We start from the raw sequence: 72,089 nt of genomic DNA, 5'->3' as shown, positions 1-72,089 counted from the left end.
TATATCCGGCAACTGTAGAATATATATTCTTTTCAAGTGCATATGGTGTGTTCTCTAAGGTAGACCAATGCTGGAATATAACAAGTCTCAATCAATTTAAAATTACCGAAAATGTGCAGAGTATGTGCTCTGACAACAACTGAATTACAAATCAATAGTAAGATATTTAGAACAACTCCCTAGTTTGGAAATTAAACAACAGACTTCTCAATAGTCTATGGGTCAAAGAAGAAATCATAAGAAGAATTAGAAACTATTTTGAATAGAATGATAATGAAAATATATCAAAGTTTGTAAATGCAGCTAAAGCAGTGCTTAGAGGAAAATATAGTTTTAAATGCTTATTTTAGAAAAGAAGAAAGGTCAAAATTAATGGACTAAGTTTAGAGCTCAAAAAACTAACAAAAGAAAAGCAAACTAAACCTAAAGTAGTAGAAGGAAGAAAATAATAAAGAGAAGATATAAATACATTGAAATAAAATAAGCAAACAACAGGGAAAGTTACCAAAAACAAAAGTAAGTTCTTTGAAAAGATCAACAAAATCGATAAAGTTCTAGCTAGAAAGAACATAGATTTCCAATATAAGAAATAAAAAAGAAGTTATCCCCACACATCACACATACATTAAAAAGACAATAAAGGAACTATAATGAATAAGTTTATACAAATTTGACATCTTAGATGAATGGACAAATTCATTAAAGAAATTATATCTGTTATCAAAATCTTCTCAGAAAGAAGACTATAGACCCAGATGACTGCACTAGTGTATTCTATCATATATTTAAGGAAAAAATCTTACATAAATCTTATTGGTTCATAGTAGAGAAAGGAAGTTTTCCCAACTAGTTTTATGAGGTCAGTGTGTCCAAAATATCAAAACCTGACAAGAATATTATAAAATATAGAAAAAGGAGAAATAAAGATACAGAGAGAGAGAGGCAGAGAAAGAGACATAGAGAGAGAGAAAGGAAGAAGGAGGGAGGTAGAGGGAAAAATTACAGACCAATATACCTCATGGACATAGATGTAAAATGTCCACAAAATATTAGCAAATCAAATTCAGCTATATATAAAATGGATAATATATTATAACCAAATAGTGTGTATTAAGTTTAGTTTAACATTCAAATATCAATGTAATTCACAAAAAAGGGAGAAAAAGTATATGGTAGTTTCAATAGATAAAAATAAAGCATTTAACAAAATTCAACTCATTGATGATTTTAAAAGTCTGAGATTTTTTTATTGGAAAAGCCCTACTTGGAGTACATATATTTTTTATTTTCAGAGTCCCTTCAATGTCACAAAGAGTAAGTTATTTGAATTTGCAAAAGTTAATGTAGTGGTGGAACACTGATAATCATCATTCAGCAAGGCAACAGGCATGATAGCCAAGTATACCAAAAATTCTAAATTTACTATATTAAATGATTTGCAATTTGAGAGAGAGAGAGTCCTGAGAATCAGATCTTTAAAAAAAAAAAACTCATAAAACTATGAATATAAGGGACTTTCCACAATTTGACAGAGGTCATTGTCAAGAACTGTAAACAGTTTTTACTCTACTTACAAGTTAACAAATCAGCCTGTCATGGATGCTGGCAGAAGACACAAATCTCCTAGGTCCACTGTAAAGGACAGTTTATTTCTCATAACAATAGCAGTAGCTAGAGTATTATCATTTTCTTGTGCTACTTTCTCAAGCCCCAATTTCACAGGATGACACAATGAGGGCTAGGTGCCACCTGCACACACAGTAGCTTACATTACAGAAGAGAAACACTGAGTTTAGTGAAGTCAAATCTCTTGTAATGGGCTGCAAGCAACCCTGCCCAACATTTGCCCCAGAGGGAGACATTATCATATTGGACAGTAAACAGATCCACCCTTTGCTCTGGAGGGAGACACTATATATTTTAAGGCTTTTTGCTATACAAATATCCTTGAAAAGGTAGTCCAGAACAAAATAGTGCTTAGTACATCTGCTTGCAAGATGTGTAGCAACAGGAGACTCATGGAGAACTGTCTCCTCAAAGGTGACATATATCCTATAGCTAACATAACTAATGATAAATATCAAATGCTTTTGCCACAAGATCAGGAGCATGGAAAGGATGCACTGTCATATCACTTCGATTCAACATTGTACTGAAGGTCCTAATCATTGTAATAAAACAGAAAAAATAAATAAAAGCATAAAGCTTAAAAAGCAAAAGCAAAACTATTTCTATATGCAAATGACATAACTGTTCACATGGAAAATCCTACAGAACTACAAAATGACTACTAGAAATAAGTCAATTTAGTTGTGATAAAGTTACATAATAATATCATTAATATAAAAAACTCAATTGTATTTTTATTCATACTAGCAGGAATCAAAGAGCAGAATACCATTTACAATTACGTAAAAACCAAAATATTCATTAATTTCAGATGTTCAAAACACCTACAATGGAAGCTACAAAATACTGCTGAGATAAAAAAAAGATTTAAATAAATGAAGAGCTTTACCATATTCATGGAGTAGAAGATTCAATCTCGTTAAGATGTCAATTCCGTCCAAATTTATCTATAGATTCAACACCCCCAGTAAAAATTCCAACGGGATTGTTCTGGTAGAAACTGACATGCTTATTTATAATTTTATATGAAAATTCAAAGGACCTAGAATATCCAAAGCAATCTGGGAAAAAGAAGAAAAAATTTGGAGGACATACACTACCTGATTTCAAGTCTTCTATGAAGCTATATCAATCAAGACCAGGTGTATTGGCATAAGAGTTGACAAGTAGATCAAAGGTACAGAAGAGAAAATCCAGAAATAGACTCATACTTTTAAGATCATCTGATATTCAACAAAGATACCAAAACAACCCGACGGAGAAAGGAAAGTCCTTTAAACAAAGGGGATGGGGTGGGGATGGGAGCTGAACATGGACCCATACCTCATCCATATACATAGACCTAAAGTTAAACACAATAACTAAAATGATAGAGTCTTTAGAGGAAAAACAGCAAATAGGTTCATGTTTAAGGGTAGAAAGGTTTTTTAAAAAGGATATAGAAAGCAAAGGAAAAAAATGGAAAAATTAGACCTCATCAAACCTAAATAGTCTACTCCTGGGTTTCCCTGGTGGCGCAGTGGTTGAGGGTCCGCCTGCCGATGCAGGGCACACGGGTTCGTGCCCCGGTCCGGGAAGATCCCACATGCTGCGGAGCGGCAGGGCCCTTGAGCCATGGCCGCTGAGCCTGCGCGTCCGGAGCCTGTGCTCCGCAACGGGAGAGGCCACAACAGTGAGAGGCCCGCGTATAGCAAAAAAAAAAAAAAAAAGTCTATTCCTCAAAAGACAAAACTAAGAAAATGAATAAGCAAGCTATAGACTAGAAGCAAATATCTGAAAAACATACATATGCCAAAGTTCCAGTGCAGGATTTATAAAAAACTACAAATGAAAAATAAAGACTAACAGCCCAATAAATACGGGCAAAGTATCTAAATGGACACTTCACAAAAGAATACATATAAATGGCCAGCAAGCAAGCAGAAAAAAATGTTCAACAGTATTAGTCAACAGGGAAATGCAAATTAAAACCTTAAGATCAAAACTAAAGCCACCAGAATGGCTAAAATTAAAGACTGACAACATGGATGTTGATGAGGTTTTGAAGCAATTAGATCTCTCATGCATTCATGATGGGAATGTAAAATAGTATCTCATCTTTTTTGTGGTGAGAACATTTAAGATCTACTCTTTCAAGTATATGATTCTGTATTATTAATTATAGTCACTATGCTGTACATTAGATCCCCAAAGCTTATTCATCTTGTAACTGGGAGTTTGTACAACATCTCAGTTTTCTCCCACTCCCCAACCCCTGGCAACCACAATCCTAGTCTCTGTTTCTCTGAGTCAGCTTTGTAAAATTCCATGTATAACGTGATATAATACAGTTTTTTCTCTGTCTGACTTACTTCACTTAGCATAACGCCCTCAAATCCATGTTGCCACAAACGGCAGGATGTCCTTCTTTCTCTTTGGCAAATAATATTCCTGTGTGTTTGTATGTGTGTGTATACATATGTATGTATACATACATATGTATACATATATATATATATATATATATATATATATATATATATATATGCACCACATCTCATTTATTGATTCATCCATTGACACTTGGGCTGTTTAAATATTTTGGCTATTGTGAGCAGTGCTACAACGAACATGGGGGTGCAGATATCTCAAGACCCTGTTTTCCTTTCCTTCATATATCTACTGAAGAGGTGGAATTGCTGGATCATATGGTAGTTCTAGTTTTAAGGAACATCCATAATGTTTTCCAGGGTGGCTGAATGAATTTACACTCCCAACACCAGCACAAAAGGATACCCTTTTCTCCACATCCTTGCCAACACTTCCCTGTTGAAGAGGTAGGAAGATGAAGAGAGCCCTCCCAGGTCTTTTGACCTGGTATGGAGTGCCAAGCACCAGATTCCCTTCTGGTGTTTGCATAGGTGGGAGCTTCCCTAGCTGACCCTGGTGAAAAGAGTAGCCTTGAATGATCTTAATTCCAATGGCAAATCTGCTTATACCTTCTAGGTTCCCCTGCTCCCTCTCTAAGCTCATTCTTTGGGTTATCTCTCTCACTTTTTTTCCCCATTCTTTCCCAACCCAAACATTCTATACCCTCTAGACTGACCTGCTGATCATCTCATCAACAAAGAATGTGGATTCTGAGGTTGATACACTTTGACTCAAGATTCTAGCTGTGTTGCTCATTATCTTAGTGATGTGGAACACAAGTTGCTTCACGTCACTAAGCCTCAGTTTTCTCATCCGTAAAAAGGGGGGAACTTGTACATTTCTCAAAGGGTTGTGGAGCTTCAGTGGGCTCATGTTATGGTTATTTATTGCTGAATAAAAAACGTTCCTGGATCTTAGTGGGTTAAAAAAAAAAAAGTATCTCATGTTAGAAAAAGATGTGACAGGATTTTTTGTTCTTGAATGAAACTACATATACATCTACCTCATGATTCAACAATTCTACCCCTAGGAATTTACCCAAAAGTTAAAAACAGGTAATGTCATTAGAATAGCAGAGTAGAAGGATCCAATGCTCATCCCCCCAACAACTACATACTGAGGAAAATAACTCTAGGACAACTCCAGAATACAATACAGTAGCTTCAGAAATCCTGAGGAGCACAAAAACTAAGGATGGCACATAGAAAAGTGTAGAAAGCAAACCTGTGTCATCTCATCCCCCAGTGTGGCACAGCTTATTGCCAAGAGGGATGAGTGTGACCATCCCCTATGGGGAAAAAAGAGGACCAGAGGACCTCAACAGCCCTAATCACTGCTGAGGATACTCTAGCTTTTGCCAAAGACTCCCACTGTCTACACCTATGCTGAATCCAGCTGATGGAGCTGCCTAGAGTCACCCCCACTGTCACCTACTCCCTGCTGGCCCCCAAGCAGCAGCTGCATCCTCCCCCCAAGGGCCAGAGCTGCCTCTGCGCAATGCTGCCCCCTCTCCAGGGCCAGAGCCATATGTACACTGCTGGATCCCTCAGTTCCCAGTGCCAGAGCTGACACCCCTCTTCCACAAACATGCACTCGCCCTGGACCCTATCTCTGCAACTACTACACATGAGCCTGTGCCTGAGACTTCTGCTGCACTACTGCTGCAGCAAATGCCCATGCATGCTGGACCCACACCCAGAGGTATCCTGGCTGTGACTTGCTCAAATGAAATAAAAACACAGTAAACAGCAAGACAAAAGCATGTGAAAGCACAAATCTCACAAAGGTAAATATATACATACGTAGACCTGTCTATAACACAGTAAAGGTGGTGTATAAATTATTTTTAACCCTAATATAAAGCTTAAACATTTGTTTGTGGGTATACAATATAAAAGGAAACCAAATGTCTACAAGAACACAAAGTGCTGGAGGTGGGAAGAGTAAAAGGACAGTGCTTTGTACGAAACTGAAGTTTTGTTATCAATTTAAAATAGAAGGTTATAACTACAAGATATTTTATGCAAGTCTTGAGCTAACCAACAAGAAAACATATAACAGATACACAAAAGATGCAAAAAAAATCAAAGCAAATCACTATAAAAAATCATGAGAGGAACAGAGGGACAAAACAACTGAAAGACAAACAGAAAACAACAAAATGGTAATGTTAAATCATCACTTATCAATAATTTAACTTAAAATATTAAACTCACCAATCAAAAGGCACAAAGTGGCCAAATGAATTTAAAAGACCAAGGTCTATCTATATCCTGTCTGCAGAAACTTGCTTTTAAATTAAAGATACATGTAGACTGAAAGTGAAGAAATGGTAAAAGATATTTCATACAAATGGTAACCAAAGAAAGCAGAGTTCACTATAATCATATCGGATAAAATATACTTTGTCTAAATCTGTCTCAAGAGACAAAAAAGGTCATTATATAATGATAAAATAATCAATTCAGGGCTTCCCTGGTGGTGCAGTGGTCGAGAGTCCGCCTGCCGATGCAGGGGACACGGGTTCGTGCCCCGGTCCGGGAAGGTCCCACATGCTGCAGAGCGGCTAGGCCCGTGAGCCATGGCCGCTGAGCCTGCACGTCCAGAGCCTGTGCTCCGCAACGGGAGAGGCCACAACAGTGAGAGGCCCACATACCGCAAAAAAAAAAAAAAGAATCAATTCAACTGGAAGATATAAAAATTATAAATACATAACACACTCAACATCAGAGTATCAAAAGTAAATACTGACAGATCTGAAGGCAGAAACTGACAGCAATGTAATAATAGTAGGGAACTTCAATATCCTGCTTACAATAATGGATAGAACATCCATCCAGAAAATCAATAAAGAAACAGCTGACTTGAACACTATAGATCAATGGAAGTTCATATACAGGACTTTCTACACAACAGCAGAAGAATACACATCCTTCTCAAGTGCACACGGAACACATTCCCCAGGAGAGATCACGTTAGGTCACAAGTCAACAAATTTAAGAAAACTGAAACCATTCCAAGTATTTTTTATAACCACTTGGAATAAAACAGATCAATAACAGGCAAGGAAACTGGAAAATTCACAAATACATGGAAATTAAACAACACACTCTTGAACAACGATTACGTCAAAGACAAAATCAGAAAAAAAGTTTAAAAGTACCATTGGACAAACAAAAATGAAAACACAACATGCCAAAAACTATGGGATGCAGGTAAAGCAATAATAAGAAGGAATTTTTTAGTGATAAATGGCTACGTTAAAAAGAAGAGCACAAATAAACAACCGAAATTTACACCTCAACAAACTAGGAAAAGAACTAAGCCCAAATTTAGCAAAAGGAAGGAAATAACAAAGACCAGAGCAGAAAAAAAAAAAGAATAGAGACTAGCAAGACAATAGCAAAGATCAAAGAAACTTTAGGTAGACTAAGAAAAAAAGAGAGAACACAAAATCAGAAAGAAAAGAGACATTACAACTGATAACACAGAAATACCAAGGATCATAGGAAACTACTATGAATGATTATATGCCAACAAATTAGATAAACTAGAAGAAATGGATGAATTATACTAGAAATACACAAACTATCAACACTGAATCATGAAGTAACAGAAAATCTGAACAATAATGCGTAAGGAGACTGAATCAATAATCAAAACCTCCCAACAAAGAAAACTGCAGGACTGCTTGGTTTCACTAGTGAATTCTACCAAACATTTAAGAAGAATACCAATCCTTCTCAAAGTCTTCCAAAAATTTGAAGAAGAAGGAACACTTCCAAACTTACTTTATAAGGTCAGCAATATCCTGACATCAAAACCAGACAAGAACACTGCAAGAAAAGAATATTATACGGCAATATCCCCAATGAACATAGATGCAAAAATCCTCAACAAAATATTAGCAAACCAATTTCAACAATACATGAAAGGAATCATACACCATGATCAAGTGAGATTTATTCCTGGGATACAAGGATGATTCAACATATGCAAATCAATAAATGTTACATCGCATTAATAAAATGAAGGATAAAAATCACATGATCATCCCAGTATATGCAGAAAAAGCATTTGATGAAATTCAACATCCTTTCATGATAAAAACTCTCAACAAATTAGGTACAGATAGAAGGTATCTCAACATAATAAAACCCATTTATGGATAAGCCCACAGCTAACATCATACTCAATGGCAAAAAGCTAAGATCAGGAACAAGACAAGGATGCCCATTATCACCAGTGATAGAATTCAACAGCAAAAAACAACAAAAACAAAAACACAACCCAATTGAAAAATGAGCAAAGTACTTGAATAGATATTTTTCCAAAGAAGACATCCATATCGCTAACAGGTACATGAAAAGATGCTCAACATCACTAATCATCAGGGAAATGCAAATCAAAACCACAATGAAGTATCAACTCACATCTGTTAGGATGGCTATTATAAAAAAAAAACAGAGATAACAAACGATGGTGAAGATACAGAGAAAAGGAAACACTTGTACATTGTTAGGGAATGTAAACTGGTACAACCACTATGGAAAACAGTATGTAGATTCCTCAATAAATTAAATAGAACTACCTTATGATCCAGCAATCCCATGTCTTTGGGATATATCCAAAGGAAATAAAATCATTATCTCAAGGAGATATATGTACTCTCATATTTGTTGCAGCATTATTCACAATAGCCAAGATTTCAAAACAACCCAAATGTTCTTTGAAGGGGATGTGGTATATGGCGATTGGAATTCTGGAGTCCACTGGTATCTAACCCAGCAGAGGCTTTTGACCTCTATTTAGTGAATGAACATATTTGGGCTCCGTAGTGGTAATTGTAGCAGCAGCAATATCAAGGGGAATAATAATAATCAAAGCAATAACAATTTTCTTTAACATTTTCAAAATGTGTTCACTGTGGTTGTCATGGAGGCATGCCACTCAAATCTCCCTTCTGGAGAGAGCCTCCTGCAAGGAGTGTAATAAGCTGATGGCTTCCAGCCGCCACACCTTTGGGATCTGCACACAGCAGTAGAACCAGGACATTCCTGGCAGATGGGGTGCTTCTCTAATAGGCAATCTGCGCTCCTGGATCCCCATTAATCTGTCCTGACACTTTCTTGGACCTGCACTGCAAGATGAGACTCTTTCTCCCCAAGTCTCCTTTCTTCTCTTTCTCTTTTCACAGCTGTCTCACCTGCATCGTGGTCTCCCCTCGACTACTGTTAATATATACACTGCAATATTATTCAGCCTTAAAAAAATTAGGAAACCCTGTCATTTGCAACATGGATTACTCAGGAGGGCATTTCACCAGAAATAAGCCAGATAGAAGAATACCTCAGGTTATCCTTTATATGTGGAATCTTTAAAAAAAATTTTTTTAAAAAGGCAAACTCATAGAAATAAAGAGTAGAATGGTGGTTTCCAGGGGCTGGGAGAAAAGGGGAGAGGTTGGTGAAATGTTATATAAACTTTGTTATTAAATGAATAAGGTATGAGGATCTAAGGATAGCACAGTGACTACAGTTGATAACAGTGCATTGTACAGTTGAAATTTAGGTAAGAAAATAAATCTTAAGCATCCTCACCAAAAAAAGAAAAAAAAAGTAAATATGTGAGATGATGCGTGTGTTGTGAGAATCCTTTACAAATTATTCATATATCAAACCATCACATTGTATATTTTAAATACATTATAATTTTATCAATTATACATCAATAAAACAAAAAAAAATTTTAATCCATTCTCATTTTAGAAAGGTAGATATGAAGGACATATCTCAGGGAAAATGTCAGATGATTGAAACTGCAAATAACTGCAAGCAAACACTGGGTAAACTGGATCTCATTGTTCTTCAATAAATGAAGGGGTGAGGATCTCAAACATAAAGGATGTTGACCAATATCATCCACCTCCTTCCCTCATTAAAATAAAAAACCCAAAGAGAAAGTGGGAGTTTTTGATAACTGCCATATTCAGAATGCTTAAATGCTTAATCTTGTGCTATTCCACTGCCCTCTGCTGGATGTGATAATTCTGACCTCAAAACCAGAAGTTCTAGAGTGGCAGCAATTGTAATCATTATCGTCATCACACTAGCTACAGCATGAATGTGCTAAGTGCTTTACATGCATCATCATCTTCAACCCTCCTAACAATTCTATGGCTAGAAAATGTTAGCCTCTCTTTGTAGGTGAGGTATCTGGAGGTTCAGAACCAAGGTCACACAATTAAAGGGAACTGGGAATTCAATATTGGCTCTAGAGATAGCTCTTAGCTACTTCCTGTTCCCTAAATATAAACTTCATGCTATCAGCTGTACTGGGAGATAAATCTGGAAAGGTATTACCTTCTGAGACCAGTTGATTCACTATTAACAATGGAATCACAAAAATGATTTTTATTTTAAAAAGCTCCCTCAAAATATCTTCCTCTAATTTTTCCTTAAGAAGCCCCAAAATTTATCAAAAAGGAAGTTTACTCCTCAACTAAGGGCAAGAGAGTGTTTCTCAAAGTGTGATCCATGAATCAACCTCCTTCATTAAAATCTTGTGGGTTGCTGGTTCAATACACAGAACCCCAGGCACCAGGATGTGTCACAGGAGTAGAGAGGACAGGACTTGCCGCTGAGAGATGTGATATGTATTAGTGGGAGAGGGGCGGGCAGAGAGAGAGTATGACTCCAGGAATTTTGGCTCAGTAACCGGCGGGGGGGTGGGGGTGGGGTTGATAGTGACGTCAAGTGTGGAAAATTGGAAGAAGTGAGAGGGGTTTTATTGTTATCAGTTCAGTTGTGGTAGTTGCTGTTTGGCAGTGAATATAAAATCAGGAGTTTTGGTTTAGACATGTTATGTTTGAGATGTCAAAGAGGATAACCAAATAAAAACGGAAAATAGAGGAAACTACAAAGGAAATAACTGACTTTTAAAACTTACAATATGTTTAAGATCTATCCATGTTGTTTCATGTGTATCTATTATGTAACTAATTGCTGTACAGTACCTGGTATCCCTACCAATGATTAATCCCCAGATTGCTTCCAACTCCTGTCACCATAAACAAAACAACAATGAACATTCTATAGGTCCCCTGTAATATAATAATAAATATGTATGTTGGTCTCTGTCTCCAGTTCCTAATACAGGGCTCCTAAGATCCTTAAAAATTCCTAAGTGATAAGAGCACTAAGAATATCTTTGGACTTCCCTGGTGGTGCAGTGGTTAAGAAACCTCCTGCCAATGCAGGGGACACGGGTTCGAACCCTGGTCCGGGAAGATGCCACATGCCGCGGAGCAACTAAGCCTGTGCGCCACAACTACTGAGTCTGTGCTCTAGAGCCCACAAACCACAACTACTGAGCCCGTGTGTCACAACTACTGAAGCCCGCGTGCCTAGAGCCCGTGCTCCCCAACAAAGAGAAGCCACCGCGATGAGAAGCCTGCGCACTGCAACGAAGAGTAGCCCCCACTCGCCACAACTAGAGAAAGCCCGCGCACAGCAACGAAGACCCAATGCAGCCAAAACTAAATAAATATATTTTAAAAAAATAAAATAAAGTTTTTTTAAAAAAAGAACATCTTTTGTTCTGTCAAGGTAATTCTAGGTGGACTCTTTAATCGGGGTTCATAACCAGGAAGACAAAGCCATGATCAGAAGCTTAGACTTTTCAGCCCCACCTCCCCATCCTCCAGAGAGGGAAGAGGGGCTAGAAACAGAGTTAGTTAATCATAACCATGCCTATGTGAGGAATTCTCTATAAAATCCCAATAGTATGGTGTTTGGAGAGCTTTCAGTTTGGCGAACACATCCACTCTGAGAGGGTGATGCACCCGCACTGCACAGCAACAGAAGCTTCTGGACCCAGGACCTTCCTAGACCTCACCCTTCATCTAGCTGTTCATCTGTACCCTTCATGTCCTTTAATAACTGATAAATGTTGTGTTTCCCTGAGTTCTGTTAGCCACTTCGGCAAGATAATTGAATCTGAGGAGACATACTTAACGTGACCAGGTACTACCAGATTCCTCTCTAAAATGGCTGTACCACAAAGGAAACCATTGACAAAATGAAAAGACAACCTACTAAATGGGAGAAAATATTTGCAAATGATATGACTGATAAGGGGTTAATATCCAACATATACAAATAGCCCATACAACTAAACATCAAAAAAAAACAAACAACCCAATTTAAAAATGGGTAGAACAGAATAGACATTTTTCCAAAGAGGAAATGCAGATGGCCAACAGGCACATGAAAAGATGTTCAATATCACTAATCATCAGGGAAATGTAAAACAAAACTACAATGAGATATCACCTCACACTTGTCAGGATGGCTATCATCAAAAAGAACACAACAAATGTTGGCAAGGATGTGGAGAAAAGGGAACTCTCTCACACTGTTGGCTGGTATGTAAACTAGTGCAGTCACTGTGGAAAACAGTATGGAGGTTTCCCAAAAAACTAAAAATAGAGCTACCATATGACTCAGCAATTCCACTCCTGAGTATATATCCAAAGAAAATGAAAATAACTCAAAAAGATACATGCACCCCAATGTTCATAGCAGCATTATTTACAATAGCCAAATATGGAAGCAACCTAAGTGTCCCTCAACAGATGAACAGATAAAGAAGATGTCGTATATATACACAATGGAATACTACTCAGCCATAAAAAAGAATGAAATTGCGTCATTTGCAACAACACAGATGGACCTGGAAGATATTATGCTAAGTGAAATAAGTCAGTGAAAGACAAGTACTATATGATATCACTTATACGTGGAATCTAAAAAATTTTTAAAAAAGAATGAATATAACAAAACAGAAAGAGACTCACAGATATAGAGAACCAACTAGTGGCTACCAGTGGGGAGAGGGTAGGGAGGAGGGGCAAGTCAGGGGTAGGCGATTTAGAGGCACAAACTACTATGTATGAAATAAATAAGCTACAAGGATATACTGTACAGCACAGGGAATATGGCCAATATATTATAATAACTTTAATTGGAGTATGACCTATAAAAATACTGAATCACTGTTGTATACCTGAAACTAATATAATATTGTAAATCAACTATACTTCAATAAAAAAAGAGGCAAAAACAAAAATAAAATGCACATACAGCTCAAAAAAATCTGTAGTTTTGTAGTACTGTATCAATGTTAATCTCTTAGTTTTGATAAATGCATCATGGTTATAAGATATTAACACTAGAGGAAGCCAGAAGAAGGGTGTATAGGACTTGCAGTTCTTCTGTAAATCTAATATTATTTCAAAATAAAAAGTTATAAAACAAAAGAAAAAACTATTACCATTTGCTACTACTTATGCAAACTGAATGTTTACAAATGCCACAAAACTAATATAAAAAATAAACTAGGTGCAAAGACTTGTAAGATTGCCGTGCGTAATCTGAATCCCAATTCTAAGTTCATTAAAACATTAACTTCATTGTTTATCAAACCAACCCCATTTTTCTTAATGAGTGCTAGAAATCTGAACTCATAAAAACACATTTATACCATTAACATATCCACTTTTAGAGTCATGTACCACAATGTTCACTGCAGCACTATTTACAATAGCCAGGACATGGAAGCAACCTAAGTGTCCATCAACAGATGAATGGATAAAGAAGATGTGACACATATATACAATGGAATATTACTCAGCCATAAAAAGAAACGAAATTGAGTTATTTGTAGTGAGGTGGATGGACCTAGAGTCTGTCATACAGAGTGAAGTCAGAAAGAGAAAAACATACCGTATGCTAACACATATATATGGAATCTAAAAAAAAAAAAAAAAAAGGTTCTGACAAACCCAGGACAGGAATAAAGACGCAGATGTAGAGAATGGACTTGAGGACATAGGGAAGGGGAAGTTGGGATGAAGTGAGAGAGCAGCATTGACATATACACACTACCAAATGTAAAACAGATAGCTAGTGGGAAGCAGCTGTGTAGCACAGGGAGATCAGCTCAGTGCTTTGTGACCACCTAGAGGGGTGGGATAGGAAGGTTGGGAATATGGGGATGTCTGTATACATACAGCTGATTCACTTTGTTATACAGCAGAAACACACCATTGTAAAGCAATTATATTCCAATAAAGATGTTAAAAAAAATCCACTTTTGTTTTATGCATTAGGCACCCACGTAAAGATTTCAATTGGAAAAAAAGATCTTCTGATTTATGCCACCTAGTGGTGATTGAGATAAATATGACTGCTGGCTTAAAAAAAAAAAAAAGATTTGACGGTTATCTGTACTATAAATAAGGCTTAACTGGGAGAAAAATGTTGACAATGTGATAACATCTATTACTACATATCATTTAGATTACAGGTATTCAAAAATAGGATATTTCAGTAAAATCAGTTTGGAAGATTAATTCAAATAAAGCCAGAAGAGTAGCTTGCTGCCTACATGAGCAAGCAGGATATCTGATGTGTATTTTAAGATGACACCCATGTTTACATCTCTCTAATATGCAATATCAAACACCACCTTAATTCTATCAAGATTTTCATTATGAAGAGTTCCTTAAAACACAAAAATTGGGTTACAATTGGAAAAGTGGTAAAAATAAAGGGGCACTGAAGGTAAGGCGAGTATTCTTGAATGATGAGGAATACAAACCAAGAAACAAACCAAGAAACCTTTGTTCCTTAGAGGCAGGGTTAGCCACTCCCACTACGTGCAAGATGGAAAGAAAGGGGACGAGGGGGCAATGTGGGGTACGAAGAGAATGTAACAGGAGTCCTCAAAGGGCCTGGGTTCTACTCTTTGGCTCTCAGCAGGTATCCCTGAGTAGAACCACACTTAACCTTTCTGAACTCCCAGACCCGTATCTGTAAACTGATGTGATACAACAAAGGGATCCCTTTAAATTCTAATATTCTATCAGGCAATCACCATAGGAAAAATATTCCTGAATCCTTAATAAAAAAAATAACTTTGGTGATACCAACTTAGTAAAACAATCCAGAAACAAAATAAGTAACAGCACTTAACGCATTTCCTGGCACACAGTAAGTACTTCATCAATATTAACTACTAGCAGATAGGAGACTTAGGGAGATGGTCAGAGAGGGGAAACAAAAGGAACAGAAAGAAGAAGGGAAGATGAGTCTAGCATGCAGTATTTTCTAGCCCCAGCTCTCACATTATTACACATTTAAATACCTTCCTCATAAGTGTGAACCAAAAATACTCATCATTCTGTATGAGATACTTCTACACTTAAAGAATTATCATCTTTTGATAAGAAGTAAGAAAAGCGGTCTCTTTACACTCATTTTTATTAAACAAATAAGGCTGGTAGAGGAACTTTTTTATTTAATGCATAAACATATAATTCTCTTTATTAGAGAAATTGTACATATTGGTGAATATGGTCAATGGTCACATCTATGGGTTAATTCTTTAAAAATCAGAACCATTAGGATAGATTCTATGCTCTCTTTGTTACATTGTGAAGTGTCTTGTGTAGTCATATTCTATTGTTGGAATGACAGCTTGTACAAATTTCAAGAAAATTAGAAGATACCTAAAGGTCTTTAGCTAAGGAAAACAGATTGGTAAATAGTTCTATATTTAAGCTAACATTGTAAATATCCATTTTATTAAGTAATAACTCCTCAGAAAAAATACAGAAGACAAAATCTTAAATCAAGTATATTAAAAAAATTCATTCATGCAATTGGTGTCTATTCAGCATGAGGCTCTCTATAAGAATGACTGACCCAGCCGCATTTAATATTTGCATGTAAGACTTCTTAATGAGTACAAGTTCATATTAGCCCAAATATTTTAATATAAAAATAAAGACAAGGGCTTCCCTGGTGGCGCAGTGGTTGAGAGTCCGCCTGCCGGTGCAGGGGACACGGGTTCGTGCCCCGGTCTGGGAGGATCCCACATGCCGCGGAGCGGCTGGGCCCGTGAGCCATGGCTGCTGGGCCTGCGCGTCCACAGCCTGTGCTCCGCAACGGGAGAGGCCACAGCAGTGAGAAGCCTGTGTAATGCAAAAAAAAAAAAAAAAATAAAGACAAGGTTGTACATGTTTAAATGAGTGGGAGATGGTCTTTTTATTGCCTATAAGTTTGCTAGAGTATGTTAGAAAATGAGACAGTGTAAAGAATATAAAAATACTGAAGGAAAAGAACAAAAAATAAGTAAAAACCCTCCATAAGGAATGATTCTTGGTTAGTATATGTACTTGCCATACACTATACTGGAATAGTCTTTAATAAATCTGCTATACTGGACTGTCTTTAATAAATTTCTGGGCTTCCCTGGTGGCGCAGTGGTTGAGAGTCTGCCTGCCGATGCAGGGGACACGAGTTCGTGCCCCGGTCCGGGAAGATCCCACATGCCGCGGAGCGGCTGGGCCCGTGAGCCATGGCCGCTGAGCCTGTGCGTCCGGAGCCTGTGCTCCGCAAGGGGAGAGGCCACAACAGTGAGAGGCCCGCGTAACAAAAAAAATAATAATAAATAAATAAATTTCTGAATTTTTTTCTATGTTCCACTGCACTTGGAAACATTAAGAGATTAATTTTTCTCAGGGGAATTGATGACAATTATGAATTATATAGAGAGTCTTCCAAGTTGCTACACAGCTTCCAAAACAGAGATAAATGCTCAAATTATGCATAATAGAATTTTAAGAGTAATTCTGGTTTGGACCAAAAGTTCTTAGTTTGTTTCAGTATCAAATCAGCCCAATGTTTCTCTGAGGCACACATTCTATTAGCAATGCGTAGTTTATCTGTAGTTCCAAGACAGTGGTGACCCCTCAGTCTACATCTAACACTGAGTGGCAGGAACCACCAAGTAGAATGTCAATCTAGCATCAAACTAATTCAAGCTATTTGGTATTTAAATCATTGATTCTTGACTGCTTTTGATGAATCCATGCTATGGGTACGTGTATTTCAGGATCCAGCAGTTTACTTAATTCCTCTTGTCAACCCCAGAGAAATAAAGAGGGGCTCTTATCTGGAGAAAAATGAAAATACTACATTTGAAGACTACCTGAAATAGATTTCAGGTGCTTTACTTTTTAATTAACCTATTTATTTAATCTGAATTCTTTCTTTGCTTCACAGAAACCTCAGACTGACAAAACCCAACTTTACTTTTACCTGATAGAAAAGTACGTTTTTGATAACATGTTAAATCAGAAATATACTTGAAAAGATATTCATGTGTTATCCTCTAAATTCACAGGTTATTCATCTTTCATCAACAGATTAAGCACTTTTTCTTTTCCATAAAGAGTTCACAGTTGAGGAACTGCATACTCTCAGCCACTGCCTCAACAAACAAAAGCACTTGGCAAGCTGCTACCTAGAAGTACATATTGCTCTGAAGCTCTGTAACAAGGCAGAGCTAACTGGTGCACACAGGGGCATGTGCTTATCAACTGAACAAGGCCAGAACTATCACAATGTAACATTTTCTAAATAAATTAAGGACTCCCACTAAGACTTACAGATAAGCAGGGCTAAAATAAGTTATACTACTGTGCCTTAAAGTTTATACTAAATTTCCCAAAAAGAGGGAAAAAAAAAATCCCAGAAGCAATTTGCCTCTAGTCGCATACACAGGTAAGGATACATATGAACACCAAGTTCTCCCCCTCCTTCTGCAACAGTCTCAATGATTTTCTTCATCACCTCAGCATGCCTAAAAGCAAAAGAACACATCTTATTAGTATAGATCAATTGGATCAAAGTAGGAAAAGCAAGTTTTTGTTTGTGAAGAAACCTACGTTATTACAGTCCGTGAATTAATTTTAATATATAACAGTACTATTGTAAAATATTCTCCTCCCTACTCCCCAACAAGCCAGATTGTTGAGTCATGCAGACAGTTTTATTGTAGCCATGGTAGTCACAAATGAACACAATGGGACTAGTTAGCTTTCCTATAATGGGGGTGGAAGGGGGGTAGGGCAGAAAATCAGAGAAAGGGAAATCATGCCAGGGCATAAATGCAGAGCAAGGGCTTTCTGCTCTGAGAAACAAAAAAGAATCTAAACAGGCAAATTCAAAAAAGCTACATGGTAACAGCTGGTCAAAAAAAACACAAAGATATTTATAAGGCTGTGATTTTGACTGTTTAAATGTTTAACAGAGAGTAAACCAAAACTGAGTTAAAGAAAAGCCAACTGGTCAGAGTTAATAGGTTTATATATATTTTTTTCAGATTAAAATTATCTGATTCTATTTAGAAAAAACTTTTTGGCTTTATATAAAGAAGGATATTTATCTTAAGTTTTCCACAAATTTTTCTGTGGCCAACTGGTGAATCTCCTATGCTATAGAAAAAGGTGGCATCAAAGTAACTGCCTGAGCATATAATTGAGAAAAGGGCACTGTACAAAATAAATGAACTTTTACACATATCTTGGCTTAAATAACACCGCTTTGATTTTTATAAGTACAACCTTCATGAAAGAGGCAGTCAACTTAAAAGATGAGAATAAATGTATTGGCACTGAGAATATGAAGACATAATCTGAGGCAGCCAACGGCAAGGCCTAAAATGCCCTTGCTGTCTCATTTTACAGGCCCCCAGCTTTTTTTGGCCTTATTTACATTATATTCCATAATACATTTACTAAAATATTTAACATCACTAGTTAAACTACTTATCTCTTTTTCCCACTGAGTAAAGTTTATACTTCAGAAAGAGACCTGCCTCAGTTTGATAAGCTCTGTCCTAAACTCTCAAGCCATAAGAGGAACCAAAAAAATAACTCTCAAAAGTGAAAACCTTTTAGATAATTTTTTTTTTTTTTTTTTTTTTTGCGGTACGCGGGCCTCTCACTGTTGTGGCCCCTCCCGTTGTGGAGCACAGGCTCCGGACGCGCAGGCTCAGCGGCCATGGCTCATGGGCCCAGCCGCTCCGCGGCATGTGGGATCCTCCCAGACCGGGGCACGAACCCGTGTCCCCTGCATAGGCAGGCGGACTCTCAACCACTGCGCCACCAGGGAAGCCCTAGATTAGATAATTTTAGATAGTTTTAGTTTTAAACTAATGACTCTTGAAATACTTTTCATAGTTAGCATTATTAACACTCTTAACATAAACAAACTTGAAAAATGAACTAGACTTCCTATGGGATAGGTTTTCGGAATAAAAAGGTTGTTAAAAATGAGAAGAAAATATTAAAGGATTTTTTAAAACAAGACTGTTGCCTCTAATTAGTCAATAGAATATCAGAGTTTTCATCTGAAAAATTCTGTTACCAAAATTGCTCAATGATATGTAGAAGTTACCCATTAGAAACAACTGAAAGAATTTAGCATGTAACTTTTTTTAAGGAAAATTCTAAACAGATCATATATATAGATTCAGTTTCACTTATTTGGCCCTGTGAAAATACATTAATACAAAGAAATCCCAAATTATAAAATGTACTTGATTTGGTAGGGCTGAAAACCTCTTAATTGAAAAGTAAAGGAATACAAATTCTACATACATCGCCCTTCACTAACCAATAAATAGAGATAAATAGGTCACCTAGAAAAAGCACAAAGTTAACTTTACATTGCACGTTCGCACAAAGATATATCACAATAGAGCAAACCGTGTCTAAATGATTCGTACTTTTTAATCTAAAAAGCATCTTCGAAAGTATTCTTGGAGCTAATAACAGGAGTGAAATCACAAAGATCTATACTATAACTAAACACACACAAAGGACAAAAATTATTCCTAATGAATTTAAACTTAAAGGAAATTGGTAAGGTTTTTTTTTTCTTTGTCTTATATATTATTTAAGCACAAAAACATTCCTAAGGAAGACAAAAGAGGATTTTATTTATTAAGTAAATTTTTTCTGTTCGGGCACCATGTTTATACAGACTCCCAAGTAGTAAATCCATGAAGTATACACACACACACACACACACACACATGCACACAAATACACACACAGACACACCTGCATGGGTGAACTGAACACATAGGAGGTGGTGGAAGATGAGGGTGATTTTCAATGGTCACTGTTTTCTTCACATGATCTTGACTGATGTCTTCATACATGTGCTCAACTGTTAAAGGCTGCCGTTGCTAAAACCATAAAAAGTACTTTGAAATTACCGTTTAAAAACTTTTAGGCCTAAACTTCAGGGTTTACACTTATCCCCACCTCCCACATCACTTGCAGTTCTGAATTCTATACTATTTAGAATCACCAGATTATTTTGGGCAAAGGATTTATTTACACCAAGTAGGGAGGGAGGGAGGAGAGAGTCTGTCCATCAAGGCTATGTGACATCAGCCACCATCTAATACAGAAAAGATCCCACAAAAAGGCAGGTTCATGGCTATCAAAACATTTTATAACTTTATAACATCTTTTAGGCCAATTTTGTTTTATTTTCTTGTTTCCCATTTATAGTCATTGGAATGACAGGTTAAACAAGTTAATTTTATTTCAGTTATCCTTTAATTCAATTAAGTGAAATTCTTAAGGAAAAAAACTACATGCAATATGATCATTCTGCAAATGCCTATATATCCAATAGCTATAATCCCAAACAAAATTTAGTACAACAAACCAACTTCAATTTTCCTCACTTTTTTTTTTTTTTTTTTTTTTTTTTTTTTGCGGTACGCAGGCCTTTCACTGCTGTGGCCTCTCCCGTTGCGGAGCACGGGCTCCGGACGCGCAGGCTCAGCGGCCATGGCTCACAGGCCCAGCTGCTCCGTGGCATGTGGGATCTTCCCGGACCAGGACACGAACCCATGTCCCCTGCATCGGCAGGCAGACTCTCAACCACTGCGCCACAAGGGAAGCCCTTCCTCACATTTTGAAGGGATAAATAAGCTCAGGGACCAAGAAATAAATGTAAGAGATTATTTCTGTTTAATTCTTAGCAGTGGTGTTGTTACAATGAATAATTCACAGTTTCTTCAAAATAAGAATCAAACTCAACATTAATCACAAAATTATAAAACAAATGATTTGTAAAATTTAAAAGGCAGAAGTATATATATCCATGGGCCTAATGACAAAAGAATTCAACACAAAAATTTTAAATATTTACATTAAAATGTCTTTATTTTTACCTCATCATAGCCGAACAACCATAGTCGTGGTGTCTGGTAATATTTATCATAAGTGATGTAAAGGTCATAAGTTCTGGTTTGCAAAATAGCATCTTCACCTCCAGCATCAGTTTTAGCTTTACAAGCTTCTACTAGTTTCCTTGTATCTAGAGTAGCCTGGTAATAGTGGAGAAAAATTTACAACCATTAAAATCACTATGAATGTCATGTTTTAGAAAATCTATTTTTCCCATCTCATATATTTTTTATTCAACAGCATATATAGCAAAATTTAAAGCTAAAATGTTATATACTGTAAACAATGTACACATATTAAAAACTTATTTGATAGATCAAGATATTAAGAACACTAATCTCCAAGTTTACTCATTAAAAATTAACTAAAGAAAAAACTTGATTTACAAACCTCATCTGTTTCCAACAATCCACTCTCTTCATATTCTGTTTAAAAAAGCAACAAAAGATTAATCAAGTTCGAAGTAATTTCCTAAACCAAATTACATATTACTTCAGAGTATCATTCAAAACCTAGGTTTTTGCTTTTGTTCTGACTGAAGATATTGAATAAACATGAGGGAGCTAATTCTATACTTCTAAAGCAGCAGACACTTTACCTGACAAAGCCAGAGAAAGTTAGCAGGCTTAAGGCTTGGTCTGTGCTACAACAGTCTATTACTAATACCAACTGGCACAATAATACTGTAGAGCCCTAGGTGACTCCATAAGGTGCACAAGGCTATTTATAGAATTGCATAAAACGTGCTCATTAAAGTCATCACTGACTTCCACTTAGCTGAATCCAGTGGTAAATTCCCAGTTTTCATCTTAATTGACCTCTCAGGAACATCTGGCATGATTTATTCCCTCTTCCTTGGAACGTTTTCTTTCTTCAGCCTTTAAAATACTACATTTTCCTGGCTTTCCTCCCACCTCACTAGCTTCTCCTTCACTATCTCCTATGCTGGTTCCCCTTCATCATCTACAGTAACTACGGCCTCAGTTTTTGGACCTTGTCTCTTCTTTATCCACACTTACTCCCTTGATGATTTCATCTAGTCCCAATGGCTTTAAATGCTGATGACTTAAATTTATTCCCTGACTGCAAACATGGATACTTAATTGTTTACTTATGACTCCAATGAATGACTAAGGAGCAGAGCAAATATCACATGTCAAAAACTGAGCTCCTGGGCTTCCCTGGTGGCGCAGTGGTGGAGAGTCCGCCTGCCGATGCAGGGGACATGGGTTCATGCCCCGGTTCAGGAGGATCCCACATGCCGCAGAGCGCCTGGGCCCGTGAGCCGTGGCCGCTGAGCCTGCGCGTCCGGAGCCTGTTCTCCGCAACGGGAGAGGCCACAACAGTGAGAGGCCCGCGTATCACAAAAAAAAAAAAATACAAAAAAAAAAAAAAAAAAAACTGAGCTCCTGACTCCCCCTCCAAAGCCATTCATTCACTCCTACAGTTTTCCCCATCTCAATAATGACATCTTTCCAGACGTTTGGGTCAAAAACCTTGGAGTCACACTTGAGTACTCTCTCTCCCTCATGTCACATCCAATAAAGCAACAAATCCTTTTTCGGCCCTACCCCCAAAATATGTCCAGAATCTGCAGTTTCTCATCACTTCCAATTCCTACTCGAGTCCATGCCAGTCATTTCTTGCCTAGATTATCGAAATAGCCACCTAACTGTTGTCCCTATCCCTTCACTCTATTCTCAACACTGCAGTCACAGTGATTCTGTTGAGATGTTAAATCTCATTCTCAGTTGTTCCTCTACTTAGAAAAACCCTCCAATGGCTTTTTGTCTCACTCTGAGTTAAAGCCAGGGCCCTACACGATCTGGTCCCCGGGTTACCTCTCTAACTCCATGCTTTATTACTCTCCTCTCTCCTCTCTAGACATAGGAGCCTCCTTGCAGTATTTTATACAAGCCACACATGCTCCCACTTCAGGGCCTTTGCACTCTTCCTCAGATATCCAAATAGCTTATCCGTTCACTTCCTGCCAGGCTTTACTTAAAAGGCATACCCTCAGTGAGGTTCTTCCCTGACTAACCTATTTAAAAATTACAACACTCATCGTACTACAAGACTCCCTATCCCCTCCCACCTTTTTTTTTTCTCCCTAACACTTATAACCATCTAAGACAATATGTTTTGCTTATCTACTGTTTTTTGTCTGTATCCCCTAAACCAAATATTAGCTCCGTGAGATCATGTCTACTGCTTTATCTCCAGCACCAAATACAGTATCTGATACATAGATACTGTATTGCTTGATAAATATTTGATGATGAAATGATGATAAATATTTGACGGATGAAAATTAACTGTTATATTAGATACCAACAGCACTGTTTTTAAGCAAAATTCCATATATAGCAATTGTTTCTTTAACTCTATCCAAGGGAAATGTAACTAACATACTAAAAGCCTGCCAGATATTTAAGGCAGTCCCACAGCTTGTACTCTAAAAACAGTGCTATATTCATAAGGTTCCCCACTCCAACCGGGACAACTGTATGCCATTCAGAGACAAATGGAACCCAGAAAGAGTATTTGTGTAAGAAGGTGGTTCTGACAATTATGAGACATCCACGTGGAAGTGAAACTAAACAAGTAGATGTGAAGTTCAGGAGATCTGGGTTGGGGGTTTAGACATGGATGTCTTGAGCGCAGAAATGGTATATGAGGTTGCTGTGAGCAATTTCAGTTACAAGTAACTCATTTGGATTTCCTCAAAGAATAGGAGTACACAATGGAAATAAGGACAAGACTCTTACTAGAATTCAGGAACAGATATACAGCCAGGTTTCACAGAAACTCAAAAGTAATTTAGGAAACAAAACTGAAAAAGGTACTTTTAAGTAAAGGCTACTCTGGTTGATTAGGCTATGCTGTCACCTCCTCATCATCGAACACCACTTGCCATTATGGTGCTTCAACTCTACTGACACTACCTTCTACTTTTGCATTCTCTCTCACTAAATCCTATGTATTGGGGGGATTTAGCCACCTTACAGCCTCCAAAATACCTGCCCTGTCTTTTTTATATCCTCTTCCTTTTTCCAACTAACCCTCTCTCTATACATACACATATTCATATTTAAACTCTCATAGAGAATCTAATGTAATTTATACACCATTTTTCCTGTTGTAAACAATTCTGTGCCAGATCACAGTATTCAATTACAGAAGTCATAAGAGTAGATAAAAATCTACCTGGGAGTGAGCAGAAAAAAAAAAAGTGAAACCCCATGAAACAGTTAACATTTAACAGTGAAGCAGAAGTAAAAGAGCCCAGCAAGATGACTTAAAAGAAACAGTCAAGGAAAGTGGAGGAAATCCTGTGTCAAAAAATCAAGGGAGGAAAAATAAGAGGAGGAAATGGTTAACAGGATCAAATAAATAATGCAAAGAAGGTAAGTATAATAAAGACAGATTGGATTTAACAGAGAGGTTGTCCTGATGACAGCAATTTCTTCATCTAATTTTAAATACCTGAGGTTTCACCTGTATTAAAGATGATCATGCTAATGAAATAGGAAGCTTTGAATAGCCGTATACTTTTAGACCTGTATTACTGTGTTCTGTTAGTACAGTGGGTTTCAATCTCTTGTAACAATGATTCACTAATGCAGTGAGTCTCAGCTAGCAATCCTAGGAAGGCAGTTCAGATTTTCAGGGAGCAGTGGGGGGATTCCATGTAGTTCAAAAGGCTCCATTAAGAATCACTATCATAAGGTTTTAGTAGTAAGATGTTATCAAAAAGGAAAAAGAAAATACTAAATGCCAGAACAAATTTTGTTCTGTTCTGAAAGAATTTAAGAATTAGCTTAAGAATCTGTGTCTTACAGCTGTACCCAGCATTAAAGATTTATGATCAGTACTGATCTCAGCAGAAATAATGCTATCACGGCTATGCTCTGGGTGAAGGAGAAGAGTCCAAGACCAAGATAAGTTCTGTGCTGATTAAATTTAAACTAAACAAATCCCCTCTAGGCTGTAAAATGTTAAATTTAGAACTCAATGGAGTAGAATTCTTAACTCACATCAATTACATAAATTCTAAAAGCAATATTCTATTGTGATTAAAGCAAATCCAGAACACGAATACCTTCCATATCTGCAGCTTCTCCTTCATCTTCCTCTTCCTCCTCCTCACATAATGCTGAGCAATCTTGGAGTTTTATACTGTCCTTTGAAATTGATTATATTTAAAGTCACTTAAATATGTTCATTAGTTCAAATACTGAGCACCCACATGCCAGCACAGTGCTAACTAACCACTGTAAAAATAAGAGTGATAAGATATTTCTTATGCTCAAGAAACTCCTCCATCAGATGACAAACCCGTAAGCCAAGCTTTAAGAGTGATGTGCTAAGTGCTGTGACTGAAAAACATAAAAGTATCATAGAAGCACCAAGTCATCTAAAAAAGTTGCCAGTTGCACTTCCAACAACACAATACTTCTAGTTAAGCAATTCATTAGTATTAGAAAACTAATTCAAAGTTAACTTGCACACTTAAAGGAGAAAAAGCTATATATCTATAAATCACAATACATTTATAAGTTAAATTTATTATTATAAATAAAATAATCCCATATTCTCTAATTTGTTAACATTCCTGACTGAATTAAGCAATTACAGTTATTAGAACACATAAGATTTCAGTTCTTAACTATATTTGCACTAGAATGAAATAATGCTAACCAAAGCTAAGCCTAATATACAATTATCATTTTCAAAAAATTAATATTCTAAAAATCTGAAGTCAATGTAGTAGGTAAAAAATTGGACATTTAGTTTCACCTAATTTATAATTTTACTCTGGATAGCAAGTATTCTAAGCACTAAATTATAAATAATCATGTAAATTCTATATTAAACAGGAAGTGACAGGGAAGATATATTCTAGTTGTAAATTATTCTAAATATTCAACCTTTACTAGGACACAAGAATGTTAAGTGGGATACAAAGTACCATATTAACCATTATTGCGTTTATTAAAAATTCTTAAAAGAATTACCATAAACCTGTCAAACAATGCTATCCACACTCCTCTGCCATTTATCATTCCCAAAGTCTGAAGCATACATACTAATGGCTGGAGTAAACAAGAGCTTCTGAAGCAGCAAAGCCATTTATGTAATTTTTCCTTTATCATTCAAATTCTCCAAAAAGTAAAACTTCAAAAGAATGAATTCTCAGGCTAATGAACTGAACCTTAAATCCCTAACAAGCATAAAATTGTACACAGGGAAAAAAAATATTGTTTTGGTTTCTAACACCTTCTGTTAAGCCCCAGTAACAAATCCCCAAAGATCCAAATGACAAAAACACATAAAGAAGACTATCTTAAACTAGGAACTGTTGTAGTTGAATGTTTCATAAGGACAAAAGGAACACAATTATTCTGTCCAAATATTCTATCCTCTAAGAGATTTGACTGTGAACAAGATAGTTAAGAAAAGATAAGGGTGAAGGCATTTCGTATATTTTTCTATATTATTTCAAACAACTATATCAAAAATATGAAGACAACTGTGATCATTCTTTCTCTAGAAATGGAAAAGCTAATGTAATACAGATAGTCTAAATTAACTGAAAACTTTCAAGCAGAAACTTTCTACCCAGTTATATATTTTTACCCTTCCTTCAAATAAACTGTACAATAAAACCCATTTAGCTTCCACTCATCCAAAATGTCATGATTTTGGATGACATAAAGTTTCCTTTAAATTTTCAAAACAAAAAAACAAGAATCCCTCAAATTAGCAGTAAATTAAGAAACTACAGAAGAAATGAGTAAATTACTTAACGTTTAAACTACAAATTTAAACACGATACCATCAGCAGCTACTGATCAGCAAGTAAATAAATCCTCTCAAAACCTCCATTTGAAGACCATTTGGTACTTATACTTAAAAAAGCCGTTTCTTTTAAAATGGTCTAGAAATCTCCCCAATTAGTAAAAAAATTTGTAGATTTTAACCAGTTACAATCTCAAAAAATGTTCTTCTTAACCATTTGACAGATTAAAGAAAAGAGAAGCTCTGGGAAACAGCAGTGTTTTGGTATGTTGATGTAGAAAAATGAGAGGGAATAAAATAGCTGGAATTTAAAAGAGCTTGATAATAAATAATTAGAGTTTGCATAAAAATGATATGAATAATCTCATAATAAATATACATGCAAATAACTAGGTCAATGAATTTAGAAACATAAGTAAACAACCAGTACCTTGCTTTCCAGTGTAATCTCCTTAACTGCTTCGGTTATTCCTGCAATACCTGTTTAAAATTCAGAATATAACTAAAATTAAATTGTAAACATCCTCCATTTATCTGATTTAATATAAAAATACTTAATATTACCTAAATTCTCAAAGTTCTCTGAAACAAGGAGGCAATGTTAGCAGCACTTTTACAAATGAACTCTAATAGGAATAAATAATCCCAAAGGCACCTTTCATATTAAAAACAAAAATTTTTAAATACCAATATTTTACCATAAATTATTCTACTCTGTCATTCCTCATTCACTATTCTTCACTTATTTACTTTCCTTGTGTGAGTCTATCTAAATAAATATTCATCCTCAGAAAATGAACAGATTAAGAGATTACAGGAATCATACTGGCTTGGTCAAAAGGTTCATTCGTTTTTTTCCGTAAGATGGCTCTAATAGCACTTAGTTATCTTTAACTTCATTCCAAACAATTTTGTTAGATTGTATGTGACAGCTGTCATATCGGCATGCATTTAAAAACAAAATCAAAATTGTTGAATTTTTGTGTAGCCATTTTACTGTTGAGGATGGAAGAAAAAAAGCAACATTTTCGGCATATTATGCTTTATTATTTCAAGAAAGGTAAAAACATAACAGAAATGCAAAAAAAGATTTGTGTAGTGTATGGAGAAGGTGCTGTGACTGATCGAACATGTCAAAAATGGTTTGTGAAGTTTCGTGCTGGAGATTTCTCTCTGGACAATGCTCCACGGTCAGGTAGACCAGTTGAGGTTGATACCGATCAATTCGAGACATTAACTGAGAACAATCAACGTTACACCACGTGGGAGATGGCCGACATATGCAAAATATCCAAATCAAGCGTTGAAAATCATTTGCACCAGCTTGGTTATGTTAATCACTTTGATGTTTGGGTTCCACATAAGATAAGCAGAAAAAACCTTTTTTTTTTTGGCTGCGTTGGGTCTTTGTTGCTGTGTGCGGGCTTTTTTTTTCTCTAGTTGCGGCGAGCAGAGGCTACTCTTTCTTGCGGTGTGTTGGCTTCTCTTGTTGTGGAGCATGGGCTCTAGGTGCACGGGCTTCAGTAGTTGCAGCACGGGGGCCCTAGAGCACGCAGGTTTCAGAGTCGTGGCACGTGGGCTCTGGAGCGCAGGCTCCGTAGTTGCGGCGCACGGGCTTAGTTGCTCCGCGTCATGTGGGGTCTTCCTGGACCAGGGATCGAACCCAAGTCCCCTGCAATGGTAGGCGGATTCTTAACCACTGCGAAGTCCCTGGAAAAAACTTTCTTGACTGTATTTCCGCATGCGATTCTGTACTGAAACATAATGAAAACGTTCCATTTTTAAAACAAGCTGTGACGGGCAGTGAAAAGTGGATACTGTACAATAACGTGGAATGGAAAAGACTGTGGGGTAAGCGAAATGAACCGCCACCAACCACACCAAAAGCTGGTCTTCATCCAAAGAAGGTGATGGTGTGTATATAGTGGGATTGGAAGGGAGTCCTCTATTATGAGCGCCTTCTGGAAAACCAAACGATTAATTCCAACAAGTAATGCTCCCAATTAGACGAACTGAAGGCAGCACTCAGTGAAAAGCGTCCAGAATTAGTCAACAGAAAACACATAATCTTCCATCAGGATAACACAAGACCACATGTTTCTTTGATGACCAGGCAAACACTGTTACAGCTTGGCTGGGAAGTTCTGATTCATCTGCCATATTCACCAGACATTGCACCTTCGAATTTCCATTGATTTCAGACTTTACAAAATTCTCTTAATGGAAAAAATTTCAATTCCCTGGAAGACTGTAAAAGGCACCTGGAAAAGTTCTTTGCTCAAAAAGATATAAAGTTTTGGGAAGATGGAATTATGAAGTTGCCTGAAAAATGGCAGAAGGTAGTGGAACAGAAGGGTGAATACATTGTTCAGTAAAGTTCTTGGTGAAAATGAAAAATGTGTCTTTTATTTTTATTTAAAAACTGAAGGCTCTTATTGGCCAACCCAGTATTTACATTTAAACCTGCACTGAAATTTTTTCAACGAGATCCTGGTTATACTAAATATGCTATTTACGGGCTTCCCTTGTGGCACAGTGGCTAAGAATCTGCCTGCCAATGCAGGGGATATGGGTTCGAGCCCTGGTCTGGGAAAATCCCACATGCCGCAGAGCAACTAAGCTCGTGAGCCACAACTACTGAGCCCACATACCACAACTATTGAAGCCCACGTGCCTAGAGCCCCTGCTTGGCAACAAGAGGAGCCACCGCAATGAGAAGCCCGTGCACTGCAACAAAGAGTAGTCCTTGTTTGCCGCAACTAGAGAAAGCCCACATGCAGCAACAAAGACCCAACGCAGCCAAAAATAAAATAAATTAATTTTAAAAAATTAAAAAAATACATGCTATTTGCTTCAGAAATCCAGGACATTCAGAGGTAGTAATATTCTATCAGGTTTATATGGGACTTTCTATTTTACTGTTTCTATATCTTATATAATCCTTATAAATACTATTCTGTAAGGTAATGATTTCTCCCTATAAAGAAATGAAGTCTCCAGAAAAAGAAAGTAATTTGCATGAATCTCAGAGACAGTTACATGAATAATCTGGGGCTCAACCCACACCTTTTTGGTTCAATGCTCTGTCCAGTGCACCTCATTAAGCAACTACCTTGGAACCTACTTACCTCAATGAAAGTGACATTAAGCAGATGGCAGCATCATCAGTCAGTTAAATAATATTTCTAATTCAAAATACCCATCAGTATTCTCAATTAAATAGTTCAACAAGGATGGGAAATATTAAAGAAAAAAAGACCCTAAATACAAAATATGCTTTGCTCCTTTGTTAATCTTCTAAAGCTCTGATATATCTGCTCAATACATCCAAACCAAAGAATGACTCATTTTCACAAATGGAAAATGTCACAATCCACAGCTCTAGCATAAAACTTTTACTTCACAGTAGTTTTTCTAGAAATTATTTTATAATAGGTATGCTTATTTTATAACAGTAAAGCCCAAATATTAACGTAATAAATTGCTATTACAAAACAATTCACTGAATCTACTACATAGACACAAAAGAAAATAAACCTCTTCAATCTGTTTAAATATAATGTAGTAGTATCCCATTAAACCAGACTCTCCTAAAAGTAGGACATACTGGCAAAGAAAAAGAAAGCTCAAATGATTCTAATGAAGGTAATACTCTATAAGGCTGTGATGGTTAATTTCATATGTCAACTCAACTTGGGTAGGTTATTGTGTCCCATAGTTTGATCAAACAGCAGTCTAGATCTTGCTGTGAAGGTATTTTTTAGATATGCTTAACATTTAAATCAGTATACTTAGAGTAAAGAAGATTACCCTCCATAATGTGGGTGAGCCTCAATCAGTCGAAGGCCTTAAGAGAAAAAGACTGAGTGCTCAAGAATAATAATTAATTCTGCCCCCAGACTGCCCTTAGACTCCAGCTGCAGCAATCAACTGTTCCCTGAGTCTTCAGGCTGCTGGTTGGCCTGACCTGTACATTTCAGAATTGTTAGCTTCCACAATCACGTAAGCCAATTCCTCAAAACAAACCTGTCTGAATCTATATCCATGGTTTCTCTGGAGAACCATGACTAATACAAGGGCTAATAGAAATAAAAGAAACCTGAGAGAAGAAAAGCAGTGATGAAGCAAAGGGAACTGAGGTGAATAAAGAACCAGGCACCTAGCCTTGTGAGTCAGCTGGAAGCACTGCTTTAAGCCAATCAGAATATAGTTTAAACCTAAAATTCTAAGGGTATCTCTCATAAACATTACTTAGAATTTATGTACACCAAATTAACTGAAGTATACTATGTTGCTTTCTATGTAAGAAAATGATGCTACTTGTCTTCTGTCAACATGGCAAACATTTCTTTAGTTGTAGAATTTCTGTAATAGATTTCTGTCAATCCAATCATTCCGGCACCTGCTTATCTCTGTGATGAATGCCTCTGTAAATATGTACCTGGATTTTGGGGTAGGGGTTATGGAATACAATACAACTAGACAACTTGAGAAACTCACTAACTTGATATCAGAAATACAGTGCTATAATCAATGGTTCTATTCAGTCAACAGGCAATTTCCTACAGATGTGCTACTCACATCTCCCAGTCATGTGAAGACTAAAGATTTTGGAAAGATCCAGGGGAAAAATGAAAAAAAAAAAAAGTCCAAAAGCACTACTCAGTGGAGAAAAGAGGATGATTTTTGAAATTATTTTAAGAAGTTGTTCAATCTATTTTCTCTAGGCCTTGACATAACAACATTCAACTCATTAAGGAACAAAAGAGCTTCAAATCAAGGAGCTCAGTTCCTAAATCTGTTTCTATATCATCATAAGGAAATGATGGCAGTATCCTTTACTCAGAGAAGAGGAGAAACAGACCTAATGAGGTACTTTTTCCTGTGCAGATTATTTATCCCTCTGACTACTGCAGTGAGTATCAACTGAGAGTAGCAATTTTGCCCCTCGCAGAATATTTGGCAATGTCTAGAGGCTTTTCTGGTTGTCACAACTGGGAGGATGTGACAGGCATCTAGTGGGTAGAGCCCAGAGATACTGCTGAACATTCTGCAATGCAGAGAAAATGCTATGACAAAGAACTATCTTGCCCAAAATGTTTATAGTACTAAGACTGGGAAACCCTGCTCTACCACTACATTTGATATACCTCCTATTCTCTAGGAGTTAGAGGGAGAAAACTTGTTTTTAGTATCCTCGATTTAAACTCAAAACATATTTTCTTTATTAAAACTAAGTCATAATATGCCTTTATGTAGCCTTTCTTAAAAAATCGAGGCTGTTATAAAAGATTGTAAAGGAGTTTAAAACAATTTAAACTAAATACATGCCATTCTATTCTCCTCTTACCTGTATTATGATAAGTATCTACCCATCCCCCATCACCATCATCTTCTTCAATGATAGCTTCCAATTCATCTGAATATTCCATCTGTTTGCACCGCTTGTAGCATGGCACTATAAAAAAATGGCAAAAACAGTTACTAGGACATAATCTGCTTCCTATAAATCCATTTAAAAAAGAGAAAGTTTATTCCATAAAATATATTTCTGCCACCAAAATATTAGGTAAATATCATATTTTATTTCTAATAGGAGTACTTAATTTAAGAGTTACATTCAACCCACAGAATTATTTGACCACACTTATCTTTCCCTAAATAGCTTTGTTAGAAGACAAATACAAAGGCTCTACTGGGAGTGTTCTATATATTCTCTACCCTGATGGATCAACAAAGCTGAAGTCAGAGATGACATTGTTCAACCTCAGGCTAATGAATAATATACTATTTTAACAGCTTTACTCTCAGAACATGGAGGCACCACCTGTCATACTCGGAGGTGGTAGAGGTGACCTCTGGTTTGCAATGCTAAAGTAACTTTCAACATGTATCTCATAATTCATATTTAAGCTCTAGCTATTCATAATGGATAAACCAGTTTAAAGTTCACTAACCTGCTAAACTTTACTCTCTTATACAAATTGGTGCCAAGTTTTTCATATAGCAAATGCATCGATTAACAGGTATTATAATTCATATAAGCCTAAAATTGAAAAATTATAAGGTAACAACATTACGACATGGGGTCAACAAAATGCTATTAATCTCCTGATTTTTTTTTAAAACAAGCAAGATATAAATGACCAATCCCATCAAAAAATATACTGTAGGAAATAAAAAACTGATGTTTTGTACATGCTTTCCCTTTCCTATAATGAGCAAATTAGAATAGGAATCAATGTATTGTTATGTGATTAGATAAAGACTGTAACAGCCTTTTGATGTTGTTTTCAAATTAGCTTCATAAATAACTTCATTAACTTCATAAATACCTGTTTCAGAAACATTTTTGTGCCTATAGGCAATCTTTCAATGACACAACAGACAATAAAACTTCTAGCTTTGAGATTTTAGATATCAAAGATAGTATCAGTTATACTTTCCATGAAAAATTTAAGTTTAAAGATGATTAAAATAGCTAAAAAGATTATGATTATGAAGTCTGCTTAAAAAGCTCAATGAGAAAAAAGTCCCATTTTGCTTAGAGCTCTTTTCCTTCATATCTTAAAACTAGACTTTTTTGGCAAAAAGAAATAACAAAAAGGAAGGAGATAAAATCAAGTATGGAAAAAATACTCTACCCATAGAAAATCCAGAGTTTCATTAAATTTCCAAATTTCTATCTGAGGGAAGCTGCAAGTACCGCTTTAAGCATGAATTAAGATCAGCAAGTGCTAAGGTTTTTTAAAAAATATAACTCTTTGCGCAAAATTAACTAATATATACAACATAATTCTTACCATTTTTGGTGACCAAAAATTGTTTGCTTGATGGTAGGTAAGCCTTCACTTTCAATTCCTCCCCTGTAGCCCTTTAAAAAGAGTGAAAAGCACCAAAATACAAAAAATATTTTAAAAGACAAAGACAGAAGATATCACATGTTAATCTCAACACTACACAATCCACACCCCTGAGAAAATTATTTTAGGATTGGTTTGGGAAGGATGCCATAAGTGACATACGTCATGGCAATGAAGAGCACAGCAATATTTATTGTAAGTGAAATGTACCAAGAGATGCAGACAGACCAAAAGAATTTGGATTAAATATTAGACAAAAAGGTAGAATAATACAGAACTATATTATGCAACTATTGTGTTTGCCTCTAACCAAATATAATCTCATTCAGATTTTTAATCTTAAAGTACTGATCATCTGAAGACCAAGAGGAGGCAGAGAAATAGCTCCATGACATTACATAACAAAGTAGGTGGTTCACAAGATCCACATTCCTAGCACTGTATTAAAATTGGAACTAAGAGATAAAAGATGCTTTGAATCACAAGATGATAATGTTGAGAATAATAATGGTTGTAACAAACAAAAAATCCTTTTGAGTGCTTATTAAGTATAGGGCCTAGAACTCTAACATGCAGTATTTTTATATAATCCTCAGATATCTAAAAAGTGAGTAATATTTATATTCCCATTTTATAAGTAAGTAAACAAAAGCTTAAAGAAGTCGGGTTGCCCACAGTCACAAAACCAGAAGGTAGAGGAGGCAGGATGGAGCCAAGTGACTCTAGGGCTCCTGCTCTTGAACACTGCTCCCTCTGTGGGTCAGAGCCAGCTATTTGATTTTGGGGGGCTACTCTGGAATATCTCACTAAGAAATTTGTTCAAAGATTCTTCTGTGGGTCACCTAAGGGAATTGCTCAGAGCTACAGTGGCATGTGGTATCTGTCACAAATATAAATGAGCATAAATTTTGAGTTCTGCTGCTGTCTTAAGCTTCAGTCTAAACTTCAAACCATAGATTTGAGCATAAGATAAAGCCAGGAAATGTCCTAAAACCATTTGGCAGGCTTCTAGTATCTTTAGACCATTTCCAAGCGTCAAATTCAACAACATCATGGTAATGCCTGAAGTTCTGCGGGAAGATGATATAATACAGTCACGATGGCACCTGTAAACATGAATGTATAGCATAGAAATGGTCTGTTTCTAGCACTGATTTAAAATGAATTGTTCCTTTGGCCCCAACAATTTAGCCAGAAGTATAGACGTTGGAGTGTGATATAATTGAGTTCTAAGTTACAATAAAATTATTTAAACCATCACAATTTATGAAATGGAACTATAAACTATAAACTACTACCTGCTAAAAGAAGATCCTGTCCATATATACCAACCCCTATAACAATACTATAGATTATATAACTAAACTAACAACTAGACAACTAAGGGCTTCAACAAAGAAATCTGAATAAAGAAAATGTATACCTATCACACGTGTATTGAAGAAAATCCTTATTTAGTTATTTTTCCATAAAATGACTATCTTAAATTTTATATATCTATATGACTTGAAATATACATATATATTGTAGCTCACAACGTAGCTAAATATAGTTTTAACAGTTTAGGGAGGAAAAAAGTCTAAAATCAGAGAGCTTCTATGATATGAACATAATTTAAAATATGGAACAGAAATACACATAGGAAAGACAAGTACATAAAAATAAATGAACCTGACATTTCGGCCTTCCTTGGTACATAAAAAACAATGTTCTACAAGATAAAGAGCAATTGATCAAAAGCAGTAAGAACTATTCTGGATATGTGTTAAGCATAAAAATTAAGGGTAGGTTGGGCATTGGCCAAAGGCTCGGTGACACAAATGCAGTTTCTCTTTGACTTTCTGAAATACTGAAAACAGTCCAGGAACCCACTTTATTACTTTACAGATCCCAAAAGGCCCACGGTCCCCAAAGAGGGGACAGACAGAATCATGAAACTCATAGGGGGGCAAGGACTTGTTAAAAAAAAAAAAAATTAAGGGTAATAGAATAGGCCACAGATGAAAGAGAATTCTAACTGTGATTTTAAATAGTTTAATTATTTAAGCTCTTTAGATATTAAGGAAAACATTATCAATTAGAATCCTGTTAATTCTAGAACCCCTGCTCCCAAATCAAAACTCTACCTTTCCACTACAATTGAAAAAGTGTCACTGAGGGAAAAAAAAGGATGTAACAAGTTGAACCACTCATATCCAAACAAGATGATAATTCCAAACAATTCTAGCCTAATTAAAATAGTCTGCCAGTATTGGGATCAATTTTGCAGCTACTGCCAGGTGCTTTTATCGTAAGTACTCAAAGTAATGAAACTGAATTTGTTTTAAAACATTCTATTATTATGCAGATATTTAAAAAACACATTATGAGAACTGCTAGTTGCTTAAATTACTTTATAATTAAAAGAAAAGTTAATGAGGAAAATAAAAATTTGAAAAGTCTGTTACAAGTAGATTTCCAATTAAGACCTTATTTGGTATCATGAATCTCTCAACTTTTGAGCTCATTCCTAAAAAGGGGAGAAACTTTTGAACCTTAAAGAAGGTCTTATGGTAAAGAACCATAAGATTCTGCATTTATTAATGTCATAAAAAAATTCAATACATTTTAATTTGAAAATAAGCTAATTAGGTTCCTTAAAAAACTAAAAATACAACTACCATATGACCCAGCTATCCCACTACTGGACATATACCCTGAGAAAACCATAATTCAAAAAGAGTCACGTACCACAATGTTCACTGCAGCTCTATTTACAATAGCCAGGACATGGAAGCAACCTAAGTGTCCATCGACAGATGAATGGATAAACAAGATGTGCCACATATATACAATGGAATATTACTCAGCCATAAAAAGAAATGAAATCGAGCTATTTGTAGTGAGGTGGATGGACCTAGAGTCTGTCATACAGAGTGAAGTCAGTCAGAAAGAGAAAAACAAACACCATATGCTAACACATATATATGGAATCTAAAAAAAAAAGGTTCTCATGAACCTAGGGGCAGGACAGGAATAAAGATGCATATGTAGAGAATGGACTTGAGGAAATGGGGAGGGGGAAGGGTAAGCTGGGACGAAGTGAGAGAGTAGCATTGACATATATACACTACCAAATGTAAAACAGATAGCTAGTGGGAAGCAGCTGTGTAGCACAGGGAGATCAGCTCGGTGCTTCGTGACCACCTAGAGGGGTGAGATAGGGAGGATGGGAGGGAGATGCAAGAGGGAGGGGATATGGGGATATATGTATACATACAGCTGATTCACTCTGTTACACAGCACAAACTAACACAACATTGTAAAGCAATTATACTCCAATAAAGATGTTAAATATTACGCTTATGAACAGAAAAAAGAAAGCTAATCAAAGTTATTAAACTTTTTTTTTTTTTTTTTTTTTTTTTTTTTTTTTTTGTTTTGTTTTGTTTTTTGCGGTACGCGGGCCTCTCACTGTTGTGGCCTCTCCCGTTGCGGAGCACAGGCTCCGGACGCGCAGGCTCAGCAGCCATGGCTCACGGGCCCAGCCGCTCCGCGGCATGTGGGATCTTCCCGGACCGGGGCACAAACCCGTGTCCCCTGCATCGGCAGGCGGACTCTCAACCACTGCGCCACCAGGGAAGCCCCTATTAAACTTTTTGAAAATTATTTTTTAAAGACCCACCAGAAGAACAGACTTAGACACTATAAAGAAACGGAATACTGGTAAAGGAAGTAAGGCATTTATCTCAAAAATCTCCATCTTTTGTGCTAACAGAGCAAAACAAAAGAGGCATAATGCTCAGTTTTTCTTCATTTATTTTACTTTAGCAACACTGGAGCACTATTTAATAGAAAAATCTACTAGAGGAGGGTTAAACAGGTCATTCTAATTTTCATGCACTAATCTATTTTGTAAATTGCCAAAATTATGAAGTCACACCTTTTATAAACTTTCTATTCCTCACTCAAGAGTACTTACCATTGCCATGTTGGACAGTGGTGGACTAAGTGATCTCCAGCCGCCACAAACTATTGAAGATTTAGAAGAAATATGAAAAAAGGAAAAAAGAAAAATTGAACATCATTGAATGTAAGGTGGCAAAATACCAAAGGGATCATCATGTGTAACCCTGATTCAAAATAATCAACTAAAATGCAAACAGCACCAACTTGCTCTACCAGCCTAAAGATTTATTTTTGAATATTTATTAAAACTACAAAATTTTTAACATCCATGAAAATGTAAATTAATTTTGGAAGAAAAAATATTGAGTGCTGTTAATTTTTTTATTCAGTTGTAATCACTGGATTTAGATAATGCTAAAAGCATACAGTTCTATGAAATGAATAAGGGTAACACAACAGGATTTTAAAATGCCAAAAACCACTTTATGGATGAATAAAATGTAGAGCGATTCTTGCTAATGGTTGAAAAGTCAATGAAGATCTTTGAAAAAATTACTAAATAACTACAGGTCTATGATGTAAGAATAGTTTATTACATCACAGTGCACACAGTTTTTCTTCCTCATTTAAAAAAAATTTAAGTAACATCTAATTTTGAAAGCTTTTTCACACTATTAAAGGAATCATTAATAAAAGTGAGAAACATACTGCCAAACAATGGGGAAAAAGTTAGACCCCGCGAGTGGAGGGAATGGCGCATGCGGGCGTGTCTCCCGGACTCTAGAGCCTCGGATCCCGGGGCAGCTCCGATACATCAGAAATTCATCTACACGTGGAACAACTCCAACAGAACACCTACTGAACGCTGACAGAAGACCTCAGACCCCCCAAAAGGCAAGAAACTCCCCACATACCTGGGTAGGTCAAAAGAAAAAAAGAATAAACAGAGACAATAGGATATGGACGGGACCTGCACCAGTGGGAGGGAGCCGTGAAGGAGGGAAGGTTTCTACACACTACAAGCCCCTTCGAGGGCGGAGACTGCAGGTGGCGGAGGGGGAAAGCTTCGGAGTAGCGGAGGAGAGCACAGCAACAGGGGTGTGGAGGGCAAAGCAGAGAGATTTTGGCACAGAGGATCGGTGCCCTCAGGCACACACCAGCCCGAGAGACTTGTCTGCTCGGCCGCCAGGGCGGGCGGGGCTGGGAGCTGAGGCTCGGGTATCGGCTTTCAGTCGGAGCGCAGGGAGAGGTCTGGGGCTGGCGGCAGGAAGAGAGCCTGAAGGGGTTAGTGCTAGCCCGGAGGGAGTCCGGGGAAAGGGTCTGGAGCTACCGGAGAGGCAAGAGACTTTTTTCCCTTTTGTTGCCTGGAGCGCGAGGAGAGGGCATTCCCCTCCCTCCCCTCTGCCTGAGTGAGCCAGAGCCCCCGAATCAGCGGCTCCTTTAAACCCGTCCTGTCTGAGCGAAGAACGGACGCCCTCCGGCGACCTACGCGCAGAGGCGGGGCCAGGTCCAAGGCTGAGACCCGGGAGCTGTGAGAGCAGAGACAGGGAAATCTCTCTGTGCAGCCTCCGAGGCAGCGGATTAAAGCTCCACGGTCCATTTGATGTGCCCTGCGTCTGTGGAGTGCATGAATGGACAGCGAATCATCCCAAATTGAGGAAGTGGACCTTGAGGACAAGATTTAAGACTTTCCCCCCTTTTTTTTTTCCTCTTTTTACAACGAATTATCTCAAATTAAGGAGGTGGACTTAGCAAGATTTCAGACTTTTCGCCCTTTTCCTCTTTTTACAACGAATTATCCCAAATCGAGGAGGTGGACTTGGAGAGCAAGATTTTTGATTTTTCCCCCTGCTCTCTTTTTGTGAATGTGTATGTGTAATCTTCTGTGTAAGATTCTCTCTGTATAGCTTTGCTTCCACCATATGTCCCAGGGTTCTTTCGGTCCGTGTTTTTTTTCAATAATTACTTTTTAATTTTAATAACGCTACTATATTTCATACTTTATTCTATTTTACTTTACCTGCTCTTTCTTTTTTTCCTCCCTTCCCTTCCTCCCTCCCTCCCTCCGCTCCTCCTTTCCTTCTTTCTTTTTCTTTCCTCCATCCCTCCCTCCCTCCCACCCTTCTTCTTTCCACTTTCTTTTTCTTTCCTTCCTCCCTCCCTCCCTCCCTCCTGTCTTTCTTTCTTTCTTTCCTTCCTCCCTCCCTCCCTCTCTTCTTCCATTCACTCTTCCTTTTGCTTTCATTCCTCCCTCCCTCCCTCCTTTCTTTCCTTTCTTTCCATCCTTCCTCCCTCCCTCCTTTCTTTCTTTCTTCCTTCCTTCCTTCCTTACTTCCCTTCTTCCTTTCTTTCAATCTCTCTTTCTTTCTTCTACTAATTATTCCTTTCTACTTTTTCTCACTGTTATTCTGAGCCGGGTGGATGAAAGGCTCTTGGTGCTGCAGCCAGGAGTTAGTGCTGTGCCTCTGAAGTGGGAGAGCCAACTTCAGGACACGGGTCCACAAGAGACCTCCCAGCTCCACATAATATCAAGCAGCGAAAATCTCCCAGGGATCTCCATCTCAACACCAGCACCCAGCTTCAGTCAACGACCAGCAAGCTACAGTGCTGGTCACCCTATGCCAAGCAACTAGCAAGGCAGGAACACAACCCCACCCATTAGCAGAGAGGATACCTAAAAACATAATAAGGCCACAGGCACCCCAAAACACACCACCAGACGTGGACCTGTCCACCAGAAAGACAAGATCGAGCTTCAACCACCAGAACACAGGCATTAGTCCCCCCCACCAGGAAGCCTACACAACCTACTGAAACAACCTTAGCCACGGGGGACAGACACCAAAAACAACGGGAACTACGAATCTGCAGCCTGCAAAAAGGAGACCCCAAACACAGTAACATAAGCAAAATGAGAAAGCAGAAAAACACACAGCAGGTGAAGGAGCAAGATAAAAACCTACCAGACCTAACAAATGAAGAGGTAATAGGCAGTCTACCTGAAAAAGAATTCAGAATAATGATAGTAAAGCTGATCCAAGATTCTATTTCCCAGATCCAAAATCTTGGAAATAGAATAGACAATATGCAAGAAACAGTTAACAAGGACCTAGAAGAACTAAAGATGAATCAAGCATCGATTAAAAACACAATAAATGAAATGAAAAATACTCTAGATGGGATCAATAGCAGAATAACTGAGGCAGAAGAACGGATAAGTGAGGTGGAAGATAAAATAGTGGAAATAACTGATGCAGAGCAAAATAAAGAAAAAAGAATGAAAAGAACAGAGGACAGTCTCAGAGACCTCTGGGACAACATTAAACGCACCAACATTCGAATTATAGGGGTTCCAGAAGAAGAAGAGAAAAAGAAAGGGACTGAGAAAATATTTGAAGAGATTATAGTTGAAAACTTCCCTAATATGGGAAAGGAAATAGTTAATCAAGTCCAGGAGGCACAGAGAGTCCCATACAGAATAAATCCAAGAAGAAATACGCCAAGACACATATTAATCAAACTGTCAAAAATTAAACACAAAGAAATCATATTAAAAGCAGCAAGGGAAAAACAACAAATAACACACAAGGGAATCCCCATCAGGTTAACAGCTGATCTCTCAGCAGAAACTCTACAAGCCAGAAGGAAGTGGCAGGACATAATTAAAGTGATGAAGGAGAGAAACCTGCAACCAAGATTACTCTACCCAGCAAGGATCTCATTCAGATTTGATGGAGAAATTAAAACCTTTACAGACAAGCAAAAGCTGAGAGAGTTCAGCACCACCAAACCAGCTTTACAACAAATGCTAAAGGAACTTCTCTAGGCAAGAAACACAACAGAAGGACTATACCTACAATAACGAACCCAAATCCATTAAGGAAATGGGAATAGGAACATACATATCAATAATTACCTTAAATGTAAATGGACTAAATGCTCCCACCAAAAGACACAGAGTGGCTGAATGGATACAAAAACAAGACCCATATATATGCTGTCTACAAGAGACCCACTTCAGACCTAGAGACACATACAGATTGAAAGTAAGGGGATGGAAAAAGATATTCCATGCAAATGGAAATCAAAAGAAAGCTGGAGTAGCAATTCTTATATCAGACAAAATAGACTTTAAAATAAAGACTATTAGAAGAGACAAAGAAGGACACTACATAACGATAAAGGGATCGATCCAAGAAGAAGATATAACAATTGTAAATATTTATGCACCCAACATAGGAGCACCTCAATACATAAGGCAAATACTAACAGCCATAAAAGGGGAAATCGACAGTCACACAATCATAGTAGGGGACTTTAACACCCCACTTTCACCAATGGACAGATCATCCAAAATGAAAATAAATAAGGAAACACAAGCTTTAAATGATACATTAAACAAGATGGACTTAATTGATATTTATAGGACATTCCACCCAAAAACAACAGAATACACATTTTTCTCAAGTGCTCATGGAACATTCTCCAGGATAGATCATATCTTGGGTCACAAATCAAGCCTTGGTAAATTTAAGAAAATTGAAATTGTATCAAGTATCTTTTCCGACCACAATGCTATGAGACTAGACATCAATTACAGGAAAAGATCTGTAAAAAATACAAACACATGGAGGCTAAACAATACACTACTCAATAATGAAGTGATCACTGAAGAAATCAAAGAGGAAATTAAGAAATACTTAGAAACAAATGACAATGGAGACACGACGACCCAAAACCTATGGGACGCAGCAAAAGCAGTTCTAAGGGGGAAGTTTATAGCAATACAATCCCACCTTAAGAAACAGGAAACATTTTGAGTAAACAACCTGACCCTGCACCTAAAGCAATTAGAGAAAGAAGAACAAAAAAACCCCAAAGTTAGCAGAAGGAAAGAAATCATAAAGATCAGATCAGAAATAAATGAAAAAGAAATGAAGGAAACGATAGCAAAGATCAACCAAACTAAAAGCTGGTTCTTTGAGAAGATAAACAAAATTGACAAACCATTAGCCAGACTCATCAAGAAAAGAAGGGAGAAGACTCAAATCAGTAGAATTAGAAATGAAAAAGGAGAAGTAACAACTGACACTGCAGAAATACAAAAGATCATGAGAGATTACTATAAGCAACTCTATGCCAATAAAATGGACAACCTGGAAGAAATGGACAAATTCTTAGAAATGCACAACCTACCAAGACTGACTCAGGAAGAAATAGAAAATATGAATAGACCAATCACAAGCACTGAAATTGAAACTGCGATTAAAAATCTTCCATCAAACAAAAGCCCAGGACCAGATGGCTTCACAGGCGAATTCTATCAAACATTTAGAGAAGAGCTAACACCCATCCTTCTCAAACTCTTCCAAACAATATCAGAGGAAGGAACACTCCCAAACTCATTCTACGAGGCCACCATCACCTTGATACCAAAACCAGGCAAGGATGTCACAAAGAAAGAAAACTACAGGCCAATATCACTGATGAACATAGATGCAAAAATCCTCAACAAAATACTAGCAAACAGAATCCAACAGCACATTAAAAGGATCATACACCATGATCAAGTGGGGTTTATTCCAGGAATGCAAGGATTCTTCAATATACGCAAATCAATCAATGTGATACACCATATTAACAAGTTGAAGGAGAAAAACCATATGATCATCTCAATAGATGCAGAGAAAGCTTTCGACAAAATTCAACACCCATTTATGATAAAAACCCTGCAGAAAGTAGGCATAGAGGGAACTTTCCTCAACATAATAAAGGCCATATATGACAAACCCACAGCCAACATTGTCCTCAATGGTGAAAAACTGAAACCATTTCCACTAAGATCAGGAACAAGACAAGGCTGCCCACTCACACCACTCTTATTCAACATAGTTTTGGAAGTTTTAGCAACAGCAATCAGAGAAGAAAAGGAAATAAAAGGAATCCAAATTGGAAAAGAAGAAGTAAAGCTGTCACTGTTTGCAGATGACATGATACTATACATAGAGAATCCTAAAGATGCTACCGAAAAACTACTAGAGCTAATCAATGAATTTGGTAAAGTAGCAGGATACAAAATTAATGCACAGAAATCTCTGGCATTCCTGTACACTAATGATGAAAAAACTGAAAATGAAATCAAGAAAACACTCCCATTTACCATTGCAACAAAAAGAATAAAATATCTAGGAATAAACCTACCTAAGGAGACAAAAGACCTGTATGCAGAAAATTATAAGACACTGATGAAAGAAATTAAAGATGATATAAATAGATGGAGAGATATACCATGCTCCTGGATTGGAAGAATCAATATTGTGAAAATGACTCTACTACCCAAAGCAATCTACAGATTCAATGTAATCCCTATCAAACTACCACTGGCATTTTTCACAGAAGTAGAACAAAAAATTTCAAAATTTGTTTGGAAAAACAAAAGACCCCGAATAGCCAAAGCAATCTTGAGAACAAAAAACGGAGCTGGAGGAATCAGGCTGCCTGACTTCAGACTATACTACAAAGCTACAGTAATTAAGACAGTGTGGTACTGGCATAAAAACAGAAAGATAGATCAGTGGATCAGGATAGAAAGCCCAGAGATAAACCCACGCACATATGGCCAACTTATCTTTGATAAAGGAGGCAGGAATGTACAGTGGAGAAAGGACAGCCTCTTCAATAAGTGGTGCTGGGAAAACTGGACAGGGACATGTAAAAGTATGAGATTAGATCATTCCCTAACACCATACACAAAAATAAGCTCAAAATGGATTAAAGACCTAAATGTAAGGCCAGAAACTATCAAACTCTTAGAGGAAAACATAGGTAGAACACTCTATGACATAAATCACAGCAAGATCCTTTTGGACCCACCTCCTAGAGAAATGGAAATAAAAACAAAGATAAACAAATGGGACCTAATGAAACTTCAAAGCTTTTGCACAGCAAAGGAAACCATAAAAAAGACCAAAAGACAACCCTCAGAATGGGAGAAAATATTTGCAAATGAAGCAACTGACAAAGGATTAATCTCCAAAATTTATAAACAGCTCATGCAGCTCAATAGCAAAAAAACAAACAACCCAATCCAAAAATGGGCAGAAGACTTAAATAGGTATTTCTCCAAAGAAGATATACAGACTGCCAACAAACACATGAAAGAATGCTCAACATCATTAATCATTAGAGAAATGCAAATCAAAACTACAATGAGATATCATCTCACACCAGTCAGAATGGCCATCATCAAGAAATCTAGAAACAATAAATGCTGGAGAGGGTGTGGAGAAAAGGGAACACTCTTGCACTGCTGGTGGGAATGTGAATTGGTACAGCCACTATGGAGAACAGTATGGAGGTTCCTTAAAAAACTACAAATAGAACTACCATATGACCCAGCAATCCCACTACTAGGCATATACCCTGAGAAAACCATAATTCAAAAAGAGACATGTACCAAAATGTTCATTGCAGCTCTATTCACAATAGCCCGGAGCTGGAAACAACCTAAGTGTCCATCATCGGATGAATGGATAAAGAAGATGTGGCACATATATACAATGGAATATTACTCAGCCATAAAAAGGAACGAAACTGAGCTATTTGTAATGAGGTGGATAGACCTAGAGTCTGTCATACAGAGTGAAGTAAGTCAGAAAGAGAAAGACAAATACCGTATGCTAACACATATATATGGAATTTAAAAAAAAAAATGTCATGAAGAACCTAGGGGTAAAACGGGAATAAAGACACAGACCTACTAGAGAATGGACTTGAGGATATGGGGAAGGGGAAGGGTAAGCTGTGACAAAGGGAAAGAGAGGCATGGACATATATACACTACCAAACGTAAGGTAGATAGATAGTGGGAAGCAGCCGCAGAGCACAGGGAGATCAGCTCGGTGCTTTGTGACCGCCTGGAGGGGTGGGATGGGGAGGGTGGGAGGGAGGGAGATGCATGAGGGAGGGGATGTGGGAACAGATGTATATGTATGACTGATTCACTTTGTTATAAAGCAGAAACTAATAAAAAAAAAAATGGGGAAAAAGTTAGAAGCTTTTGGATTGAATCAGAAAACACCAAGACAATTAAGAAATTGAATCCTCTAACACATCTTGGACCTTCTGGGCAGGCTGAACATTGTACAAATTTTTGTTTTTCTTCAGAAATGAAAAACAGACTCAGGAATAAAGAGTTTAATCTTCTGAGAATTTCCATTATACATGAGCATGGACTGATCTTACCGCAAGACAGAAATCCTGCTTATTCTTGAGAGCAGAAAATGAAAGTCTGTTAAACATAACTGCAGGGTCCCAACTCAAGCTATATGCACACATACGTCCCCAATTACTATTTCACAACAGCTCTAACTTAAAATCATGTATTGTTCATGGGTTTGTTTATTACACAGCAAAAAATTATATTATCTTTAACCTTCTAATGTCTTTCTGAGAAAAGTATGTCTATGTATGATATTCTCCTTTACTTTGAGAGAATAAAACTCTATAAAATAAGAGTTCTGACAGTGACTTCTTTTAAGAAGATGGATTAACAAGATAAGATTTAGCAGCATACTCCCAACAGTAACTTTACAAAATGTTTCTGTTCTTTTATTTAAATAATTTATTTACTACTTAAAGGGATTAGGTAAAGACAAAAACCCAAATGAAAGCAATACCCTCTCCCCCAGGTTTTAAGCATTGGGGGTCTTTGCAACCAGATGCTGCATAATTCTATGGCTATTGGGAACTAATTCATCATCACCAAAAAAGTATTAATTTAACAAAATGCAAGCAAAACAAAGAATTAAAAACTTAAAAATTCTGGGGCTTCCCTGGTGGCGCAGTGGTTGAGAGTCCGCCTGCTGATGCAGGGGACACGGGTTCGTGCCCCGGTCCAGGAAGATCCTACATGCCGCGGAGCGCCTGGGCCCGTGAGCCATGGCTGCTGAGCCTGCGCGTCCAGAGCCTGTGCTCCGCAACGGGAGAGGCCACAACAGTGAGAGGCCCGCGTACAGCAAAAAAAAAAACAAAAAACAAAAAACAAACTTAAAAATTCTTTAATGATACTGCCTTGAGATCACAAGACTCTAATATTTATTCCCCAGCACCTCTGGTGGCATCCATTGAAAAAATAACAAAAACACTAGAAGGAAAAATATAAAAGAACAAAGAATTGCTATGCTACTAATGATATTTAGTACATGTGTATATCTGCTCTCATTAGCAGTGACCATTATTATTATTATTACATGCTTCTTAGGTTCAAATGAAAGATTCAAGTTTCTAAATTCTCAGTACTGCTTACAGTAGCTTTCTCTTAGTGACTAAATATTGGATAAGACTGAATAACTTTAACAAGGTAGAATCAATATTAACATTCTGATGAGCAACTTTATTCTTCAAGCTATCCTCTATTACTAGTACTCTATTTACTCAAGTCATACACATGTTGTACATTAAAGTATTTTTAGTCAGACAGTACCATATTAGATAATGCCTGTCCTTATTTTTAAACACAATACTTCCACACATCTCAATGAAAATAAAAAGATAGAGGCTGACAGCCAGAAGCCCAGAAACAGTAAGAGAAAACAAATGAACAGATCAACTCAGTATAGTACTGATCCAAAGCATTTTGTCTTCTGGTTTTCTTCCTCTAGACTCATTCTAATCTAATTAAATCCCATAATTGCACTCTATCTCAATTCAGCATTATGTGGTTGGTACCCAGCTGAGCTAGTTTTTGCCTTGCATTTGTTTAAAAATGGGGAAATTTATAAATCACTTCATGATACAATTAAGTGTAAGAGTTATTCACTGTAGGATTAGTAGCTGTTTTAAAATGGTTTGCTTAATTCTATTCAATGACCACAGACTTGTATCTCTAAATCCAACTATCTATTTACCAATTAGCTATTTTCACATAGAGGAGATAAAGCCTAAGAGTATAAGAAAAACAGAACACTTTCATCTCTGCTCTTTATTTTAGATACTGAATTTCAAGAACATTAATGATATCCTTAAGCTCTAAATTTAGTTTTATTTGGCATTCAAGGTTTTAAACTCATGATGCCTAAGGCAGACTGGGCTCTTTAGAGAATGTCGAGTCAAAATCCCTCATCTTAAAGATGAGGAAACATGAGGCCTGCGCCTAGATAGATTAATTGATTTGCCTGAGTCAGAATAGGAGAAATTAGAGAAATGGGTCAAGAAGGCAGGTCTTCTAGGTTTTATGCATACTATTCCATGTCTTCACTAAACATAAAGACAATTTTTAGATAAAATTTTAGATAAAATTGTCAGTTAAGCACACCATCCTTTGAACTTACAAGGATTTGGGACTGAAGAGATTCCATCACAATTGAAAACGAAAAGATCAGTTAATTCCCTGGCTTGAGGTCTTGGAATTTACAGACAGATCATACAACATGGCTCATTTCAATTAAGTTCCTTTGCCAATGACTGGTACTTTTAATGAGAGTTAAAGGTGAAGCTTAAATAAATTATTTGCCATTCATTAAGACTAAAAAATAAGTCTGATGTAACCATAACTATTCATAAAACTAGAGTCCAAAAGGATTTTTAGACCAGAATGTATTTCTCTAAAGACAACAAAATAAACTACCTAAAGGAAAGACAATACTTTTATTATATAGATTTAGTGAACAAGTAAAATGATTCCTCAAAACATAATTCTATATTAAAAGTTCAATAAAACACAACTGGCCTATAAAAGAGCCATTTGTTTCAGCATTAAGCAGATTCATCATTGTCTGGTTAGTAGAAAAAGTGAAAGAATGGTGGGAAAAAAAATCAATGTTAAATATGTAGCAATAAAATATTTAAGCTGAAAACTGATAGAAAACTTAATATCCAAGCATTGAGACAAAGTTTCCAAATGAAAAGCCATGAAAACTCATGTTTGGGGTAGAAAGAAGACAGACAACAAACGCCAGAGTCCACTGCACAGCTCAATATAATACAAATATGAGTGAAAGATAAGTCACTATAGGAATCTTTTCCATTTCCTCTCCCACCCTCATTTCTAAATAAAGAGAAATTACAGAAAAATATGAGAAATGACAAACTGAGAGGGAAGTTACATTTTCTTTTATGGGAAATAGAAATTGCTATTATTGTAATTACAATTACAAATCGTAATTACAATTACAAAATTGCTAATATAGTCAACAGGATCTAATTTTACTCAAATCAAGATTAAATTTCAAGATGTTTTCTTATAAAACACAAAAGCCACCCAGTTTTATGTAATTGTAGAATATAATAGCTTTATACTGATATCTTCAATACTCACCTCTTCTGGGGTGATAACACCTGTTTCCTTAAACTTTGATTCCTAAAGAAAGTAAAAAGAATAACAGTATTACACTATCTCTCACTTTCAACTGAAAAATGTTTGTGGGCAACCATTTGCTTGGTACCCATCTAGGTAATGGAGCATGTGCAAAAAAACAATCTGTCACTGGTGCCTGACCTCAAGGAATATGTAAGTATAACAGAGGAAACTGACATGAAAATAATCACAATATAATGTGATCAGTGCTATATTAGAGCAAAGCTCTTTGGAAAAACATTCAAAGATTTATACAAACATTAAACCTCAAAATAATTTTGTGAAATGACGAAATATCATTATTTTACAGAACAGAAAAATGTCTTAAAGATGTTTAAACATATTACAATTCAGCCAATGTCTCATTTGAGTAATATTAGAAACCAAATCTAGAAGTCCTAAATCATTTAATACTTTCCCATTATTCTCATCTCCACCAAGATATTATACAATATTCTCTCCTCTAAAGCAAGGATGTTACTTACCAAATTTTTCTTAAGTTTAAGTTATACATAAGATTTTGTGGTAGAAATCTACAAAAATGAAGATTCATTTATGAACATTATTGATTCAAAAAATACCAAATAACTACTATATGCCAAGCACTATTTAAGGTAATAGCGACATAGAGTGAATCAAATAGACCATACCCCTCCTTGTCCTCACAAGAAGTTTAAACTCTAGTTCAGGGAGAAAAGCCAAATGGTCATCAATATCAAAAAGAAAAATGGTGCAGAGAGGAAACTGGTCAGGGGTGGAGGGACAGAGATGACTATTTAAAATAGGATGGTAAGAGAACAAAGACTGCACTGATGGGTGACTATAGAGTAGAGACCTTAAGGAAAGGAACAAGCCACAAGGCTGTCTGGGGGAAGAGCATTTCAGGCAGGGGGAAGAGCATTTCAGGCAGAGGGAAGAGCAAATGCAAAACCCAAGGCAAGAGAGTGCTTGATGGATAACATAGAGGTCAGATGGCTTTTAAGCAAAAGTGAAGAAGGGCTTTTGCTTAAAAGCCAGTAGTAGGTGAGAAAGGACCCTCTACCAAACAAGTATAGGCTTGAAGATCATTGTAAGGACTTTGGCTTTTACTGTACATGTGCCTTCCAAACCATGATTTTTCTTAATTTTTACTCGTTGGGATAAATCATCATCTATTTCCCAGGGATTTAGCTTTTTCTCCTTGCCTTCCCATGTCTAGTAGGAAACTACAAGAATTCACTCTGTAAACCAACAGTTTGCACAGGAAAGATCAAGGAGAGGGTCATTGATTCTGCTTTCCTTATTACTAAAAATGCATACTAACAAGCTAACACATCCTTTCAGTTTGGTGAACAAGTAGAATGCTTTCTCAGTACATAATCCTATAAGTTCAAAATAGCAGTTTTATATTTTATTTGGGAGGTTTTTTTCTCTTGCTCCTCTCTCCCTGAAACTAAAAAGTTTTAATAATTGTGTATTATTTAAATGCTGTATGCCTAGTAAGTTAGACGTTTCTGATAAGATGACATAATATGCAAAAGAATCATTCGATTCAAATGTCAAAAAAATTATTTTCAAATTTGACTGAATAATCTTAATTATGATGGGTTTCACAGTAAATAAATGTAAGCGTAGCAAGTGTTGGAGTTCTCGTTTATAAATTTTTTTTAACTTGGCCCAACAAGATATCATTTTAAAACCATTCTTAGAAATAAGTATTTAAAAACTGCAGGACTAATATTTCGCTTTGTCATGGAAAGGGAGCAAAGTAAAATCTTCTTAGAACACCAGAGTAACTTCTTGAATAGAGGAACAACCATTTCCATGGATATTTCATCCTACACTAAGATTTGTAAAATTTTAATAAAAGCTTAAAGAAAAAAACACTTAAGCAAGAAATCGCTATTCATTTACTATCATTGCTCGCTTTTCAGAAAGGAAAAATAAAGATACAATAACAAAAAACTTACCATAAAGGGTTATAAAAGAAAAACTCGAATGCAATTCTAGAAATTTATCTTTGAAAATAAGGAAGTCAGTTACTGCTGTAACAGCTAATGTGTCACAATTTTTAGTTTAAAAATGCTGTTATTGCCAATGTAAAAAAAAAATATCTAGAAGAGTCAAGCTGCTCCGTATTATCACTGATGTCCAAGAGGAACTAGTTCCAGCTATTTTAAAACTTGGGAAAGGGGGTTTTGCCTGTAAACTGGGTTCAACGGTACTGAAAGAAATAATGTTGCAAATTTCACCTTGTTCCACTGAAATCTAATAAGCTGCGACCTCATTCACAACTTACTATTTCAAACTAATTACAAGACTTACTACGAAATTTAAAAGAAAAAAAGTAACATGTCATTTTAGTACCAAACACTGATTCGTTTCTTTAAAATAAGCAAAATCCTTGTTTAAAAGTTCAAAAGACTTCCGATGTTAGGATTTAATGTTCTAAAACCCACTTAGCTGCGGACTACGCTCCAACCCGATGTACCCAGACGAGCTGAGTTCTGGCGGGTGAAGTACGCACAGAGCGTCGCTCCAAGTTTACCCTAGAGAACAGCTAGATAAGACCGCGGGAGGGGGCTGCACCTTTTCCCGCGTACCACCCTACACCGCTCCCCAATGGACAACACCATGACTCCCCCGGCGTTCGGTCCTCGGTCCCTGCAGAGCCAAGCGTCAGCCTGACAGCCCCCGGCAAGCCCGGCTTACCTTGAGGACCGGGGTCAGGTACTCAGCCACTTCCAGTGCCTTTCCCTTCACCGTGTTAATCACATTCTGCATTCTGGGGCCGGAGTAGCGGCCGGCCCCGCGTCTGAGAGGAAAGGGGAGCCGGGACAGTGGTCGGGAGTCAGAAAATGTCTCAGCACCAGCCGGCGGCACCCGAGGGGACGGGACGCGACGGAAGGGACGGGACGAGGGGGAGGGGCGGCCGGCGCGGCGCGCAAGGGCAGGGCGCGCGCTCCTCGCGCCCCAGGCAGCGCGCAGCAGGCCAGGCCCAGCTGTCACCTGGCCGCGAGCGAGGGCGGCGGGGCTGCGCTGGAAGAAGAGGGCGCACGCGCACCCCTCGCCCTCTCGGGAGGAGTCTTCGCCAGCCTTCACTCGCGCCCCTTCCGGCTTCCGCTTCTTACTCTCGCCCTCTCGCCGTAGCTCCGCCGCCACCTGGGCTTCACGTGACACAGGAGTCTCCGGTCACGTGACGCAAGAAAGGCCGCGCTGGGGCGGGATCGGGTCACTTCTCCCCTCCCTCCGGAAGCGTAACATTGAGTGCGCCTGCGCAATGGGCGCCAGGTCCGCTTTTGCCTAGTCGGGTAGTTATTGTGCTTTTTGTTCCGGAATAGGAGGGTCGGGTCCAAAGGCTTATTCGCCTTTTTCTTCTCCCATAGATTCTCCGTGTATGGACCCTAAAAGCTACCGCTGCTGCTGCTGCTGCTGCGGACCTAGATAGTTACTGTCTCAGCTTTAGGATGTACGCTCTGCCACTAGAAGCTCTTCCAAGGGACCGAGGTAACGGCGCCCCCCGGGACGAGGAAGTGCGCGTGCGTTTGAGGGAGGGCGCCCCAGACGAGATGCCTCCTGCGCATGTGTGACAAGAAGGCGTTCCTAGATCGTGGAGGGAAAGCTGCTCTTCCCGAGAAGGGGAGGTGTCTCTTTGGCCTTGGTAGGTTTACGCCCCACTTGGGCTGTGGGCATTGGTATTTCCAGCCCATCTCTCACCAATCCTCCAGGCACTGTGCACTATCCTTACTCTGGGTTGCTTTGGGTAGTTACCCGACCTGGAGTTTAATGGCCTTAACATATCAAAAGAGGGCCTTAGAGCCATTGATTTCGTCTTCTACTTCCAACAGTAGTTCAGTATAAATTAACACAGTGTTTCAGATATTTCTATTTCGGTCATTATTGTAACGAAATCTTTCCCATCAAGCTCTTTTTCTTCCTCCTATGGAAAAACCGCTACTGAGGAGAAAAATACAAATCTGAAGTTATCTTCTAGAGCAAAGTTGCTCATAAGAATGAAAGTTAAAGAATTGCTTTCCTGCAGAATCCTGCAGTCCTAAAATGCCCTACCTTTGGCAGCACTTCTAACCTGGCTCTTGGCCTTTCAATCTCTAGAGTTCCCCCTCCTATCAAATTTTGACTCTTTCCTTTCCTTTCCCCATAGTTTCTCTTGTACTCCCCAACTTTTTTGCTTTGGGTATAGGCATAACCAGACATCTAAAAAATTCCTTTTCTGTTCTTCACAAATCAATGGTATTTGCATTATGCTTAATCTGCCAGCAGGGTTGCTCATGAACTTGTTCTTCTCTTTAAGGCAATTAAAAAACAGTGGAATGGAAAGCAATTATTGTGGTCATCCCGTGTTAAGCTCCTCTTCAGCAATGTATACATTCCTGCTGGGGGCCATATTCATTGCTTTAAGCTCCAGTCGAATCCTACTTGTAAAATATTCAGCCAATGAAGGTAAGTTAAGATTTGGAATATGTATGGAGCACTGCCATCTAATCACACTTTATCTTTCTTGTCTTTAGTTTCCCTTGTATATAAAATGGGGATAATACCCTTAAAAGTATTCTGCTTCATGTCAGTGATAAAGCATGTTTACATTTGGTTCTTTAAACTTTCATTCCTTACCAAGAAAAATTTTTGATGCTGAGTGAAATTTGGGTCAGTTAAGTACAGGATCAAAACCTTTGCAGAACAGATCATAACATCTGACTGTTGGTTTAATCAACAGGTGTTTCTGGGCCTATAGCAATATATATTATAACTTATTTTGAAATAGGAGATATATTTGGTCAGTTGGCGTTTGTGAGGTACTATTTTAAGTACATTATCAATGGAGCAGTACAGGTTATTAGCTTTGATAAATACATACTCAGGAAATCTTTTATTATTCTTAATGTAAGAATTTGTATTTAAACAGTTTAATTCCACAAAACTGTGTTGAGAACCTCTCACTAGTTATTGAGTACACGTAAAATCATGACATCATGATCGTTAATGGTCTGCTTGGGGAGTCAGATGTGTACATAAGTCTCTTTTTCAGTTAACATTTCTCTGCCAGGCGCTGGGCTAGATATTACTAGCAGGGTTCAAAGTGCATAAGATACAGACTTTATTCTCAAGAATTCACAGTTTATTAGAAGAGAAATACATGTAAATGCATCATGAAAATACAGTATAATAAGTGCAGTTCTATACCAAAGATACAGAGGTAGTTTTACATAGAAAGTGATATATTCTGTCTGGGAGAGCATGATGTGGACTGTGAAGCAGTCAGGGAACACTTCCCTGATAAGGTGACAGTTGATCCACAAGAAGACAAGGTGGGCAGAGGTATTCAAAACAGAAGCAACAGCCTATAAAAATGAACAGATGTATTAAAAAAGCAGGATGGATTGTGAGAATGTGTAGTTCAGAATTACTGAGCAAAAAGTTTTAAGGACTTGGACGAGGTGGGAAGGAGTGATTAGCCAGAGAGGGCAGTAATGATCAGAGAGCTAAGGACTTTATATGTCATGCTAAGCATCTGGGACTTTATTCTCTAGGCCCTAGAGTCTGGGGGACAAGGAATACTTGGAGGAATATAAACGGCAGGGTAAGATGAGAAAGACTATTATGGTAGCTGGATGGAGAAGGGACTAAAGGGGAAGAGAAGTAGCCAGTTAGGGGGTTATTACAAATTCAAGCCACAGATGATGAAAACTAACCAAGGTTTTTGAAGTAGGAATTGAGAAGAGAGGATAGATTCAAGAAATATTCTAAACATAGAAAAGACAAGACCTGGAGAATGTGTGGAATGTGGAGATTAAAGGAGATGAAGTATTGGATAGTTCAGAGGTTTCTGGTTTGGACGCTGAGTAGATCAATGATGTTCTCAACTGAGATGGAGACTAAGGAAGGAAGAGCAGGTTGGACAGAGCTCAGAGAAATTAACAGTTTTAGCTCTTGTACCTTCCATGAGGCCAGGAGCTGTGTCCGTGTTTACTGCTGTATCCTGCAGTGTTTAGCACTTCACACATGTCAAGGAAATGCCAGTTAAGTGAATAAATAGGAGATAGTTATTCATATGGATATGTTTAGTGAGCATTAAATGTTCCAGAATACAGATTTGGAAACATTTATATTAAGTTGACATTTAAAACCCAAGGAGCGGAGGGCTCATTCAGAGTAACCACACAGAATGAGAAAATAACAAAGAGCCAAGGATAGAACTCCAAGGAATGCCAGCATTTAACAGGAGTGCTGACACTCAGAAGGACATTAAGAAGGAATTAGAGGGCTTCCCTGGTGGCGCAGTGGTTGAGAGTCCGCCTGCCCATGCAGGGGACACGGGTTCGTGCCCCGTTTTGGGAAGATCCCACATGCCGCGGAGCGGCTGGGCCCGTCATCCATGGCCGCTGAACCTGCGCGTCTGGAGCCTGTGCTCCACGACGGGAGAGGCCACAACAGTGAGAGGCCCGCGTATCGCAAAAAAAAAAAAAAAAAAAAGAAGGAATTAGAGAGATGAGTTGCAGTCCAAACTGCTTGGGGGCAAGATCTGAGTGGAAAGTGGGTACAGTGGAGATAATTAATATTGACACTTTTATGGAGATTAGGAGGAGGTATGGTAGCTGGAGAGGGAGGATCTTATATTTTATTTTTTTTGGTTGGGAGTTTTGAACATATTTGTAGGAGAGGAGAGGAAGCCAGTTAATTGAAAGATAAAGGAGTTATACTGAAGCCCGAGGAAATAATTATTGGAGCAAAACCCCTGAAGAGAAGGGAAGGTTTTAATGGGGAGAATGGGTGAATAGTGGGGCCATGGCTCCTCTCTCTGGGAGTGAAGGGAAACCAATAAGGATGAATGTGGCGTAGATAAGGTTGGAGTGTGGGCAGAAGAGTGGAGAGAGGTCACACATGATGCTGTGATACGATTTGGCATCAACCATGAGAGAAATGCAAGGAGAAAAACAAAAACGATGAAAAGCAAGAATGAGTTAAAGAGCAGTGACAAGAGTTTGAAAGTTGTGATATAAAGCCCCCCCCCATTTGTGTGCATGCATGTTTGCTCATGTGTATCATGCTAGAAAGTAAAGCAAAGTATTGTTGGAGGATAATGGAGTGTGATTTCATTTTAGCTTTGAGCTCAGAAAAGGGAGGAAGAGATGTTTTTAACTGAGCTTTGAATAATGGAGAAAGTTTAACAGGCAATTAAGTGCCTGCTAAGTGCAGAACACTTAACTGCCAGGTTTAGGATGTCTTACAAGACATAATCCCTGTCTTGTAAGAAGCTTACTTTTTAAAATTTATTTATCTAATTTGTTTGTTTTTATTTTTGGCTGTGTTGGGTCTTCGTTGCTGTGCACGGGCTCCCTCTAGTTGCAGCGAGCGGGGGCTAATCTTCATTGCGGTGCACGGGTTTCTCATTCTCTTGTTGTGGAGCACGGGCTCTAGGTGCGCGGGCTTCAGTAGTTGTGGCACGCGGGCTCAGTAGTTGTGGCGCACGGGCTCAGTAGTTGTGCACGGGCTTAGTTGCTCCGCGGCATGCGGGATCTTCCCGGACCAGGGCTCGAACCCGTGTCCCCTGCATTGGCAGGCGGATTCTTAACCACTGTACCACCAGGGAAGCCCCAAAGCTTACATTTTAAGGTAAGACATACAACATAAAAAGTAACTATAAGACAATGTTAAAAGTACTGTTATAGAGGTTTATAGGTAGTGTTAGCCAAAAACTGGGTTCACCTCTTGGTAGGTGTTGAGCCAAAAGACACAACCAAGCCAAAGATCGGGAGAAGGAAGGATTTATTATTACTTGTAGCAAGTAAGGAGAACACCGGGGAGCTTTCCCAAAGCAGTGTCTTCCCAAACAGCAAAATTGGGCAAGTTTTAAGCTAAAGGGTACATGCAATTTATGAAGGGGCTTGGGTGGTTGACAGAATCCAGCTTTAGTTGATTGAAGTCAGGAGGGTCAGAAAAGGTCAACATCATCATCCAGTTCTAGTTGATCTGGTGGTTGAGCACTGCAGGCTCATCTTTACCATTGAAACTGAAGTGGGAGTTTTACAACTGATACATTATCTTTGCTATTGTCACTTCTCTTGCTGGATAACTGTTTGTTCCTGCACTCTTTTGTTCCCTTAAGATCCTTAATTACTGAGACCTATTCAAGGGCAAGCATTATGGCCAGGTTTAAGTCACAAGATGGCTTAGGCCAAAAATGGCTTCTCTTATGTCCAGAAAGCCACGCCTGGTTCTCTTTCTCCGGGGACCCCCTACCCTATCTGTTTACACTAGTGCTACAGGATCGGAGATGAGTAAAGGATTGATTATGCATAGGTTGTGAAGGTTAGGGAAAACCACAGAAAAGAGGAAGAAAGAGTGTTCTGGGGAGGAAGAATGTCGAGTTGGCTTTTTTCCTTTGTACTTGGCCAGTTTTGGTTTTTCATATGACAACCAAGGGAAACAAGCAAATATTTCTGAGAAAATGCATTCCTCGAAATAGTAACTAATAAAATTTATGTTTGTCCTTGGTAAAATCTTAGAGCAAGTTGTTTGTAAGCATTTAGAAAAAGGAGAGAAATAACAGCTAAGTCAAGATATACTAACCAAACCTCATTTCCTAATTAGATTGGCTTGTAGATTGGGATATAGCTTCCTGATTGGTCAGTGGGTTTGGATGTGTCAGTGTGTTTGTCCACCGAAGAGCCCTGGGCCAGTTGCCTCTTGCCGCAAGCCGCTTCCTTCTGTTACCACAACATACTGTTTGTCCCAGAGTGCCTAACAAATATTGTTTTCCATGTGTACCATGATATGAAACAGATAGGAAAACTCTGAGTTAAGGGAATATCACAGACAGAGTGTACCTTGATTTAAGCAAGGCAGACAAGTCACACAAGAGGAATCATGAGCTGGGTAATAATTCAGCCACCTAGATTGATAGCTGTTTGATTAGTCAGGCCCCGATTGTTAGTTAATGGTCAACTTAGAAGGTTGTCTCTAATGCCACAAAGCTTTCTTCACCTGTAGCCCTAGCCTCCTCAACACATTTTTCAGGAACTTGAAGGAAAACATGAGAGGCATATCTCTCAATTTCGAGGATAATAAAACACTCAATGAGGTTAAGGATAGCTAACACATTAGGTGAATTGATTCAAAAATACAAAAGAGCCAAAACCAACTGGATGAAGTTTAATATAACCAGTCTTAAAGTCCAACTTTTAAGTTTAGAAACAGCTCTAAATTATTTACTGTATGTAAGCATTATATAGAGCACAATTTATAATTAAAAAACATTTCTGTTACATTTCAGAGAACAAATATGATTATCTTCCAACCACTGTGAATGTGTGCTCAGAACTGGTGAAGCTGGTTTTCTGTGTGCTTGTGTCACTCTGGGTTCTAAAGAAAGGTGAGTCTTGAAATGGTACTATATACTGGTTAAAAATCACAGAATCAAAAAATTTTAGGTATGTTTGATAAACTAGAACAGCCTTACCTTATAAGCCAGAATGACTTCTCCATACCTCAGTACATGAAAGTTTCCTCCATCATTTTCCCTTTTTGTTTGCAGATCTTTCAGTAGCAAGCAGTGATACACATCGTGAGTAGTTAATTCAGCTTCACTGGAGAATTTCCTTTCTATCCTGAACATTGGAGTCAGAAGTATATTAGAAATAAAACAAAAACTTTACATTTTGATAGGGAGACACATTTGGTGAACAGTTCCATTGAATTAGGATGGATCTTAACAGACCTGGTCCAAATTCTTGGGTCAGCTGTCTACCACTGCTGTTGTCTTTTTCTCATGCGGGTGTTGTTTGAGGTCAGCAGTCCTTTTATCAACCAGGCCAGTACAGAAGCCCTTGAGTGGGAAATATTAATTCAAGAGTCAGTTTCTTTCAATTTCACTGCGCATGAACTACTTAATACCTGATAAGGGCTCTTTTCATTTAGGTGGGAGAGAGTCTTATAAGTGATGTCCTTTCCAGTATGTATAATCTCCTGGTTGTGGATCATGGGGCATCTGATCTTCATCCAAAGATAGATTACTGTGATCAGTTTCAGAAACAAGCTTAGAATATTCCTTTAGTAACTTAATTAAAATACTTTATAATATAGCAAAAAAAAAAAAAAAAAAAAAAAAAAAAAATTTTAGAACTGAAAGGAACATTTCATATCAGTTAGCCTAGCCCATTAATTTTATATATGAGGCTACTAAGATACAAATAGAAATCTGATTTCTCATGTTTTGCAAGTGAGGAACAGACTCAGAGCATAAGTTGTAAGTGTTAATGTGGTGCTGGGTAGGAGGGGGCAGAGCCTGGAGTCCAACCCACATGTCCTAGCATCCCGTCCACTGTGCTGCCTCTTGACTTGTTCCTGTGGTGGGTCACACAGCGAGTTAGTTTTTATTCAAATTCAGGATTATCTAAATCACTGCTGTCTGACGTGATACGTAGCATACTGCAAAACAGTCCTCATTGCCTTTAGGGGGACAGCATAGCGCTTTGGAGTCAGAGAGACTGTATTCTAGGGCAGATTATTTTACTTTTCTGAGCTCCAGTTTCATCAGCTATCAAATAAGTATCAAATAAGGGTGCACATAGTATCAAATAAGGGTACTAATCCTTGCTCAGATCAAAAGTATGTACCCTTTTGTGGCTATTAATTCTCCAGTTATGGAACCTTAGCTCTCCCTTCTACTTTGATCCACCTTCCCACATGAGGTAGACATAGAATTTACACCATTAAAGGGCTTGCCCAAGAAGATGTCTTTTCATTCTTAGAGGTTTCAGTCTTTGCAGAGTTTCTAGTTAGTGGAATACATTTCTTAATCTCATGAAATTTATGAAGTATTTACAGGGGTTAGACTTAAATTGTTTTCTATCTTTTCATTTTATTTTACATTCTCCGTTACAGTACCTTCTTAATTTTTTGTAAACCTAGAGATAGGAGAATAACTCATACTAGGATGAGCAAAGGTTAATTTTCTCTACTCCCCTATGTATAAACTTTCACTTAATATCTCCCTTTCCTGATTCCCTCACCCACCACAGCACCACTGTCCCGGCCCCGGGAAAAAAAATCCCAGCATGAACGCTACATTTTTTGTTCCACTTATTTTAACTTGTTGATCTCTCTTGGCTTTATGCTCAGAGTAGTAAGAGAAAACATAAGTGTGTCCTGAGATGCCTTCCTCAGTAATACGTCTGTCTCAAGTTAGCAGGAACTAAGAAAATCAGTATTCCTAAAGTGTTGCTGTTGTCAGAGATGAGCACGGTGGTGGGGTGAAGAAAGACCATAATGGAATCCTGTGTAGTTCTTGATTTCTCAAGGCTAATAGTCACTTACGAAAGCACGTTCATTAAGTCTCTTTTAAAGAATTATATCAGAAATTAAATACAATTTACTTTCTCTAAAAATATGTGCATTCTAATCAAGCTCATATATTTATTGCTGTATTTCTTTCTTTAGAAGATCATCAAAATAGAAACTTGAGATGTGGTTCCTGGAAGAAATTCTCTAATTTCATGAAGTGGTCCATTCCTGCCTTTCTTTATTTCCTGGATAATTTGATTGTCTTCTATGTCCTTTCCTATCTTCAGCCTGTAAGTAAATAATGACAAAGAAGACAGCATTGAAAAGACAGAGAAATGAATCCTGGAACTAACCTTTCTCTTTTTTTTTTTTAATGGTTTTCCTTGGCACTGTTAGTTTCTCATTGCCTCACTGGCCTTCCTGAGGTTTGAGCAGAATCATCTGAGCACTGACTTACCAATCCACTTGCAAGACTCTTCCGCTGTGAAAGATAACCATTAAACTGTGCTGACTGATCTGTGGGAGCTGCTTCCTGACCACTGAATCTAGAGCCATCTCTCTCTGTGTAACCTTAACCAGTCTGCCTGTTTTCTGAGCCATCCTGTGGTCACCCACCTCTAATATTAATCTCAACATTCCAGGACCTCCAAGCAGACTCCCATGATTAACTCAGAAAATTATACACTCAGTGTACCGCTCTTTCTTACACTTGTTTTAATGTGGTGTATACGTATTCTTTTGGTATGATTTTCGTTTTCTGTTAGTCCTGTCATTTAACCAAGTTCTTTAAGGGTAGAGATTATATCCTCCCAATCTAACTGCTATCCATAACTGATAATACTAGGTATACTTCTCATCTCTCCTGGCATCCCCTATGCCAATTTAGAGAGCTCTTAGTAATCAGAATTAAAGTTTGGTCTCTTCTGCTTTTACCTGTTACTCAGTTTGGATCACGTGTATATTTTCCCCTCTATATTTTCATTTTATAAAATGAAGGTTTCTATTGCCACATTTAAGAAAATGTGTTTTAATTTTCTTTAAAGAGCAAGTTCAGGCATTTTGATCATACATAGAATTTCTGTTGACACTAGTCCTCTATTTGAAGCCTCTTAAGTATATCCAAATCAGTGTGAAAGTGGGATGAAAAGGAGGGATCAAGAGGGCACTGAGGTAGAAAACAGGAGTTTGATTCTTTTGCACAATTTAAAAGATTAGAACCAGGCAAGGGCAAACTGCTCTGTAAAATAGAATAGTGTTACCATACTGGCCCAAAGGTAAGGACCTGGGCCAGGGGATCACCTGAAGTTGCTTTCAGCTCTGTGATCCATTTTATTAGTAAAAGTTCATTCCATTTAAAACGTGTCCTCTCCTAAATTCTTTCACTTTGTTTTTCAGATCCGAGAATTCCTCCCAATGACATAATTATTCACATCCAATAAGTGTATATTTGTTGTGTTTTATTTGTATCCAACAGACTAGCTCTAAATTTATATCCCTTTGCTAAATCCCTAGTACCAAAGCAGGAGTGCAACTTCCTGTTCTTACAGCTTATTGCTTTGCTCTTCCTTCCTGATTGTGTACAGCCACAGATACTACAAAATAAATTACTTGGCTTATATATTCTGTGTAGTGCTATGCCCAAGCCTAGTTGGAAAGAATTAAATAGAGATGCATGGAAGTTTGGGGGCAAAGAGCTGTGATATTTTATTTATTCTATACTATTGCCTGGACAGAGTGGACACAGTTCCCCAGGCCAGCAGGCTGTTTGGTTAGGTACATTTGCAGTGCTGTAACTGTGATTCATCAGAGCCGCCACTTCCCCACTCTTAACCAGCCATGTACTTTTCTTATCTCCTCTTACTTGTCTTCTAACCAGGGGTTCACAAACATTCGTCTGCAAAGAAAACCTTAAAACAATGGTTCCCATAAAAATTCAGTAGAAAAAGAGCAATATTGTATTCTTGGAATTTTTGCCAGTTGTTATTGGATTTTACTCTTGTTTCTTTAATTCAGCTGCATATTAGTCATGTTTGCTGGTTGTATAAGATTGTGGATACTCTTTAGGGTTGGTCAATCTAAAGTGACAGCAAGGAGGAAGGCAGTAGGATTTGCTTTTAGAAATTATTAATATTGTCAGATCCAATTATGGCGGCAGTGATAAATTTCATATTTTCTGGGCCAAAATGTATATATGTTCAGATTAATATTCTCATATGTGGAATTTGACTAAATTCACAAAAATAAACCTTAATAAAATCTGGCTAACACCTTTCTAAGTGTTTAGAACAATGTGAATAATTCCAAAGGACTGTCAAATATAAGTTTGGTAATGAATCACTGGTATTGAATCACTACAGTTCAACCAGGTAAATTGATTTAATTCCTAGAGCATTAAAAACGCTTAAAAACCTATACCTCCATCTTCTTAATGTATAAATGGGCCTAACAGTACTTGCTTTCTCTCTACCCACAGAATCAGTGTTAAAAGTCTCTGAGAGCTTGAAAAAGTGTGCTTTATAATCATTGTAACCATTATTTCTGGACCTAAACCTATAGAGTTTATAAGTATTCCCAGATCTGCACATAAAGATTATTACACAGGCATTTGCTGAATTTCAGCACATTTTCAAAGCCTGTACAATAATTTGATCATATCTACGTAAGTTTAACAAGCAATAAAAATAGAATTTAATCCTCTAGTGAAGTAGCTGCCCTAATAACCCCTCTGGGTTTTGACCAAAAAGCTTTTTTTGTCAGGTTAACTTGCACCAAGCTGGGAGATTTCTGAGGTCAGTGCTTTGCTTGGATTGTAACTCTATCTTCTCTTTCTTTCTAGGCCATGGCTGTTATCTTCTCAAATTTTAGCATTATAACAACAGCTCTTCTATTCAGGATAGTGCTGAAGTAAGTAACTTGTTGTGAAAGCATATATCATACTTTAAAATGGCACCGCCTTGTTTCAGGTGATATACCCTCTGAATCCCAAGGCCGGGATTTTATTCCTAATTTGCTTTGTGTGTTGGGCAAGTTGTTTAACCCATCTGGAAAGCAGCTGCAGTGTTAGCCTGTCTAAATCCTCTGCGATTCAATGTTTGAAATGTATTTTCTTAGCATCTCAAAAGAAAAGAGATGATTGGGTTTTAATTATTTTAATTTTTAGTGCCAGATTTTCAACAAAGAATTCATTAGCTTTTTTTTTGAAGATTCTCTGTACACTAATAGGGAACCAAGAAGTTCCTAAGATTAATATGTTTGTTATATGGAATTTGGAGGTGATAAAAAGTGGCAAATTCCTTATTAAACTCCTTGAGATGACTACGTGATTTAAGCTGTAACTGGCAGAGGATTTGCATGAGGAATCTAGTTAGAATTACAATTAATAAGAGTTAACTTATTAAACTTTCCAAGTGCTATCACTAATTCATCTCCAGGAGAACGTTTGAATAAAATAAACATTTTTAGTTTAGATAGGCTCTGCTGCAAAGCAAAGGCCAGAAAGTCCTAAGGTGATACAGCATCTGGGTACTTAACTCCAGTTTAATTTGTTATTTAATGATGATGATGATGATGATGATGATGATGAAAATAAAATTAACTCTTTGTTATATTTGTTGTGATTGTTTTTATTTTAATTTTACATTCACATTCTCTTTTTGTTTCTCAATGTGCTATGTCATAGTGTGTTTTCATAATTGATGTGTACAGAAGGATGAAGGGCTTGGTCCATAGGCACTAATTATTTGTTGAATCCCGTGATGCATTCAGTACATAAATTTTATGAAATTCTTGTAAGGTTTTCTTTTACCCTGAGGAAACATTCAATTTAATAGTTGATGTAAGAGATGGGGAAAAAATGAACATAGCATTTCATCCAATTTAAATGTTAGAGTCACTGAAATTTGCTTTTGCTATCACTTTCTTCATTTTAGTTATGAATTGTGAGAATAATTCAATTCAACTAGCAAGTTAAAGAATGCTAATCCAAAAAAAGTTTTAAAGTCTTTAAAATCAGCATGAAAGTCACTTTGTAGGATAAAAGTTGGCTTCTGAGAAAACATATGTAAGCAATAATATTTTTATATTGATTCCTGTGATAAAATTAGGGATGCATTTCCATAAAGGAATAATTGTTGGCTCTGACACACAATAAAATACTCACTATTAATAGGGGAGCGATGGTCTCAAAAACATGTATTTTTTTTGTTTTGTTTGGGGCTTTTTTTTTTACTTCAAGTAAAAAAAATTTTTTTCCTGTGAAGTGACAGTTTATGAGTACACATGGTATTATACTTAAGTTATTATATAATATATAAGTATTATGTCAAAATTAAATTAATAACTGAATTTACCAAAGAGAAGTTTAAAGGTATGTATTTCCTGATTTGAAATTGACTAGTAGCTCTAGCTATGCCAAGAGTTGGTGGTTTGTTTTTTTTAATGACCCCAGAGCATGAGCAGGGCTGTGGGCCAAGGTGAGGGGCACTTGGAAAAGCCCTGCTCAGGGTGGCCCGACTGCCATGTGGGCAGCTGCACGGGGAGGCTCTCCACCAGTGACTAGAAAACACTAAGGTCTCCTCAGGGCCTTCCTACCCTATTTCGACTTAGCCCCACAATGACCCCATGAGATAGGTGCAGTTAGGCTGAGTCTGTGCCTGGAACCCGGAGCCACTAAGCATTTTGCAGCCCTTGGGCAGCTCCCTTTGGCTGTAGAAGAGGGAGTCTAGGTGGATAGGCTGGGGGCAGAGGGACAAACAACGTTATGAACTACAGTTCAAACTTTTTTTTTTTTTTTACATATTTTACCTCTTAATATTCAAAGCAGTAATATTGATTCTTAGGCATGTGTTTGCTTTGTTGTTAATACCACTCTGTTTTGAATCCTTAGAAGTTCTTTAGATTAAAGAAACAATAAAATCACTCCATTTTTATTATTTCCACAAACGCTTAGTTCCCAGAATGGGTCTTAGTTTGACTAATTCACAAATCAGCACTTGAAGCTACTCTAAATAGTGGAGCTAAAATGTGATAATAAATCTAATAGTGTATGCTATGGGAATGCCTTTTAAGTATTACCTATTACTGTATTTTAAAATCAACTCTGTTCTATTTTGATCTTTTTGTTGGTGGTAGTGTATGTTGTTTGTTAGTTTTTCCCTATTTAATCTACTCTTTGTGAGTCATTTGATGGTCTTCTGCCCGTGGCAATAAAATTTTGACCTAAGAATAGCTTGAGTTCTATCACAAGTTCTTAATTTGTTTGCCATATATAACTCATTTAGAATATCAAAGCTCTTGTCTTATATTTGACTCTTGCAGAGCCATCAAATACCTTTCCCATACAGGTAAAGGATATAAGGCTATACAGGTAGAAAAAAATAAGTCCAGTGACTAATGTAAGACTTACTTGTAAGAATTTGAAAGTGAGAAAAAGTGAAAAGTATCACCATTCAAATGTCTTATTCTAAACCCCATGTGAATGCATAGATTTCCTCCTTGAAGTATAGTTACTGGTTCAAAGTGGAAATATGGCAGGCATGCCTCAAAGCCCTATTGGTTTGCTCTTAAGGCCTGGCAAAGTTGTATAATCTTGTTTGCTGGGCTTTAGGGAATAATAATGTCAGCCTGAACATCGAGATTTGGGAGATTAGAGAGCGAAACCAAGACCAGCACTTATTTTTACCTAAAGAATGTATATAAGTTTCTCTGATTTCTTTAAAGGGAAGGGAAAAATTATTAAAAAACACATTTTGAAACATATGTTGGATGTCTTAGAAGTTACGGTGAACTTTACTTTCTGAACCAGCAGAAAAAATAAAAGTGCCACTCAGTAATAACAAGCATTTCTCCAAAACCATTCATTCACTTGATAAATATTTATAATTTCCCATGATAAATCTGCCCCTGGTCACTCTCTGTGCTATTTAGAAAGGTATGATGCATGGTTTCTTGAAAAAAGTTATGTCTTTCCACTTAAATATTTTCTTGCTCTGCCTTGGTTTACCACCAAATATGGTAGAAATGCTCTTATCTGACACAATTTGGACCTAATTATTGAGTTACTAGGAAAACTCAAAGTAGGGATGTCATTTAAAATATATATATACTTTAGACCATTTAACTTAAGGTATGTAAGTGTCAATTCATCATTCTTTTGATGAAGAGCCTAAGACTTTTCCTTTGCATACGTGTGGGGTTTGCTGATTGGAGTTCTTTGGCGTCTTTCTTGCTTGAACCTACATTCATTACACATCATCTGTGGTTTCTGGTTTCAATTTCATTATAGTGGAGCAAGCCTTAAATATATTTTTAAAGTAGATTCTTCTGGATTTTTACTATTCATTCCCTAAGCTTAAACTAACTTACCTGTACCTAATTCAAAGGCAGTTTTTTCGTCTTGAGATTTGCCTTTAGTCCTCCCAAACCATTCAACTTAGTTTTCATGAAAACAGCAGTCCTTTTCATTCACTCATAATTTATGATTTCTGTAATCATTAAAATATATAATTACAATAATGAGGTCACCTGGCAAAAACACGTTTTGGAACAGAGACTCTTTGTGAGCAAACAGTTCACTTGCGAGCAGAGGCCTTCAGGTTCAGCAGCCTTCCAGCCAGAGGCATTCAGCTCTGCGCATCAATCTGAATGTTTTACTGAGGCAGTGGAGAGGTTGGTTAAGTGAGTTTCTACCGTTGCATCACCTAAACCGTAAGGAGCAAACTCTTTCATGCCTAATCAGTCATCATTTATAAGAGTGCAGATCCTCAGCTGACTTTATAGGATGATTTACTGTTTTATTTTCTTTGCTGAAAATCTATTTTCACCCTAATCCTTAATAATTTTTACCTGCCTAGAACATTATCTTGAATGAGTAATTATTTGCAGTAGGTACCGGTTAGCTTATTTAAGGCTTTATTTCCTTGGATTCTTTTTTCTCCATGTCAATATTAGTGGAAGATCTATAGCCGTCAGAATTGAAAACTTCTAAAGGACCTGTAGAGTATATCATTGCTTCATTTGTCTTGACGTACAGTACTTGGTTATATAATGATTTTTATAAATTGAGCACCCATTTTTCATCTCTGTCTTTTCGGTTTCCGTTCCATTTGCTTTCTACTACTAAATGTGTACCACCTGCACCTTCAGAAATGTATGTGACTAGCTGACAGTTTCTGACCTCATGGACTATAAGGCTATGTTGGTCTCATCACTGCATGCTAGATCTGGTTATATAAAAGTGTATACATGAGAAGACATATAGGAAGCACAGGTGTGCTGCTGTCTGTGTGTGCTATCTGTGCAGTTAGCAGTTTCACAGCATGAAGCTCTATGGAAGCATTGGTGAAATCAGACACATATTCCTGTACAGGCATCCTGGGAACTCAGAATTATACTTAAGAGGTGCATTGGTCCAGAAGGAGAACTTACAAAACCATGGCTCAGACTCCTTCCTTGCTCTTTCATAAACACATGGCCTTAGAGAAGTCAGTTAACCTCTGAGAACCATTTCCTCCCCTAGAACAGAAACTGCCTGACCCATAGTAGGCGCTCAACAAAGGCGCCAAAATTCTTGCAACTTCAGTTCTCACCTGTTGCTTTACACGTCTGCCTTTGCTCATGTTACTCTCTGTTCTTGGTGTGCCTCTTCTCCACCTGACTAATCGATCTTCAAACTTGAAGGTGTTCCCCCGAGAAGCCTCCCTGGATGCCCCCACCTGAGTCCCATACCCCTCTTTCCTTAGTCAATGTACCTTCTTGTAGCCTTTGTATAGACTCTTGCCTCTTCCTGGGTATATTGCCAACTCCCTTTTCACATGAGAAACTTCAATTTATTTTTCATCTTTCAGCCTAAGTGTCATTTCCTCTTCGAAGCAATACCTGACTCTATTTCCAGACTCAGGTGTTGTTCCTCAGTGTACCCCAATTGTTCTGTGTATCATATGTCACACATTATATTGTCATCATTTAGTTCCATGGCTCACTCACTGTTAAAGTGTAAATTCTTTGAGGATGGAGACCAAGTCTTTTTTCTCTTCCCAGCATGCCTGGCACATAGTTGCTGCTTATTAAATGTCTGTTGAACTGAATGAATTTTCAAAATGGAATAATAATAATAATCATCATCACATCCTCCATATCTGAAAACTGTGTTGTTAGGCAAAATAAAGAAATAAATAAAGCATTGTTAGGACTTCATCAACTGAGACACTAAAAATATTTTTTTCCTTGCCTTATCAAACAGTTTGCTGTATAATATTTTATGATCAGGCCATGAATCTGGGAACTAGCTTCCTCCTTAAATCATTTCTGGGTCATGAATACCTTTGAAAATTTGACAGATCTTTGAAGGATCACCTGGTGGGGGTGGGGAAGACCAGGAATTCACCTATGTAGAAGATTTGGCGCACACTGCAAGAATTCACAAATATCAGAAGCTCGTCACATTTTTTCTGGTTCATGGAAACTAGATTGAGAATCCCTGCTATAACTTACTTTATCACGAGATTAAAAAGTGATCGTACCAAACAACTAAGATCAGCTTCCAAGGTAGAAAGGAGGCTTAGTTAAACCTATAGGTTAAAAGGAAACTTAAAATGAGGAGAAATGACTGAATGGCCTTAAGGGACAGCTACTATAAAAGCAGATAAAAAATAAGTTCAAGGGGCTTCCCTGGTGGCGCTGTGGTTGAGAGTCCGCTTGCCGATGCAGGGGACATGGGTTCATGCCCCGGTCCAGGAAGATCCCACCTGCTGCGGAGCGGCTGGGCCCATGAGCCATGGCTGCTGAGTCTGCGTGTCTGGAGCCTGTGCTCCGCAACGAGAGAGGCCACAACGAGAGAAACCACAACAGTGAGAGGCCTGCATACTGCAAAAAAATTAAAAAGTTCAAGAAGCAGACACACCCTAACGGGTTTCCTTTGAACTTGAATTGTGGGGAATGCTGGCAAAAACAGTATGGTTCATGCAACCAAGTACTCAAGTGATTGAGTTTTCAGTAGACACAGTTGATAGAGGAGGAGGAAAAAAGACTAGTATTAAAATCTCTTTTTTCATCTTTGAACAGGAGGCATCTAAACTGGATACAGTGGGCTTCCCTCCTGATTTTATTTTTGTCTATTGTGGCCCTCACTTCTGGGACTGAGACCTCACAGCATAACCTGGCAGGACATGGATTTCATCACGATGCCTTCTTCAGCCCATCCAATTCCTGTCTTCTTTTCAGAAGTGAATGCTCCAGAAAAGACAATTGCACAACAAAGGAGTGGACTTTTTCTGAAGCTCAGTGGAACACCACGGCCAGGGTTTTCAGTCATATCCGTCTTGGCTTGGGCCATGTTCTTATTATAGTCCAGTGTTTTATTTCTTCGATGGCCAATATCTATAATGAAAAGATACTGAAGGAAGGGAACCAGCTCACTGAAAGCATCTTTGTACAGAACAGCAAACTCTATTTCTTTGGCATTCTTTTTAATGGGCTGACCCTGGGCCTTCAGAGCAGTAACCGTGATCAGGTTAAGAACTGTGGGTTTTTTTATGGCCACAATGCATTTTCAGTAGCTCTTATTTTTGTAACTGCATTCCAGGGCCTCTCGGTGGCCTTTATTCTGAAGTTCCTGGATAACATGTTCCATGTCTTGATGGCCCAGGTCACCACTGTCATCATCACAGCAGTGTCTGTCTTGGTTTTTAACTTCAGGCCCTCCCTGGAGTTTTTCATAGAAGCCCCATCAGTTCTTCTCTCCATATTTATTTATAATGCCAGCAAGCCTCAAGGTCTGGAATACACATCTAGGCAAGAAAGGATCCGAGATCTAAGTGGCAGTCTTTGGGAGCGCTCCAGTGGGGTAAGTTTGTGAGGATGCTGCATTTTTGCCTGTTCTTCCCAAATTCAAAGTGTAGTTATGCAAGAAGAGAAATAGATCAGTGCTGATTTGTCACAGGGCATATTGGATCTCTGTGACTTATCGTTCAACAAACATTTGTTGGACTCCTTATGTATAAGGGCTCATGATAATGCTGTCAGGGGTTGAGAAAAAGTATAAATCACAGTCTCAAGGACTTTATGCATTAGTTGTATCATAGAATATTACAGTCACAGAACCAGAAGATGCATCACAGGTTATCTTGTCTAGTCTCCTAGTTTTACAAGTGAAGAAACAGTCTCAGAGAGGCTAACTGGGTTACAGATAGTAAGTGAAAGAAAGAACTGGTACCAAACCCATGAGGTCTGACTCCTAATCCATTCATTACTCTTTCTACTCCACTGTAGTTGGGGAAACAAGCCTCATTCGTAAGAAAAGTTGATCTTTGACGTTAGTAAGTCTTGTTAAATATAAGTCAAAAGCCTGGCTTCTTTCTTTTCCCTGTAGTTTTTCATAAACCAGAGTGTGCCAGAAGGGCAACCTTGTTTATCTCGCTAAGACGGTGGTTCCCAAGGTTCCCAAAAGGATCACTGCAAATGCATAGTGATCTCTTGGAGGCTCAAGTTAGGAGATATATATTTAAATAAAATATGAAATGGAGTCCTCTATCTAGGTTTAAATTTACAGTTTTCATGAACACACAAAATATGAGATAGTTCACACAATGAACATTCTACTCTTCGGGAAAGTAAACCTATTTCTTATTAGATAGAGTTCATGGCAGAGCTTCCCTCAGTAATGCCTCTGAAGTGTTGATATTTACAACAGATTCTTAAGATGAAAAAATTAGAAGCCTGCTCTGATCTCAGTTAGAATATAGATTTAGAAATCCTGTATTCTTTTCCAACAGTCTAATAACACTGCTTGCCCTACTTTTTTAGGTAGAAGAAAATCAATGTAACAAGGTAACAAGGTAACAAGGCCTAGTTTATACCTATTTCTGCAGCCTTTAGTCATTTCCCTCCAAGACCAGCAGAGGCCGCTCCTTACTTTGCTCTTGTTAACTTTGAAATTCAACGTTACTGAAGTGCATTCTAATTTTTTATCTCATTATATGCCTGAGGTTAACTTTCCAAGAACTTATTTATTTAATTTCATTTAACAAGATTATAGTTTAATTAAATAAAGTCCATGATTTGTTAGTAAGGTTTCTCCTTAGTAATCATCAAAAATGGAACATTTCTAATTTTGTCCTAATTAATTACTGATTTCTTGTTTCCTTTTAGGATGGAGAGGAACTGGAGAGACTTACGAAACCCAAGAGTGATATTGAATCAGATGAAGATACTTTCTAACTGGTACCCAAATAGTTGGCAGCTCTCACAAACCTTATCTTCACATTTTCAGCATGTGTGATATTTATCTTTCCACTTTGATAAACCAAGAACATTTCTAAAGCATAAAACTCTTTGCATATATCTAACCGCTCCCTAAATAATTCCAACCAAAGCTTAGAGTACCCAAAGGCTAAAAAGTTCTAAGGAACTGACATAAGAATAATAGTATGGAGACTGCATTAATGGCCTGGTACTTAGTAGGTCAAGATATATTTGCAGATTATTTTCCTTGTTCCTCCATTCCAGAAAACTTGTAATAATCATGTTAGCTGTACCCTATAAATATACAAATAGAGATCAGTTTGCCAGATATTCAGAATTGTGTAGTTCTACTCTGCATGCCATAGTCTTCCCTTTTTTATCATTATAAATATCACCTAGGTTGACCCTTGAATTCTGAGGCCATGGAGATAGTCATTTTGTAATTAAAAGAGATAGCCATTTTGTAATTAAAATCAATGAGACTCTAAAAATTTGGTTGAAG

The 72,089-nt window shown here is 37.6% G+C and overlaps 2 protein-coding genes across 3 annotated transcripts; one reads left to right on the top strand and one right to left on the bottom strand.

The window, feature by feature from the left end:
- Positions 1–15,346: 15,346 nt before the first annotated feature.
- Positions 15,347–49,062, bottom strand: ATG3 (autophagy related 3). Its single transcript, XM_079705020.1, has 11 exons — positions 49,031–49,062; positions 37,787–37,836; positions 33,766–33,836; positions 32,313–32,420; positions 27,393–27,442; positions 25,263–25,344; positions 21,551–21,585; positions 21,145–21,300; positions 20,015–20,142; positions 17,680–17,748; positions 15,347–15,610 (listed from the first exon to the last, which is right to left on the bottom strand). Exons 4-11 carry the CDS (start codon positions 32,392–32,394, stop codon positions 15,529–15,531), a joined length of 684 nt encoding a protein of 227 aa, XP_079561146.1. The 5' UTR covers positions 32,395–32,420; positions 33,766–33,836; positions 37,787–37,836; positions 49,031–49,062; the 3' UTR covers positions 15,347–15,528.
- A 4,275-nt stretch (positions 49,063–53,337) lies between these two features.
- On the top strand, positions 53,338–71,563 carry SLC35A5 (solute carrier family 35 member A5; the record flags this gene model as incomplete). 2 transcript variants are annotated; one of them, XM_079704411.1, is made up of 6 exons in its annotated part: positions 53,338–53,509; positions 58,341–58,439; positions 60,506–60,639; positions 63,186–63,253; positions 69,410–70,190; positions 71,495–71,563. In XM_079704411.1, 6 exons carry the CDS (start codon positions 53,338–53,340, stop codon positions 71,561–71,563), a joined length of 1,323 nt encoding a protein of 440 aa, XP_079560537.1. The 2 variants fall into 2 exon arrangements, with proteins under 2 accessions (XP_079560537.1, XP_079560538.1); XM_079704412.1 differs by having other exon boundaries at positions 53,380–53,509; positions 60,509–60,639.
- Between the last annotated feature and the right edge of the window lie 526 nt (positions 71,564–72,089).

This window comes from Hyperoodon ampullatus (genome assembly GCF_949752795.1).
Source record: "Hyperoodon ampullatus genome assembly, chromosome: 5".
Classification (NCBI taxonomy): domain Eukaryota; kingdom Metazoa; phylum Chordata; class Mammalia; order Artiodactyla; family Ziphiidae; genus Hyperoodon; species Hyperoodon ampullatus.
The sequence above is the reverse complement of the archived record's forward strand: the minus strand, read 5'-3'. Positions and strand labels throughout refer to the sequence as shown.

Excerpts from the sequence above, each read along its gene's own strand:
- ATG3 (XM_079705020.1), bottom strand. The coding sequence starts at position 32,394 with ATGGAATATTCAGATGAATTGGAAGCTATCATTGAAGAAGATGATGGT. Across the intron at positions 27,443-32,312 it reads AGATACTTATCATAATACAG|GTATTGCAGGAATAACCGAA; the intron begins GTAAGAGGAGAA and ends AATTTTAAACAG. Across the intron at positions 25,345-27,392 it reads AGATTACACTGGAAAGCAAG|GACAGTATAAAACTCCAAGA; the intron begins GTACTGGTTGTT and ends TCAATTTCAAAG.